Source organism: Grampus griseus, assembly GCF_964374135.1.
Source record: "Grampus griseus genome assembly, chromosome: 13".
NCBI lineage: Eukaryota > Metazoa > Chordata > Mammalia > Artiodactyla > Delphinidae > Grampus > Grampus griseus.
The window spans coordinates 43,145,881-43,217,969 of record NC_139007.1 but is presented as its reverse complement, the minus strand read 5'-3'; positions in this window follow the sequence as shown (position 1 = coordinate 43,217,969).

Below are 72,089 nucleotides of genomic sequence, written 5' to 3'. Positions count from 1 at the left end.
TACTTTCTGCAGGGTTTTTATCATAAATGGGTGTTGAATTTTGTCAAAAGCTTTCTCTGCATCTATTGAGATGATCATATGGTTTTTCTCCTTCAATTTGTTAATATGGTGTGTCACACTGATTGATTTGCGTATATTGAAGAATCCTTGCATTCCTGGGATAAACCCCACTTGGTCATGGTGTATGATCCTTTTAATCTGCTGTTAGATTCTGTTTGCTAGTATTTTGCTGAGGATTTTTGCATCTATGTTCATCAGTGATATTGGCCTGTAGTTTTCTTTCTTTGTGACATCTTTGTCCGGTTTTGGTATCAGGGTGATGGTGGCCTCGTAGAATGAGTTTGGGAGTGTTCCTCCCTCTGCTATATTTTGGAAGAGTTTGAGAAGGATAGGTGTTAGCTCTTCTCTACATATTTGATAGAATTCGCCTGTGAAGCCAGCTGGTCCTGGGCTTTTGTGTGTTGGAAGATTTTTAATCACAGTTTCAAATTCATTGCTTGTGATTGGTCTGTTCATGTTTTCTATATCTTCCTGATTCAGTCTTGGCAGGTTGTGCATTTCTAAGAATTTGTCTATTTCTTCCAGGTTGTCCATTTTATTGGCATAGAGTTGCTTTTAATAATCTCTCATGATCCTTTGTATTTCTGCAGTGTCCATTGTTACTTCTCCTTTTTCATTTCTAATTCTATTGATTTGAGTCTTCTTTTTTTCTTGATGAGTCTGGCTAATGGTTTATCAATTTTGTTTATCTTCTCAAAGAACCAGCTTTTAATTTTATTGATCTTTGCTATCGTTTCCTTCCTTTCTTTTTCATTTATTTCTGATCTGATCTTTATGATTTCTTTCCTTCTGCTAACTTTGGGGTTTTTAAGGCTAGGTTGTTTATTTGAGATGTTTCGTGTTTCTTAAGATAGGATTGTATTGCTATAAACTTCCCTGTTAGAACTGCTTCTGCTGCATCCCATAGGTTTTGAGTCATCATGTTTTCATTGTCATTTGTTTCTAGGTATTTTTTTATTTCCTCTTTGATTTCTTCAGTGATCTCTTGGTTATTAAGTAGTGTATTGTTTAACCTCCATGTGCTTGTATTTTTTAAAGATTTTTTCCTGTAATTGATATCTAGTCTCATAGTGTTTTGGTCGGAAATGATACTTGCTACGATTTCAATTTTCTTAAATTTACCAAGGCTTGTTTTGTGACCCAAGATATGATCTATCCTGGAGAATGTTCCATGAGCACTTGAGAAGAATGTGTATTCTGTTGTTTTTGGATGGAATGTCCTATAAATATCAATTAAGTCCATCTTGTTTAATGTATCATTTAAAGCTTGTGTTTCCTTATTTATTTTCATTTTGGATGATGTGTCCATTGGTGAAAGTGGGGTGTTAAAGTCCCCTACTATGATTGTGTTACTGTCGATTTCCCCTTTTATGGCTGTTAGTATTTGCCTTATGTATTGAGGTGCTCCTATGTTGGGTGCATAAAAATTTACAATTGTTATATCTTCTTCTTGGGTCAATCCCTTGATCATTATGTAGCATCCTTCTTTGTCTCTTGTAATAGTCTTTATTTTAAAGTCTATTTTGTCTGATATGAGAATTGCTATTCCAGCTTTCTTTTGATTTCCATTTGCATAGAATATCTTTTTCCATCCCTTCACTTTCCGTCTGTATGTGTACCTAGGTCTGAAGTGGGTCTCTTGTAGACAGCATATATAAGGATCTTGTTTTTGCATCCATTCAGCCTATGTCTTTTGGTTGGAGCATTTAATCCATTTACATTTAAGGTTGTTATCGATATGTATGTTCCTATTCCCATTTTCTTAATTGTTTTGAGTTTGTTATTGCGGGTCTTTTCCTTCTCTTGGGTTTCCTGCCTAGAGAAGTTCCTTTAGCATTTGTTGTAAAGCTGCTTTGGTGGTGCTGAATTCTCTTAGCTCTTGTTTGTCTGTAAAGCTTTTAATTTCTCCATCAAATCTGAATGAGATCCTGGCTAGGTAGAGTAATCTTGGTTGTAGGTTTTTCTCCTTCATCCCTTTAAATATGTCCTGCCACTCCCTTCTGACTTGCAGAGTTTCTGAGGAAAGATCAGCTGTTAACCTCATGGGGATTCCCTTGTGTGTTATTTGTTGTTTTTCCCTTGCTGCTTTTAATATGTTTTCTTTGTATTTAATTTTTGATAGTTTGATTAATATGTGTCTTGGCATGTTCTCCTTGGATTTATCCTGTATGGGACTCTCTGTGCTTCCTGGACTTGATTAACTATTTCCTTTCCCATATTAGGGAAGTTTTCAACTATAATCTCTTCAAATATTTTCTCAGTCGCTTTCTTTTTCTCTTCTTCTCCTGGGATCCCTATAATTCGAATGTTGGTGCGTTTAATGTTGTCCCAGAGGTCTCTGAGACTGTCCTCAGTTCTTTTCATTCTTTTTTCTTTATTTTGCTCTGCAGTAGTTATTTCCACTATTTTATCTTCCAGGTCACTTATCCGTTCTTCTGCCTCAGTTATTCTGCTATTGATCCCTTCTAGAGAATTTTTAATTTCATTTATGGTGTTGTTCATCACTGTTTGTTTGCTCTTTAGTTCTTCTAGGTCCTTGTTAAACGTTTCTTGTATTTTCTCTATTCTATTTCCAAGATTTTGGATCACCTTTACTATCATTATTCTGAATTCTTTTTCAGGTAGACTGCCTGTTTTATCTTCATTTGTTAGGCCTGGTGGGTTTTTACCTTGCTCCTTCATCTGCTGTGTGTTTTTCTGTCTTCTCATTTTGCTTAACTTACTGTGTTTGGGGTCTCCTTTTCACAGGCTGCAGGTTCATAGCTACTGTTGTTTTTGGTGTCTGCCCCCAGTGGGTAATGTTGGTTCAGTGGGTTGTGTAGGCTTCCTGGTGGGGGGGGGACTAGTGCCTGTGTTCTGGTGGATGAGGCTGGTTCTTGTCTTTCTGATGGGCAGGTCCACGTCTGGTGTGTGTTTTGGGGTGTCTGTGGCCTTATTATGATTTTAGGCAGCCTCTCTGCTAATGGGTGGGGTTGTGTTCCTGTCTTGCTAGTTTTTGGCATAGGATGTTCAGCACTGTAGCTTGCTGGTCGTTGAGTGAAGCTGGGTCTTGGTGTTGAGATGGAGATCTCTGGGAGATTTTTGCCGTTTGATACTATGTGGAGCTGGGAGGTCTCTTGTGGACCAGTGTCCTGAAGTTGGCTCTCCCACCTCAGAGGCACAGCCCTGACACCTGGCTGGAACACCAAGACACTGTCATCCACACGGCTCAGAATAAAAGGGAGAAAAAATAGAAAGAAAGAAAGAAAGAAAGAAAGAAAGAAAGAAAGAAAGAAAGAAAGAAAGAAAGGTTATTAAAATAAAAATAATTATGAAGAAAAAATTTTAAAAAGTAAAAAAAAAAAAAAACAAAAAACGGACGGACAGAACCCTAGGACAAATGGTAAAAGCGAAGCTATACAGACAAAATCACACACAGAAGCATACACATACACACTCCCAAAAAGAGAAAAAGGGGGATAAAAAATATATATCGTCGCTCCCAAAGTCCACCTCCTCAATTTGGGATGATTCGTTGTCTCTTCAGGTATTCCACAGATGCAGGGTACATCAAGTTGACTGTGGAGATTTAATCCGCTGCTCCTGAGGCTGCTGGGAGAGATTTCCCTTTCTCTCCTTTGTTCGCACAGCTTCCGGGGTTCAGCTTTGGATTTGGCCCCACCTCTGCGTGTAGGTCGCCTGAGGGCGTCTGTTCTTCACTCAGACAGGACGGGGTTAAAGGAGCCGCTGATGCGGGGGCTCTGGCGCACTCAGGCTGGGGGGAGGGAGGGGCGCGGAGTGCGGGGCGGGCCTGCGGCGTCAGATGCCGGCGTGACGTTGCAGCAGCTTGAGGCGTGCCGTGCGTTCTCTCAGGGAAGTTGTCCCTGGATCACGGGACCCTGACAGTGGCGGGCTGCACAGGCTCCCCGGAAGCGGGGTGTGAAGAGTGACCTGTGCTCACACACAGGCTTCTTGGTGGCGGCGGCAGCAGCCTTAGTGTCTCATGCCCGTCTCTGGAGTCCGCGCTTTAAGCCGCGGCTCGCGCCCGTCTCTGGAGCTCCTTTAAGCAGCGCTCTTAATCCCCTCTCCTCGTGCACCAGGAAACAAAGAGGTAAGAAAAAGTCTCTTGCCTCTTCGGCAGCTCCAGACTTTTCCTGGACTCCCTCCTGGCCAGCCGTGGTGCACTAACCCCCTTCAGGCTGTGTTCACGCCGCCAGCCCCAGTCCTCTCCCGGCGCTCCTACCGAAGCCCGAGCCTCAACTCCCAGCCCCGCCCACCCCGGCAGATGAGCAGACAAGCCTCTCGGGCTGGTGAGTGCCGGTCAGCACCGATCCTCCGTGCGGGAATCTCTCTGCTTTGCCCTCCGCACCCCTGTTGGTGCGCTCTCCTCCGCGGCTCTGAAGCTCCCCACCTCTGCCACCCGCAGTCTCCGCTAGTGAAGGGGCTTCCTAGTGTGTGGAAACCCTTCCTCCTTCACAGCTCCCTCCCACTGGTGCAGGTCCCATCGCTAGTCTTTTGTCTCTGTTTTTTCTTTTTTCTTTTGCCCTACCCAGGTACGTGGGGAGTTTCTTGCCTTTTGAGAGGTCTGAGGTCTTCTGGCAGGCGGATTCTTAACCACTATGCCACCAGGGAAGTCCTGTGCTGTATTCTTAAACCAGAATACAGCACACCTAATCACTTCTGTTTCTGTGTTGGCCTAAAGTCCAGAGCAATGGACTAGAGATAGGGGTTCCAATTCTTCTGCCATTAATTTATAAAGTGAAGAAAAGCAAGTCAATTAATGCCTCTGTGCCTTAATTTCCTAACCTCTAAAATGGGTATTATAATATACTTGCCTTACCTACCTCTCACGGTGGCTGTGAGGATTAAATGAAGGATTATAAGAAAGTGCTGGAAAATAAACAAAAAAATCTCTTTACCCAGACATTTGGCAATGATTCTGGGTATAGCAATCGCCAATTACAAGCCTAAATGGTTTCTTTCATAATCTTCAGTGAAGATATTCCAACTGCCAAGCCTTCAGTTTCAGTTGCTATGTTTTCTCTCCTGATACCCATGTTGTTTCAGTGTTATAATCTTTATAAATCTATTGTGAAAATCACCTCCTCAGCTGATGGCTAACCCTTGTGAAAGTTGGAGGTTTGGCTGTTGAAAACCATAGTAATAATGTTTGTTTAGTTTTTTTAGTAACTCATTTAAAGTTTTCAATCTCCTGGCAAAGAACGTGCCTGTCTTGTTTATTACTTTATCTTCATTTTCTAGCGTAGGGCTGGGCATATAGTCTGTGTCTAATAATATTTATGAAATAAATGAATGATTGAAGTGTATATTATTGAGTGATTTTTCCAAAGGAGTATTTTAAGCACGCTACCAGTTTCTTTGACAAATTAACAGTTAACTTAGGAAGAAAAATGTTTTGAGTAGATGTGATCAGCCATCAGATAACTATTCAAATCATTAGGTTAAGAACCAAATACATGAGCTACTAATTTGATGGATATTGTCTGAGCTCAGGCTCCATGGTGGGTAGACCAAGAAGACCTGGAGCTGAAACCCAGTGACCCCAGGTGGAGCAGTGGCTCATAGGTGGGGTTGTCTGGGGACACATGAGCTCACAAAAGTTACTATTTTTTCTCTTTTATTTTTTCCTTATTAGTAGAATAACTTTTTCACAAAGACTTAACAAATGTATTTGTACACTAAATGGATTTTTGATGTAAGACTTCATTTATTCAACACATTTTCAAGTGCCTTTTATTTATCAGGAGTTGGGCTATACGTTCAAGTTTAAAGGTGACTAAGAAAGACCTACTTCCTGCCCTTGTGGGTCTTATGGTAAGCTGATGATGCAGACACATAAACAAGCAAGTATGACTTTGTGATGAGGACCATGGGAACACATAACAGGGTTACCTTAGAGATTAGGGTGGGAGAGAGGGTCAAAATAGGCTTTCTAGAGGAGATGCTGTCTAAGCAGAAAATGCAGAAGAAAGATTTCCAGGAAGTATGAAAAGTGAACAAACAGTAGGGCTGGTCCATGGAGTTGGGGGAGGTGAGTTGTGCAAGAAATATTCCTTAGGAGTCACCTGGGATAGGTCACGCAGGGCCTTGAAAGCAGTGTTAGAGTTTAGATTTCATCATATGACCAATCTCAAGCTCTTGTAGGAGTTTAAGCAGGAGGGTGATCAGATCAAATTGGTTCTTTAAAGATTCTCCTGGCAGGTAGTGCAGATAATGGACTGGAGGGTGAGACTAAAGAGAAAGCTGTTATAGACATCCAGGAAGGGAGGATTAAGGTTGGAGCTGGGGTACTGGCAGAGAAGCAGATGAATCTGAGAGAGCTCAAGGGATTGAATTTAAGGGTTACCACAAATCCCTGCCAGGGATATGGCTGTGGGTCTTAGTAGAATGCAAGAGGGACCATGGGACTAGGGTTTACAAGGCCATAAAAACTCACAAAGAGCAAGCTGTGTGATCTGTGAGGACAGACCCTCTGCAAGGCCACCTTCACGAGTATACAACCTGTGCAGTCACACAGAGCCTTAGAAAGGCAATGCACTTTTAATGGTTTAATGCTCTATTGTCGCCATTTTGAAATGCTTCATAGGTTTTGAACTGGGTCCCACAACTTATATAGCTGGTCTGCACATTACCATTGTGGTTACGTTATGGTGGGTGTTCATAAAAATCAGTTGAATGAAGGAAGTCTTCTATTTGTAGTAAACACCAGCAGTCAGCTTAGGAGTCACGAGGCAAGCAGGCAGTAGCAGGCTCCGCAAGGCAAACAGCTTCTTAACACCGGCCAGGTGTCCTGTGTCCTGCTGCGTGAGGGTAGAGAGGTCTGGAAAGTGTGTGCTGGCAGCTAAAGCCGAGCTGTCACGCCTCAGGGAGTTCTAAGTTGGGTCTGCCTATCCAGCCAGCCGATTCAGTTTCTTAGGTCGTCTTTTCAGTTACTTCTAGACACCAGTCTTTATTTAATACTTATTTAGATGATCCAGCAGTGATTTCTTTTTCCTGTGTTGACTTCTAGTTTTTTATATAGGTTACTGAGATCATCTCTGAATCTTTGATTTTCTTTTGTCTTCTTTCCCATGCCGAGCACCATGTCACGGCGTTCAAGTGGCATGCGGTATAATTATTTTTAGATCAAGTATAGTTACTGCTTCGATTGCTGAGAGCAAATTATATACTGTATATCCTGTAAGTCTGTTGTTAGATTTAGGTATAATAGAACTATTTTAATCTCTCTTCATGTTAACTCTTGAAGTTTTCTCTTCTGTACGTTTTCTTGCAGCCACTTCTGTCAGTCTTCACTGACATGTATCCTTCTGAAGAATCTTATTCCTTCCAGGCTCTTTCTACTTCAAACATTGCTGAGGGCCAGTCACTGGTTAAACTTGGTGTCTTAGTCCGTTTGAGCTGCTATAATAGAAATACCATTGCCTAGGTGCCTTGTAAACAATAGAAATGTATTTCTCACAGTTCTGGAGGCTGGGAAGTCCAAGATCAAAGTGCTTTCAGGTTCAGTGTCTGGTTCCTGCTTCCTGGTTCCAGTTCTCACTGAGTCTTCACGTGACAGAAGGGGACAAGCAAGCTCTCTGAAGGCCCTTTTAAAGGGTACTAATCCCATTCATGGGGACTCAGCCCTCATGACCAAATCACCTTCAAGAAGCCCCACTCCTACCATGATCACATATTGGGGGTTAGGATTTCATCATATGAATTTGGGAGCAGACACGAACATTCAGTCCACTTGGCAATTAAGAAGCCAAATAAGGCCTTCATCTCACTTTTAGAACCTGGGAGGTGGGGACCCAAAATGGAAAAGCAAGGACTTGGGAGTCACTGAAATCTTGGTTTGAATTCTAGTTCTGCCAGCATAAGTTGTGTTAATTTGGGCAGGTTATTTAATTTATTTGACCCTCAGTCTCTTTATCTGCAAAAAAGGGATAATAATGCCTATCTTGCAGGGCAACCTAGAAGAATAATTATGTTGATGTATACAAAAATGTCCAGTATACAATAGGAACTCAACAATGACAGCTACTCTGCAAAATATATTCTGGATTTTCTTCTTAAACCTTCTATAACTCAGGGAAGACATAAAATATTCTCATTGTGTACAAGGGAAGCAAGAGAATTCTATTTATTTTTATCTACCTATTTGTCTCTCCATCCATCTATGTTTTATATATATAATTTGATTTCTAAAGCCTACCTGCAGTATTTTCTCTTCTTTCATAAAGAAGGAGGACTCTACTTCAACTTTTTAATTTGAGAATTTTTGAATCTACATAAAAGTTCTGATGTAATAAGCACTGATATACTTTTTCCTGAGGTTCATCAATTTTAATATTAATCAATTGTTAATAATCACTAATAAATCTATTGTATACATGCACTTTTTTGTTGAACCATCTGAAAGTAGTTGAAGACATCATAACCCTTCACCCTTAAATACTTCAGCATGTATCTCTTAAGTATAAGAACATTTTCCTACATAACCACACTATATCACACCTAAGAAATTTAATATAAAAAAAGCCTTCCATTATCTTTGTTCATCCCCATCCCTCCAGCAAAGCAAGTCATTAAGAATTTTTGTCAGTCCTGGCGTTAGTTTCAATTCAGAGACAAATGTTCTCTGAAAGAGAGGGCAGCTTGGCTCTTGGAAGTTAGACCTCAGTCAATTGTTAAAAGTATGAACTAGCAGGGTGGAGACCCAATTCCTAACATATTTACGCTTATGTGTCTAACTCTTCTACTGAAGGCCATGCTTTATTCAGACTAGTTTTGTCCTTACTCGGCGTCTCTTTACTTATCATGCTCACCTGTATCTCCCTCTTCCATTCCTGATTCTAAGGCCTTTTTTTCTCCACCTGTGGGAATTCTACCACACCCTCAGGTTTCACCTTGTCTGTGGACTTCCCTGAAGACAACAGCTCACACCTGTCAGCCTTCTCTGAATTGTTGCAGTACCGCTCGTATGCATCAATTTATTGAGCATTGTCTTACCTTGTTGTTCTCCAATTGTTTTATATGATTTTTATGAAACAAGATTTAGGCTCCATAAGGGCAAGGTCTTTGAGAACATAATAGGTGCTTGACAAATATGTGTTAATTGATGGGTTTGTTTATAGCTGTGTATGTCTTTGAGTAACAATAGCATTGAGCTGACTCAGTGTCTTTTAACTCAATAGCATCCAGCCTTTGCCAACAAAAAATGTTTTTGCAACTAACACACTTGCCATCAGTTACAGTCACAGTTGCTTTGGACTATTGGCTTGTCTTTGTCAAAGGGTACAGATCCATCATTTGAGTCAAGATCAGTAGAGGCATCTTCATTTAGGCAGAGGTTTCAAAGCCAGCCGGATGTCAGGTACCAGGATAGTATTCAGACTGCTATGTGGCCAGAATGATTCAGATGTTTAAGTAATTGAGATAACTGCAGTGTCACATGGTTTGCTTTGTTATTTCAACTGTATTATTGTTTGACTTGTAGAAAAAGCAGTTGTGTGCTCCTCCAACTACTTTCTTTCTGGAATCCATATTGTTTAAAGTATGAATTGATATTTTAATTGATTCAATTGGGCTGTATTGGATCTGTTAACAGACATGATAAGTTTCCTAAAATTCTAGATTTTAGTTAATCATTTCTTAAAAGTTTTAATGAGGCTTGTTTCCCCTTTTATGGAAACTGGGATAATTTTAGATAATTTGTATTTTTTTCTAAAATGCTAAGTAAATTTTCAGTCTCTCCAAATAGGACAATTCGTTTAGTCATAGAATTACTCAATTTTGGCTATGTAATTTTGGTTTAAGTAAGAGCGGGAGGTTCTCTTTAACTTAGTATATTTTTAAGTGTGCTTTTGACCGGAGCTTGTTATTATTCTCCAAGTTCTGATGCTCTTTTGATCGATGTATTTCCAGATTCCACAAATAAATCAATTCTCTGGAATTGAGTCTTCTCCTCTTAGCAGTTTTCAGGGGGTGCTTGTCCTGGTCTCCCCCTCCCAGTGCTGTGACAAGTGGATGTTTTGGTCACCGGGTGACTGCCCTGAGGCTGGACCTCCTTGCTGAAGACCTTCCCCCACTCTTGTGTTCTGAATTGAGGAAGTCTGCTCTGTTCTGCACACATGCACTCAATGTTTAAACATACAAATGACGTTTTAGCTTTTTCCATACGCCCACCTAAATTCAAATTCCACTGAATTTAGTATCAATAGAAGCAAAGCAAAGCAAATACTATGGTTTAAAGCCAGTCCAATTCATTAATTTGTCTTCTGTGACAGTCACAATAATCAGTTTGACTGAAATGTTCATGTTTCAACTACTTTTGAGGACATACTTCTATAGAACTTCATTGTAATAAGTTTAGAAAGGTAAACTAAAGTGGCTCAGTCTGTTATACGATGCTTTCTCATTCCTTACCATTATTTATATTTATCTATTTTAAACTTCATTTAGATGCCATTTCAATTTGTTTTAATATTTGATAACTTATAGGACGGTGTTTTGGAATGGACACAATTGTTAGGTAAATGTCAAACTTGTTTCCTCCTGAATCTTTGTCCTATGTGACTTCATTTTTACTTTGATGCTAACGCCAGGGAGTGATAAAAATCCATTTACATACCTCTTTGGGGATGTCAGCTTTCACGCTGAAAGCTGTTCCTGTAACACTTAAATACATTAATTGTGGTGAACAGTTTATATGATGTGAGCAGCTAGCTTTTAAAAATTCCTCAAGGGCTTACCTGGTGGCACAGTGGTTGAGAGTCCGCCTGCCGATACAGGGCACACGGGTTCGTGCCCTGGTCCGGGAGGATCCCACATGCCGCGGAGCGGCTGGGCCCGTGAGCCATGGCCGCTGAGCCTGCGCATCCGGGGCCTGTGCTCCGCAACGGGAGAGGCCACAGCAGTGAGAGGCCCGCGTACCAAAAAAAAAAAAAAAAAAAAAAAATTCCTCAAAATGTTTTGGTATTGAATTTAGATTCAAATAAGACATATTGGGTAGAAAGAAAATGGAAATAAATAAGGTTTAAAATAATCAAGATTTACTGAACAGCTGTACTTTAATACAAGGTAAAATAAAAAAGAATGTTAATATTTTATTTTTTTGAAGATTATTTAAAAATTGTCCATTTCTTATTTCCCTTACCCTCCTTTACACTTTCTGGCCTTTTCCAAGTCACTTTCATTGGAAAAGCCATTTATTTCTTAGAACAATCTACTATGTATGAGTATATAGCTAAGGATTGAAACATGGATATTCTTACAGTACCAAAATTATTTTTTTCTCTCTCTCTCTCTTGCTTTCCTGTCTCAAATGCCTGGAAAAATAGTCTATTCCTTGAACTAGGTCCTGAAGAGTGTTTTTTTTTTTTTGGTTTTGTTTTTTAATCAGAAGCATTTCCCATAGCATGATTTTTTATACTTATCTTAAATTCTTTTACTCTAGTTTCAGAGAAAATAAATTGAAGGGGACTAAAATCTCTCATGGTCTCTTATCAAGTGAAAACCTTCTAAATTCTAATTTCAGTTTTTAGAATACATTCTCTTTTTTCTAAGTAGCCTGTGGGTTGATGTTCCTTCCATAATTTTCACTCTTATTTCACTAATTTTGGATTTTTCTCACTCAGCGCCCCACCCCCCCGGGATGACAGACGTGTCCATATTGTCATCTCCTCCTCATCATCTAAATCACTTCTTACCAAGACCTACAGACTAGACAGGGTTTTAGGCCCTCCCTGTGCAGCATGTGCTATACTTATAGCAACCTACAAGGTTTTGTAGATGAGGAAACTGAAGCTAAGATTGTGTGGCAGGCAGAATAGTGGCCCCAAAGTTGCCCACACTCTAATATCCAGAACCGTGAATATGTTACCTTACATGGTAAAAGGGACTTTGCAGATGTGATTAAGGTTCAGAATTTGAGATGGGGAGGTTATCTGGGTGAGTCCAATCTAATTACATGAATCTTTAAATACAGAGAACGTTTCTTGGCGGGATTAGAGAGAACTGTGATGGAGGAGGAAGGTTGCTGGGTTTGAAGATGAAGGAATGGGCCATGAGGAAAAAATACAGGCAGCCTCTAGAAGCTGGGAAAGGCAGGGAAACTGATTCTCCCTAGAGCTTCCAGAAGGAACACAGACCTTCCAACATCTTAGTTTTATTCCAGTGAGACCCATGTCAGACTTCTGCCTTCCAGAATTAGAAGATGATACATTTGTATTGTTTAAGCCACTAAATTTGTGCTAACTTGTTATGGCAGCAATAGAAAACAAATCGATAGTTTAAGTCACTTGTTTATGGTCACTTGTGTATGGGGGAATCACATGTTTATGGGGGGGTATACTATTTTATTAACATTTAAATTTCACCATTAAACATTGAGCTCAAGTATATGCTGGCCATATGTTCAGAATTTTAAAATAAAGATAAATGGACAGACAGCTTTAAGGATGCAATGTATTTAATATTACACAGTATATTCAGCAGTTAGAGAAAATCTAGGGGGTAGTACCTTTATATACTTTGTAGCACAAGTATAGGGACAAGACCTGCAAATGGAGGAAAAACGTGCCATTCAGGACTAAACAGAGGTCCTTGGTTGCAGACAGAATCTCCCCTTGACTTCCAACTTGAGACAAACCGAGGAGTCTGTCAGTATACAAAACCCACTGAATTCAGGACAAACAGTAACAGGATAGATTGATAAGAGCCAATTCGAGTTGTAGGGGCCAGTCTGAAGGGAGCAGGCTGGAAATGTTGCAGCTCAAGTCCAGGATCTGTAGAATAGAGCAGCAGTCTAGAGATAGAATGGTTACTGCATTCTTCTAAACAAGTTCCTAAGATGCTTTTTCCCAAACAGGGTGGTCACACAACTTTTTAATAGTTGGAGCCAAAACGTCATTGCTCGTTGATCTATCTGGCCTTCCTCCATGCCATGCTGCTCTTGGTAGCCAGAGCAGAGAACAGCTAGTTCTCTCAGCACATTGACTCTAAGCAAATCTTCTTCCATCATTCTTCTTTCCAGCCTCTGGGCTGCTAATTCATCTGTGCTCTTCAATATCTAGCACAGTGTACAATTCTTAATAGAAACCAGGTTATGAATGACAGTAGGAAAATTTATGTAATCGATGTGAATAACCTATAGCACTCTATTAGCAATGAGTTTGAGAAGCAAGAGATGCAAATTGAAAAACATTAGAAGAACCTTTATCTCTTTTGTGGTATTTGCTAACAAGAAAAAGACCTTTGGTTCAACATTGTTACAAGAAAAGGTACATTCCATTCTGTTAGAATACATTCCAGCCTAAAATTACAAGTTAATTTAGTATCCAGTTTGTGTCACAGGCTGTAGCTAAATTTCATACCCACACACCATTTCGCCACTCTCCTTATTTCACTGTCTCTCTATTGTTCTGTATAGAGAGGAAAAACAAAGCAAGTGTTTGTAAATACTGACTAAACAAAGGACACTTTAGAAAGGATTCTAAGAATTCCTTGTACTTGTATTACCATTACACTAAAGTTACCTTCTAAAGAGGCAAAGATCGAAGCTGAAAACATTCCAGCAGCATGCACACCTTGAGAAACTGCAGTGCTGCAAGTTACAATTCAGGACAGAAAATAGCAGTAGAGTAGTAGGATGAAGAAAGGGATTAGATGACTGAAATGATTTTAAAATAGTACTGAACATCTTGTTTTGTACAAACATTTACAGAATAGTCTCTTCCTTTCCACTGTGGCAATGCTTGAAAATTATGTCTGAAAGCTGAATAATAAGCTTTGAGGTAAAGGATTAACACACTCGTAAATATCAAACAGCTTTTCTTCTCTAAGCATAAAGATTGCTAAATACTGGAATGGAATACTAAAGGAAATCATGAACTACCTATTTATTTAAGAGTTCTTTTAAACAGTATGTGTTCTTTATCCATCAGTGATTATTAAAATAAGGCCAGTTCTCAATCTGGGAGAGTGGCTTTACCGAATCCTCAAGGTTTAATTTTTTGTTGAATTATTCCATGACCACTTGTGGTAGGTACTGCCATCTTCCTGCGGCCTGACCTTGAGAACTGAGGAGGTTCCTTTAGATACAAAGGCATCCTCCTATCAGCATAAAGCTTTAAGGATAGCAAAGTTCTAAAAAGAGTCAACTATCTTATTTTTTAAAAAAATTTATGTTCGCGAGAGTTCGTCAAAAAAGACCTGTCATCTAGGCCCTTCAGGTGCTAGCTGCTCGCTTTTTCTAATTTACAAAATTGACATGTGAACTATGATACCAAAAAAGAGATTAGCCATGGTGTTCCAAGTGAGAATGGGGTCACAGTAGTGATGGTGACCATCTCTTCTTGGTTTTGACAACTTTTGTGCACTCTATGGTAGAAGTTTCTACTTGAGATTGACCTGGGGATTCTTTAAGATGGAGAGTCTTGGGCTCTTTGGAATTTAACATTTTACAGCTGGAGCGAAGAGAAAATAAAGCAACATAGAAGTAAATATCTGGTCTAGTCCAAAGGTGCCTTTTCTCCCAGATGACTCAATAAATTTACTTACCGTAAAGAAATGCCTACTGCCATTATATATTTTAACTTGAGGATAATTATTTGTTATTTATTTTAAAATCAGTTTCTACATATCTTCTTTCCTATGTAAGGTTGACATTTGTGTGTCTTTGCTTTCTTTCAATCTATAATAAGCTTCAATAAATACAGTACAGTGTATATTCAGAGATAAATGTATTCTATTTCTAGGCATTTGAATGGCAGCAACTTCCTCTTTTAAAACAAAGGAGTTGACTTTTTTCAAATGCCCCATCATGCCAGTGCTACTGAAACTCCCACTGCCCTGACTTTTTTGCTCCCTAGGTTGGGTGAGCGAATCCAGTGAAGCATCTATGCAGACTGGGGCTGGCCAACGTGTCTCTGCTACTGCTCCCTTCTTATCTATTCCTTCTTCTGTTAGCCACATCCAGATTATCTTGGGGGGAGTCACCATTGTCCAGAGCATGCTGTTCAGATGGAGGCGATCTCACTCCCTGGTGTCAGGGCTGGGTCTGTGTCTCAGATCTGTCCATCCTGTGTGGTTCATTTGCTTGGCTGTACCGAATCCTCTACTGATATTATTGGGGAAGAGACATCCTTTCTGCTGGTTGCTAAGCTAGTATAGTAGGTTATAAGCCTAAAACTGTTGTGGACAATCTTATCACCACAAAGGTGAACCTGCTATAAAATAAAGCCCTGAGTCAATTGGAGCTGAGGATGGAGACACATTCTTAGTGAAACTGTCAGAGAATGTAGGTCCAGCCATGACTTTTCCCTGGACTTCTGAATTATGTGAACCAAAAAATTGTGTTTTTTCTCTCATATCTCTTTGAGTTGCATTTCCCTCACTTTGCAACTGAGTCAAGTCCTATTTGATGATGAGAAGGGTAATGAATCACTTTCTAGTTGTGTCCCAAGGATCCCATAGTGAATCAGGAATCAAATGCCTTCCTTATTCATTTCAGGAAGTAGACTCTGGTGTGATGTCTGCAATATCATATTTTTCTTGTGCCCACAACAGATGTTACAAATCAGTCAATATGGTAAACTCTGAAAGCTGTATGAGTCTGCATTATTATACTCCAAGAAGGTAGAACAGCGTATAAAATGACCCCATCATGGTTCTAGTATCTTCTTGGTCAGGAAAAAAGAGATACAATGTGGGCATCAACAGGTCCTTCCAAGGACCACCAGGGTGCCACTTGCTTTCACTGAATGGTCAGCACCATGTGGTCTCAGGGACCATGGAAGACCCTAAAGCCGTCTTCTCCCACATCCTTTTCTACTTCTGTTTGGTGCTCTCTGACTCCTGAAATCTTCCTTCAGGGCTTCAATCTTTGTCTTTACATCTCAATGGCTGTTTATAATAGATACATAAAGCATTTATGAGAAACTTACTATAGTGGCTTCCTTTGGGGAAGAGGTCTGGAGAAAATGGAACAGCTGGCTCTTATTTTTTATTTTATCATTTCTGCATGGTTGGACTTTTTAACTATGCTTAAAATTGAAGCATAATGGTTTGACTTTTCTAGCTTTGTACTCAAGTTGTTTTTATTTTTTTTAAAGAGGCAAGTGGATAATCTGTTTATTTGTTAATCTTTGCATTAAAAAGCATAATAAATGTCGTAGTATCTATATGCATACCATGTGCTCATTCGTTCAACAACTATTTGAGCCTCTTGTTTGTACTGAGCTCTGTTCCAGGTCATAGGCATGAGTCCAGCAGATAGTCTCTCCCTTCACGAGGCTTCCATTTCAGTGTCCAGAGCTGTTCCAAGAATGTCACCTGGACTTTCTCATCTTATTTTTACTGCGGTGCTGGGATGATGGTTTTATTTTACAGAGGAGGGGGATATAAATGTAGAGGTGCTAATTCCTCTGCCCCAGGTCACATAGTAGTAAGTGGAGGAGGTGGAATTTGAGGAAGGCCGTCTGACTGCAGCATCTGCAGATGACATCGGGATGTACAAATGCCTCTTTGGGAGAGAGTGTCCGATTAATACCTGTTAAGGCATAAATGTCTTTGGGAAAAGCGTACTTAAAGTTGTGATTCAGTTATTTAAGTTTGGTCGAAAGATGTGAGAACAGATTTTTTCTAGAGCACAGAATGGAAAGAGCAAGAGGACTGGAACTAGGGTAGTGGTGACTGGAGGATGAGGAAAAACAAGGGGCAAGGGAAGGGGAGGATGAAAGGAAATGAGGGAGGAGCGGGCCAACTCCCTGCAGGGAATGGAGACATTCCCTTAGTGGCCTAACACATTTCTCAGGTCTGGTACCTTGGCTGTTGGCGCTTAACACATTATATCACTTAATCCCCACCACAGCTCTGTCTGGCTCCAAAGCTCATGTCCTGGCAGCTCACTTCCAGCCCCAGCACAGTGTTGTCTGGACTTATTTCTGGGGTGAACCAACCTAGTAGGCCCCAAAGTGAGGATCTGAAGATTCAGATGTATGGCATTCAGAGAGTGGCACAGCTGAGCTGGCCCTCTCTGGGAAGAGCATTCAACAAAAAGGATATTTCCTACTGAAGTATTATTTGGTGATGATATTTCTGGGTATAAAGTTGTGATGAGCCCCAAGACTGGATTCAGTCTTTTCTCAATGATTATAGCAAAGAATTTGCTCTACTGCCTGGGAAAGTAGCTCCTAACCAGAGCCTGATGGGGGACAGAGGAGGACACACACGGACCAGGCTTCCTGGACATGCTCAGGGCACAGTTTGTTTGTTCCTGGCTTAATGGTGGGTGTGAGTGTATTTGTGTGGGCATGAGTATAAGTGAGAGAAAATGACCGTATAGGGTGTGTGTGTGACCAGTGTGAAGTTTCAGGGAAATTGTTCTCCAGGGAGGTATTAGTTCCCTCCCGGGCTGAGAGCTCTGTGGCCCGGCTATCTTTTAGACAGAGCACCAGGGGCCAAACAACCTTTATTTAAGCACTTGTTTTCTCCTAACCCCAGGTTTGCTGTAGAAAAGTTCTTCTCCCACAATTATTATTTTAGTTACCAAGAGAAAATTTCAGACACATCTAGACCATCCTAAAAAACCAACCCTCCTTTACGGTTATTACATTCAGATATGAGACTACATGTAACCTCATTGATTCATTCTATCAGAAAGGAGTCTACTGCCCAAAGCTATTATTTTCAGGTGGGTTCCTTTAGAATTGGGTTTTTATGTATTCCAGCAGAAAATACATAATCTTTTGTCTGAAGTACAAATTATAGTCTGTATATATAACAAATCAACCCCCCAAAACGTACAGGTTTAAAATAAGAAACATTTATTATCTCAAAATTTCTGTGAATTGGGAATCCAGGAGCGGCTCAGCTGGGTGATTCTGGCTCAGGGGCTCTGCAAGGCTGCAGTTGAAGGATTGGCCAGGGCTGCCGTCCTTTCAAGGCTCATCTGGGGAAGAAGCTCCTTCTAAGCTCATTCTTGTGGCTGTTGAGGGACCTCAGAAGATCTGTTTCCAAACTCACTCAAGTGGGCCTCTCAACAGGGCTGCTGGCTTCCCTGAGAGCAAGTGATCCTACAGAGGGGAAGAGAGAGCCCCCAAGACAGAAGTGACTTTTTTTTTTAACTTTTTATTTTATATTGGAGTATAGTTGATTAACAATGTTGTGTTACTTTCAGATGTACAGCAAAGTGATTCAGTTATACATATACATGAATCTATTCTTTTTCAAATTCTTTTCCCATTTAGATTATTGAGCAGAGTTCCCTGTGCTATACAGTAGGTCCTTGTTGGTTATTCATTTTAAATATAGCAGTGTGTACATGTTCATCCCACACTCCCTAACTATCCCTCCCTCCCCACCCTTCCCCCTGGTGACCATAAGTTCGTTCTCTAAGTAGGATCTTGGAAGTGACATCCTATTACTTCTGTCACATTCCATTTGCTAGAAGCAAGCCGCTAGGTCCCCAGCACTCAGGGGAGTGATTGCATAAGGGTTGACTAGCAGGAAGGACTGTTGGGAGCCATCTTGGAGGCCACTTACCACAGGGCTGTCACAGAAATCTTCCATCTATGAATAGTTTTGGTCACCAAATACAAACAAGCATTTAATTGAGCTTCACACAAGTAAATAGTCTGTGAGATCAAAGAATGCTGCTAGTTATTCTAAAGCAGAGCTAACTTATATTTGTACTGAGAAGAAAAAAGTAAACAATGGGAGGTAGATCTGAGTGACCTGACTTCTGAGAAACTTGCTTCTGAGAACACTGAAGACAGCTGAGCCAGTTCAATTAAATCAGCATTTATTAAGACCTCTGTATAGTGTAGGCTCTGCTCTGCTCTGTGTGAAGGACTTCATATCTCCCTTCATACAAAACGTGCATTGCCTATTTAGGGAGGCAAGACAGAGAGAAAATGGAGCGACAGTAGAAGAGTTTACATTAACACGAAGCATGTAGGATGGTGTGGAGAGACTGCTCTGGAACAGGGGGCAGCAAACGTTTTCTGTAAAAGCAAAAGCCACATAGGGTATACTTCAGGCTGTGTGGGCCATATATGGTGTCTATTGCATCTTTTTCCTTTTTTTGTACACTCTTTAAAAATCGTAAAAGCCATTCTTAGCTTGCTGGCCAATCAAAAGCAGGCCGTAGCTCAGCTGTGGCTTATGGGCTGTAGTGCACCAACCTCTGCCCTAGACGCTTTCTCTAACTGTTTGTGAAGAGGCAGTTTCTGCCTCCCAGTTTACTGCCAACAGATACTTTTGTAAAAGCCAATAAAAATCACTAGAAAAAAGGCACTGTGATGGTTAATTTTACATATCAACTGAGAGCGTGTTTTTGGACAAGGTTAACATTTAATTAGGTGAACTTTCAGTAAAACAGATTGTTCTCCGCAGTGTAGGTGGGCCTCATCCAATCAGTTGAAGGGCCAGGAAGAAAAGACTGGCCTCCCCAAGCAAGAGGGAGCTCTCGAGCAGCTGCCTTCAGACTAGAACTCCACCATCAGCTCTCCTGTGTCTTGAGCCTCCTGGGCCACACTGCAGGTTTGGACTTGCCAGCCTCCATATTTGTGTGAGCCAATTCCATATAGCAAATCTCTTTCTATATGTAGACATATGTCCCATTGGTTCTGTTTCTCTGGAGAACCCCAACTCATACAGGCATACAAAATTCAAGTCCCTATTTTTAATTTTTTTTTAATTTTTAAAAATTTTATTTATTTATTTTAATAAATTTATTTACTTTATTTACTTTTGGTTGCATTGAGTCATTGTTGCTGCACACAGGCTTTCTCTAGTTGCGGTGAGCGGGGGCTAGTGCAGGCTCAGTAGTTGTGGTACATGGGCTTAGTTGCTCTGCGGCATGTGGGGTCTTCCGGGACCAGGGCTCGAACCCATGTCCCCTGCATTGGCAGGCGGATTCTTAACCACTGCGCCACCAGGGAAGCCCCCTTATTTTTTATTATTAGATTTAAAGGCATGCATTTTCTTGGTGAAATTGTTACAAATGTTTTTAAACGCTTACTCTTCATTTCTGTACTTATCTCACTGTGGATCAGCGCAGGTAATGGCCTGGTACTCTTCTGCAGACCATTCTCTAGGGAAACTGCTCTAGGAGATCAGGTAGGTAGAGCAATCCCCATGTGTTATTCTGCCAAAAAAGCTCAGATTGAGCCGTGCTCTGTAGGTCCTGCAGGAAAGTGAGCAGGCACTGGGAGTGCGGTACCATTGTCGCTACAGGTTCAGGCCCAGGGATGGTATGTGTGCATGCACATGTGTGGGATTTGGGAGTGACTGAAATAAGGTGAGTCAGGTAAAGCAGTGAGCTTTCTCTGAGTGGAAAGAGAGAAGTTTGAGCTTAGCCCTGTAGGCAGTGAGGGATCACTAGGTTTTTGAGTAAGGTTGTTACTGACTTGATGAAAAATTGTTGTTTTAGGAATGTTAATCTGGGGCAATGGAATGGGATGGTTGCTGTGTCGTTGGAGTGTTCTTGGGCAGTGGGTAGGTGGGTAGTGAGAGACGGCATTGCACATACAGAGGGAGGCCATATTATGAAGTCATGGACATTAAAAAGTAGGGGTTATCTCGACCCATTAAGATCAATGAAGAGGACTTTGCATTAATCCAGGCCTAATGAACTGATGAGGGCCTGGATTGGGCTGGCAACTAGGGCTCTATGCATGTTGCTTAGCTCAGGATTGGCTTAATAAATGACTAGATGGCTCTGAATAGTGATAAATGAACACTTCTTCAGACCTGGGAGATAGCTGAGTATCTGGTCTCAAATGGGATTGCGTATGAGTAATAATGCACACCTATATACATATACTATATACATAGTAGTGTATGGGGGCTGATAATCTTCTCTTTTAGTATTGGGAAGGGCCCTCTGGACCATCCTCTTCTGGGGCTTAGATCTATCATGCAGATGCCATTTGATAACTAGACTTTGTCCCTTTGATTAACAGACCATCTCCTAAATTAGTTAGAATGTATAGGCCTTAAAGTATGAGCAAGGTAATGTAATTTAGTTATGATCCAGAAATTTGGATTTATGTGCAAATGTTTGAAATGTAAGATTATGATTGACTTGTAGCAGTATAATTTACAAAACTTGTTCTGTTACTTATACTTGGGAAACCAGCCCCTTACTCTTCATAGGAACCATTGAAAAAAGTTCTCCAGACCTCTCTTGTCCAGGTGGCTGGGAGTGACCTGACATACACTGCAGCCTATGTGGTACTCCTTACACTAGAGCTCCTGGCAGAATTTCTCAGACAAGGCTGACACGGTGCCTCTAACCTGGAGTGCTGGGAACTGTTATTCTCTGCTCTCTCCTGGGAAGGGAACAGTCCATCCTCTTTCTCCTAAGTCTAAGGGTAGCTAGGCTGATTAAAGCCAGCTTTATCTGTGCACACATAGTGAGTTTATATTCTTAGCAAAATAGCCAATATGTTGAGAACAGTGGTCCTCAAAGCATGGTCTCCAGACCAGCAGCAGCAGCAGGATCATCTGGGAACTTGTTAGAAATGCAAATTTCTGGACCCCAAACCAGACCAACTGAATCAGAAGCTCTGGGGGTTGGGCCCAGCAATCTGGTTTTGTTTTTTTTTTTTTGCGGTACGTGGGCCTCTCACTGTTGTGGCCTCTCCCGTTGCGGAGCAGCGCAGGCTCAGCGGCCATGGCTCACGGGCCCAGCCGCTCCGCGGCATGTGGGATCTTCCCGGACCAGGGCACGAACCCGTGTCCCCTGCATCGGCAGGCGGACTCCCAACCACTGCACCACCAGGGAAGCCCAGCAATCTGGTTTTAACAAGCTTTCCTGGTGATTTTCATGCATGCTAAAGTTTGAGAGGGAAAACCTTATTCTGAGTTCCATGTTTGAACCAGGGATTTAGTCTTAAACCAGATCAATGGATCTCTGCATCCGTTGTGTCAAGAAACGTAACAATACAATCATCGCCAGGGAGTCAGTTACAAGCAACGTCAACAAGACTGTGAATGGATAATTGGGTATAATAAAGAAAGAATCAGCTCCCTGGGAATGCCTGCTCACATCCGTTTGGGGATATTTCCAACACAGAACTTGCATGCCATACGGGAATATTCTGCACGTTGAAAAAAGGATGCGCGTTTGATAAGCAATAATGCGTTTACTTATCAACAAACACAGTCTGTGGCTCCCAAAGGTCCAGGCAGCCAGCTGAAGCTGGTCAGGCCAGCCTGGCTACGGAAACCAAGCAGTGTCCCCTGTATGGCAGGAAGCCTCAGGACTCCTGTTTGTTTTGGTTTGCAGGTGCCACTCCCCCTTCCCCCTTCCTGTGTCATAGTTGCTTTGAGAACAAGCTCTTTAAAATGAGATAGTAGCCAATTCCAAATGCAGAGAGAAAAAGAAAATCTTATCTGTTTCTCCAAAAAAAATGTAATTGAGGCAGATTTTTCCTAGGATCTAAGTTATTCTTTGGCTGCAGATGTACCTTTGGAAGGGGTACAGCAGGGTCTCCCCACACAAGAAGTAAACCAGCTGGGTGTACTTCATACAACAGATGGATTTTGACCGAATTTGAAAATCATAATTTTGTAAATCAAATTACATTTTAGGGGCTTCCCTGGTGGCGCAGTTGTTGAGAATCTGCCTGCCAATGCAGGGGACACGGGTTTGAGCCCTGGTCTGGAAAGATCCCACATGCCACGGAGCAACTAGGCCCGTGAGCCACAACTACTGAGCCTGCGCGTCTGGAGCCTGTGCCCCACAACAAGAGAGGCCGCGATAGTGAGAGGCCCGCGCACCGCTATGAAGAGTGGCCTCCGATCGCCGCAACTGGAGAAAAGCCCTCGCACAGAAACGAAGACCCAAACACAGCCAAAAATAAATAGATAAACAAATGTGGGGTTTAAAAAAAAAAAAAGAAATTACATTTTAAATTCAGCAGAGAAATTGCCATTTAAAAGGAATTTCCCAGCAGATCTTTTGCCAAGAGTATAATTATTTCATTATTTATTTCTTACTACAAAAATTTCCATATGCAATAAAACCTCAGTGAAGCAGAATTTTCAAGGAATTGGGGGATTCTTGTTATTTACTTCTTCTTTGTTTTTGACTGACAAAGGCTTAACTGAAAGAAAAAGATCCTGTTTCCAACTTTTGTTGAAAATCTTTCTAAAATGCTTAAAATTGATTTTTTAAAATTAGTGGGTAGTGGATATATAATCAAGCTTTCTTGGTGATTAAAGATTTTTGCAGCACATTTCTGTCAGCTGGATAGTGATAGAATATTAGGTTGAATTTGCATTGACTGTAAAATGATACACTGAAAACGAGTTACCAGAATATTAGAGTAAAACTTCCAGTTTTACTTATTTTCAGTTGATATTTTACCTAAGTATTCAGCAGAGAAGGATGTTGGTTTACTTAGAAACTTTTGTTGGTTGTTGGGTCTTGGTTGAAGTTTAACAGATTTACCTAATGAGTGTACATGTATGTTTAGAAAAACTAATAAATAGGAACTGAACTGAGTTAACCCAAAGTTAGATGTTGAAGCCCAGTGGTAGTCTTTGTTTTAACATTTTGTTGTTATTAAGATTAAGAAGTAGCTCTCAAGCAGGCCGTGTTCAAATCTGTGACTTGGGCAGCCTTCTGTAGATGGAGAGGATGGGAAGGGAAGCCAAGTTTAGCACCTTGATTGCTCACCTACACAGGGATTAATTTAAATTCAGTAAAACTTATTATACATTTACTATGACTATTAATCCCTAACTCTTGGTGCCCCTGGAGGTACGAAGATAAACAAGAGATGGCCCCAACCTCACAGAGCTCACAGTTTAGGGTGGGAAAACTCTGGTATACGAAGGTGGGGTGGAGTCAGGGGGTGATCCAACCAAGGGATGTATAGTTCGGGAACGCTTAAACCCGTTTAGGTGGTGGATGCCACTGAGGAACACAATGGAATGCTGATCCACTTTATATCACTACAGAAACTAGAATTGATCTTAAGAGCCGAAAACATAACTACTTAAATCTATATATGTACTGTAAGATCACAACTGTGAGCTCCCAGGCCCACAGAATAACCGCAAGCTGTTGAGCTGAGCAGGATGGACGGTTCCCTAATTTTTTTGGTTAATGTTAACACGCACCTCATTAATCCATGTTGTCATTTGCTAGCACTTGTAGCCAGACAAACAGTAACAGGTGCCCAAATTTGAAGGAAATGGAGACTTGAGAAAATTCTATCCACTAATTTAGTTTAAAACTCTGATTTGAGAAATGATGAGCCCTCATTTCGGTAGCAGCTCAGAGAACCCCAGGGCTCTGTTGGAAGGGTACGCGAGCATCTGAGGTGCTGAGAGAATGGGCATTGTGTCCAAAAAGATTTATCGCCTTTCCAGCCCCAGCCAGGCAGTCCCTCTAGAAAGTACCCGCTCTGTTCCTGGGGGTGGGGCGGGGTAGAAATTTCTAAATGGTAGGTATGCTCCTGGCTCAGCTTTATACCTTTCCTTGGCACTAATATTCCTTCAGAAAGTAGCTGCTCAATAAGAAAACTGTTGAAGAGTGCCACAAGCTGGAATTTGGAAAAAATTTCCCTATAAAAACAATGTTATAATGATTATTAGGTTTAAATGAAATGGTGTTAAATTCATAATAAAAAGATGCAAATGGGTTGAATAGATTTTGTCTGCTGGTCTTGGAATTTATCCTCCTATTTATGACATTATTTATATGGAATGGTGATCTCTTACTTTTTTAGCTTCAATTAGCAAATATTTATCTCAAGACTATCACATGCCAAGCAGCTTCTGGACGTGCTGGGTCTGTTTCCTCTTGTATTAAATGGAGACAAAAAGAGTTCTTCACCTCATAGGATTGTTATGAAGATTAAATGAATTATAATATGTAAAGCTGCTCTGAAGAGTGTCTGACTTATCGAAAGTGCTTAATAAATATTAGCTGGCCATTCTTAGTATTATTGTATAGCAGTGTAATAGCCACTGTCCCTCCCCACAGGGAAATTCAAACAAACAACTTTGTAGCTGGGGCCTGCCTGTATTCTGCCTGTGTTCTGCTCTTTAAGGGACCAGCTGTTCTCTTGCAGGTGGGGCTGGACTGCCCTGTGAGCAGTTGGTATTTGTCTGTGTGGTTTGACTGGTAAGCAGAGCCCTTTTCACTTTTCCCCTGGGGCTGAAGGACAGCAGAGCAGGGAAGTGGTGGGGAGCTGCTGGCGGCTTCTGGAAACTCTAACCAGTGGCCTCGCCTCATGGGAATTGCAACTCTACCCCCCCCCCCCACGCGTGTTTACTTGCCTTCCGGGGAAGGACCGAGTCTGTGGATATGAGGACTGCTGGCTTGCACACCTACTCTTGGAGGCTCTCAGCTTTGTGGACATGTGGGTCTCCCACTGCCTGTGGAAATCCTGTGAAGACCAAGTTTGCTGGTTTGATATAAAGACTTTCTGTCCTGATCTGGAGGAAGCAGGCAAGAAGAAAAATCGGACTTTTTCACTTTTCAAAATATGTCAAAGTCTTAGAGTTAGCTTCTTCAATTATAAAGTTCCAGAATTGTTTTGGACATCCTAAAGCAAAAACACCAGCTTCTGAAGCTGTCAAAGATTTGGGATGAAATTTTTACATGCTTCCTGCTGCTAAGCCTTGCGTAGCTCAAGTTAGTCCCAAGAGGATTGAAGAGTGCAAGAACTACACTTTCATGCTGTTGAAAATCTTGGTAAAATGAAGCTTATTACCTCCTGAGTAACACCAAGGTATACAACTCTGTCAAGTTTAAGACGAACGGTGACAAGGGTAAATAGGAACTGTTCCTGGCAGAACCGAGTGGAGGACTGTCCTCCACAACTGATACTCGTTTCACCACTTAGAGGCTACTTTTATCTTTTCTGACTAGTCCCTCATACTTAGCGCCTCTGCTTTCAGGGGCCTTCTGTTAATTTTGGTTGGGGTTTCCCTAAATGCCCATTCTTATCTCATGGTAGAATAGTTTCCATCCATTCAATCAACAACTTCTATATGTTTTCATTCTTCACTGGTTTCCATGTTACCCATAAGGACCTGGCCTTTATGGGAAACAAAACAGAATAGAACAAAAAGTAGGTATAAAGCCATTTAACCAAAAGTATATAGATTCAGTTTTCAATCTTGGTAGAATTTGCAGAATTTTATTATGTTAATTAAAAGTTTTCAGCTTCAAACTTGGACCGGGCTTTACTAACAGAAGACATATTTGTTTTGTCCTCTGCTCTCCAAGTTCCTTGGAAAGTAACCATCTGGGGGAAAGCTTATGAAAGTATCTCTATATCAGTATCTACTATGGGGAATACTGGACACTTTGAAGAAATACTCAGTCTTACTTTGGTATCATCTTTGGACACTGAGCTTAGTTTTAACTGGTTCTACAGTTAAAGGTGGGACATGAAACCGGTTTTCATCAGCACAGAGAAGCTGTTAGTAACTCAAGGACTGAATACCGCCTGTATCTTTTGAATGTTGGTGGATGGAGGAAGTGGCCTCAAAAACATGCAGGTAGACTTCAGATAAATCCTCTTTTTATTATTAGATCTTTCAAATTGATCATTGATATAGTGATCCTTCAGATTTAATATAGGACTGATGCTTGGATTTGCAAACAGGGAGTACAGAAAAAAAAAAAAAGGGTATCTAACTGCTGAGATGATGTCTTCTGTGTTCTGTTTCAGTGTCAAACATTTCAAAAGACTGTAACTCTACACTAGAATCTTGATACCGCTATGGCAGCAGAGTATTCTTAGAGCTCAGGAGCAAGGGTCTCAGGAGGAAGAGAAGCAGAAGCATGAGGCACGTGCCAGTGGAATCTCACGTCTGTAGCTAGACCCACTGTTTGACAGAAACCGGCCAGCTGTGATGGTAAAAGTGACTTTGGGGCTTATTTCGAAAGTACTTAAACATTGTGACTCACTGAACAAAGCTGATTAAGGAAGAAGTACAACTACCTGTAACCAAGATTGATGACCTTGATTGAATGAAGAAAAATTTACCTGCCTTGAGATGGAAAGATTGAGAGAGAGAGAAGTAGTATTGTGCGATGGATTCACCATATACTTGGGATCTACCCCATTCTAGTTCTAGCTGTGTGACACTGGGCAAGTTGCTTAACCTCTCTGGCCTCATTTTTCTCACTGTACAGTAAGGATATATACATGAGGTTAGTATAAAATAAAATGATGAACAGGTAAAGGGCTCAGCCCAGTGGCTGGGGCATTAAAAGAAAAAAAAAAACCTAAATAATTGTAAGTAGTATCCTTTATAGTGTTACTGGTATTTCAAGAATAAGAACTAACATGAAAAAGCAATTTTAAAATTAGGGAAGAAAAATATGTACATTTACTTTTTTAGGAGGTAAAGTTGAGATGACTATCAACATCAGCCATGGAATTCACTCAGAATTTTGATTCGTACTTTTAAGGAAAATACCGGTATTAATTTTACTTTCTCTAAAGATAGTTTCATACACCAAAGTCATTTTATTTTGAAGAGTCTGAGGAAATGAGAAAATTAGAAACGAAATAGCATATGAGTGTGACTATATTATAAAACAAGTAGCAACGATGAATGTGAGAACACATTTACCTTCTTAGCTTCTCTGGATCAATGAAGAAGATTTTGTAAGTACAAAGTGGAAAATTCAATATTCTTACTATTTAATTCATTGGTATAAATAAAGATATTGTTATAATTAAGCCATACTTTTTTAATGATACTACACTCTTTTAATTTTAAAGCTAGATGGCTAATTATGCTATATTTAAAATTTTTTAACTTTAGCATTTGTAAAGTGCTTTTAAAGTTTTTTGAAGCACTTTTCTGCTCTTTTAATAATTCAATCCCCAGAGTAATCTTCTAAGGTAGTCAGAGCAAGTATGGTACTATTTTTTACATTCTGCAAGTGAGAAAAAAAGCAAAGGAGGTTGAATGACACAGCTAGTCGGGGATGGGGTTGGCACTCAGTAATGTTATGCTTAGAACTTAAATTTGTTTAGAATGTGTAGTTTGAAATCAATTAGATTGTTCTAACAAACTCCTTGACAGGAGGAAGAATATTTTTTTTAATCTCCATTTCACTCTTTAATCTCAACGATGAGTCCTCACAATGTGTCTTCCCACTTAATCATACCACCTTCTTGTCAGAGTTCTCTGTAAATTATATTCCATTTTTTTTTGGAAAATGATGTCTTAATCTCCAGTATGATTATGTGGCACCTGTGTACTCTTTCAAATGAATAATTGTCACTGTTAAATTGACTCCAGACCCTCAGATTGTCAAATTTAGTGAATAGTTGGGTAAATATTATAAACTCCAATCTCATATTTGGGTGAAAACTGAAAACTTCAGTCATCCAGATATCTGTAAATACTAGATGATTGAAACATAGTTCTTTTAATTTTTCATATAGACCCATTGTCTCATGTATTGTAGATACGACTTGAGTGAGGAAAGTTTAGGAAATGTTTCTGAGTGCCCCATCAAGTGCTTGTTGGTTTGGGGTGTTTTCACATGCTTTTTTTTTTTTTGAGGTACGTGGGCCTCTCCCGTTGTGGAGCACAGGCTCCGGACACGCAGGCCTAGCGGCCGTGGCTCACGGGCCCAGCTGCTCCACGGCATGTGGGATCTTCCTGGACTGGGGCACGAACCCGTGTCCCCTGCATCGGCAGGCGGACTCTCAACCAGTGCACCACCAGGGAAGCCCCACATGCTTTCTTTTAAGGAAACTTTCTTTCACTCTCCAGAGTCTGGCCATACTTGGGACCTGCTGGACGACAGATACTCATCTATTAGTTCCTAGCGGGGCTCCAGCTGGTGTGACTTTCACACATTCTTAGAGAGGATCCATCTACAGCATATGCTGAAAATGACAGTGGGAGAAAAGAAGCAACATCAAGCCAGCTGCCTTTTTGCCCAAGGCAGACTGAAGAGAAACCCTTCGAAAAATAATGCTGTACGTTTGAGATGTCATTCATAAACAAAGGGAAACTGCTTCCTATCTTTACACTACTTTGAAATTCACTCCTCCCCTCTTGACCCCAGCTTCTCTGAATCAGTTGAGTCACTTAAGTGATGGGAATTAAATGCTGTAGAAGCTGGAACACATGTTTAAAAGAGTTTTGAGAAACCTTACTTAGGGCTTCCCTGAATCAAGGTAAATAAGGAAACAGTCACCTCTTCAGCCCTTGGGAACTTCTCATGTTTTGCTTAGTAAACACCTGTAAATTTTATGGCCTGTAGTGCTTTCTTTGAGTTTGGGCCCCTTGCATTGTGTTATTTCTGCTTTTATCTTTTTTTGTGCACAAGCCTTGTTTCCCAATTAAATTGAGGAATAGGACACATTTTATAGTTGTGTATCTCTTTAAGTTCTTACATATTTACCCTGGAAATCTACACAGAGGAGATACTCAACACAATGGTTACTGCTAATAATAATTACAGATTTCCTCTTGGAGATTCTGATACTCTCCATCCCCCACATGGGAATGGAGAGTGTATCGCTTTCCTGGAGAGGCATTTGTGACTTTAGTAAGTTGACAAGGGGTGTGTATAAGCATGGCTGAGTTGGAAAAAAGACTCAGAAATTCTTTAGAGAAATCAGTTTAAATTAAATATCAAAGAGTCATAGCATTCCCCCTGCTTAAGAGATCTAGTTAGATTAAGCAAAAATGTAAGTCTGTATGATCAGGCCACCCAAGATGTCCGTTCTCTTGCTCTCTGTACATCCCTCGCTGGACCAGCGCCTGCTTCACCTACCCTCTACTCACATGACTGACCTTCCTATATACTTGCCCCCAACCCAGCTGGTGATTGTTCTAACATTTAGATAGAACATCTCCACCTGATAGCTTTTCAAAGGGGCGGTGAGGGGCCTGCCCCCTGCTAGTTTCCCTGGTAACCCACGAGCCAACCTGACGTCAGTTCCGCCTATAAATGGTAACCTCCCCCCTCCCTCCCGGAGTGAAGACTGCAGTCACATCCTGCCCATCGTCAGCCGCGCATGGTGGGGTGTTGCTCGGGGACCTTGCTTCAGACGTGTAAGCTCGCCCACCCTCTAAAAACCATTGATGTCTCTGTCACTGACTGTGGGCTCTAACTTTGGTCTTGAAGCTGGGCCAGTACAGGGTGCAGCCCAACACAGCCCAAACTAAGTTCAGTCAATGTGAAGTTTTTTCCTTCCTTGTAGTTAGTTCACCACATTTTAGACAAGGAATTAGATTCAAAGACTTTGTTGGGAGACAAGATAAATTGTATAAGTGCAATTGTTTTTTCATTTGGAGAAGACAGAAAGATCTACTTACTTAAAGGACCAAGAGAGTCACACAAACTTCACTGAGCCTAAGTAAGTAGTATCTTAATTCTCAAAACAAGCCACACTTGAGCTGATAATCACACACAGGAAGGTGTTTCAGCTCACCACCATAATTACAATAACCTCAACAGCGGCACACCTCTCCTTCTCTACCTCCCTCCCCTTGTGCCCACTTCAAACTTTAAATTTACCTTCATTTTATTGGGAGGAGCATCTTGACTTGTGTCAGTAAATAGTACTTTGGAAGCTGGTCATTCTGGGAAACAGCAAACAAGAAGGTCCTAATGGAAATGGAGACTTCCTTCATGGGTTAACTATGGAAACAGGCATTTCTTTTTCCTTCCTCTGGTGGAGACAGATTTTTCTTCACTGTGTCTTTGTGTGTGTGTGTGTGTGTGTGTGTGTGTGTGTGTGTGTGAAGTCATCAAAGTAATAGCACATACCATTCCAGGGATTTAAAAATAATACATGGCTGCGAAATGGAAAATGGAGGTAATTACTATATTTGTGTAGTTTGGGTCAACTTCCTTTTGAACTGTACAAATAATATGTCTATTTTTCAGATAATTGCCTAATTTTTGCCAAGGCAGTTTGTTTACATGGCACAGATAACCTGAGTAAACCTAAAGAATGCCTTGAGTGGGGCTATCCCTCTCTATGTTGTGTTCATAATGGCATTTAAGGTTGGCTTTAGAATTTTAAGATATATTTACATAGTGTGTATCTCTCAAAACTACTTCACTCTGTATATAAATAGGGTTTGCTTTGAAAGACATTGGACTGGGACTTCTCTGGTGGTGCAGTGGTTAAGAATCTGCCTGCCAATGCAGGGGACATGGGTTTGAGCCCTGTTCTGGGAAGATCCCAGATGCCGTGGAGCAACTAAGCCCTTGTGCCACAACTACTGAGCCTGCGCTCTAGATCTTGTGAGCCACAACTACTGAAGCCCACGTGCCTAGAGCCCATGCTCTGCAACAAGAGAAGCCAGCACAATGAGAAGCCTGTGCACAGCAACAAAGAGTAGCCCCCACTTGCCACAACTAGAGAAAGCCCGTGCACGGCAACGAAGACCCAATGCAGCCAAAAATAAAATTATGAAAAATAAATAAATGAAGGACATTGGACTTTCTGCCTGCTCAAAATACCTCTGCTAGACCTCATATCACCTTGGTTGGAATTTCCTTTCATTAACAGCCAGTCTGATCCCCAGAGACTAATTTGCTGAGTAAACTTCTGTGTCATTTAAACTTAGACTCAATTTCCTCATTTGTAAATTAAGAGGTTGAAGAGCTCTACTTTCTCTGGTCTGTTTTTCCCTGTTTCCTTCCTTCTCTCTCCAAATCACTTAGTTTTGTGTTTAGTGTTTTTCTGTATTCAATTTGCAAAGTGTTATAGATAATTTTAATTATACTGCAATCAAAATGTCAACTTCTACTCTTAGGAAAACAGATTCTAATTGACTAGGATTGCTCTTAAGCACTTTCTTATCAAGGAAGTGTTCCCTCTGCAAATCCCTGATAACCATTCTCTGTAAAGACTCAAAGAAGTTCTTAACCTCCACTAGAACTTCCTTTCTTGTTTCAGACCTTTACATCATCTTCATTACCTTCTATGCTTCCACTAGTGAGCTAATGGCTACAAGTAGTTGATATAGAGATAGCTTCAGTTTTATCAGGTCTTCCTTTTTTTTGGAACATCAGGCAGTGAAAGCAAAATAATTTTCTCTACTGCCTCATAACATCTTGAACTGACAGGCACACACCTCTGTTGGGAGAGAGATACTTAATTTTAGTAAGGCCAAGCCTGCTTCCTATGTCCACCACTATAGGCCTTTTAGTCTTAATCTCAGAAACTCTCAGCTAGCTCTGTCTCCCTCAGTTTGTGTATAGCAATAACAGTTGTGCAGTGAAGGAAACACACACCTAAACACACACACACATACACAATGCAGAGTCTCATACGTGCAGTTTCTCCTAGTATGAGTAAAATATCACCTGATGGATACATTTGGACGAGGATGGGTCGAAGAAGAGATTGTCAGTTTTTTTTTAAATTGAGTTATAATTGATACAACATTGTATTAGTTCCAGGTGTACAACATAATGATTTGATATTTGTATAATAGATATCGCGAAGTGATCTTCATAGTAAGTCTAGTTAACATCCATCACCATACATATGTACAGAACTTTTTTTCTTGTGATGGAAGCTTTTAAGATTTATTCTCTTAGCAACTTTAAATATGCATTATAGCGTTATTAACTGTAGTCACCATGCTGTACATTACACCCCCATGACCTTTAAAATTTAATTAATTAAATTTTTGTAGATAGGTCTTTATTTTTATTTTATGTTATTATTATTATTTTAAATTATTCAACTTATTTAAACTAAAACCAAACAAACCAATTCACCCATTTTTTTCCACCACCTATCCCCAGCCTCTTGCAACCACCAATCTGTTCTCTGTATCTATGAGCTTAGTTTTTATTTTATTTTTTAGATTTCACACATAAGAGAGATCTTGTGGTATTTGTCTTTCTCTGTCTGACTTATTTCACTTAACATAATGCCCTCGAGGTCCATCCATGTTGCTGAAAATTGCAAGACTTCATTCTTTTTTATGGCCAAATAATATTCCACTTTATATATATGCCACATCTTCTTTATCCATTCATACATTAAAGAATATGTAGGTTATTTCCATATCTTGGCTATTGTAAACAATGCTGCAAAGAACATGGCAGGGTGTGGGGGGCAACATATCTTTTTGAATTAGTGTTTTTCATTTTCTTCATATAAGTACCCAGAAGTGGAGTTGCTGGATCATATGGTATTTCTATTTTAAAAATTTTGAGGAACCTCTATACTATTTTCTGTAGTGGTTGCACCAGTTTACATTCCCACCAATAATGCACATGGGTTCTCTTTTCTCCACCTCCTTATCAACTCTTGGTTATTTATGTCTTTTTGATAATAGCCAAATAGTGAGGTAATATCTCATTAAGATTTTGATTTACATTTCCCTGGTGATTAGTAATGTTGATGATCTTTTCATGTGACTATTGCCCATCTGTATGTCTTCATTGGAAAAAATGACTATTCAGATCCTCTCCCCATTTTTTAATCTGATTATTTGTTTCTTTGCTATTAACTTGTATGAGTATTTTTTTAAAAATTAGTTTATTTTGAATATTTTAATTTTATTTTTTATACAGCAAGTTCTTATTAGTTATCTATTTTATACATATTAGTGTATATGAGTTCTTTATATATTTTGGATATTAATCCCCTTACCAGAGATATGATCTGGAAATACTTTCCCCCATTCAGTAGGTTGCCTTTTCATTTTGTTGATGGTTTCTTTTAGTGTGCAGAAGATTTTTAGTTTGATGTAGTCCAACTTGTTTATTTTTGATTTTGTTACCTTTGCTTTTGGTGTCAAATCCAAAAAACCATTGCCAAGACTGATGTCAAGGAGCTCACCATCTAAGTTTTCCTCTAAGAGTTTTATGGTTTCAGGTCTTACATACAAATCTTTAATCCATTTGAGTAAATTTTTGTGTATGGTGTAAGGTAGTGGTCTAGTTTCATTCTTTTGCATGTAGCTGTCCAGTTTTCCCAACACCATTTATTGAAGACACTGTCCTTTCCCCATTGTATATTCTTGGCTCCTTTGTCATAAATTAATTGACCATATATGCATGGGTGTATTTCTGGGCTCTCTATTCTGTTCCACTGATCTATGTGTTTGTTTTTATGCAAGTACCATACTGGTTTGATTACTGTAGCTTTGTAATATAGTTTGAAATCAGGGCGTGTGATGCTTCCAGCTTTGTTCCTTTCTCAGGATTGCTTTGGCTATTCAGGTGGGACTGTCAGCTTTTAACTCTAGAAGCCTGAAAGTACCGACCTTATAGTTAGGTATATTTCCACATGGCACACAGACATTTATTGAGTATCCATTATGTGTTAGCCATGGGGCTGGGTTCCAGGTGGGAAGTATACAAAGCTAAACTGTGTGCTTGTTGAATTCACTTTCTAGCAGTGGAGCTCCCCCCACTCCTGATATGCCTCATAATTTGTGTACCATTAAATGTTTAGTCCAGGCAAAATTGCCAAGTTTAGTTAGTTAGTTTAGTCTTGAATAGCACCTGATTCCCACCTGAAACTGTAAATCGTCTCAGGTTTACTCAGAACTTGGCTTTCATACAGATACCTCACGTTCCAGTCTCAATGAAAGGTGAGCAAACCTTGAGGATGCTCTCAGTAGTTCAAGCATGAGCTTAGAAAAGTACACCCAGATGAGGACTGTTGATTGAGAAAGCTTCATATCACTTTCCAGATTGAAAGTGATTGCAAAGAAAAGGACATTTCCACCCACCTTCCCATCTTTCCTTCTGCCCTTCCTTCCTTCCTTCCTTCCTTCTTCTTTCCTCATAAAGGCTATAAATGTTAGTATAGTCTGTTGGAGTTTCCAGAAGAATAAGCACTCCACCACACATTGTGCACTTTCTTTATTAATCAGAGTAAGATTGAGACTTATGAAATACATCTTAGAGACAGCCCAAGAAATCTCTCAAAATTTCTCCACTTTGTGATTCACTTTTACACGTGACAATTTAGAAGCAGACAGTGATAGGCTACTCTAAAGTAAGTTACAGTCCCCAGTTTAACCGTTACTTCCAACAGAACCTCAATATTCTTTAGAGCTATCAGTTGATCGCTTGTGCAAACTCATGCTGTCATTCCAAACGTTCCTGCCCAGTTTCTGCTGCCAGGAGCTGTTGAAGCTGTTGAAACCTTTCCCTAAGACAGTATGTGTTTTCCCTCTGATGAGGGATTTAATCTGATTTATTGGGGAAATCATTTTTTTGAGAATGATTAATATCTTAACATTAATCCTTTATTTGTCATTTTAACTTCTTAAAGATTTTTACCTTTATTATTTCCCTTTTATTGTTTCAACTTAATGTTTGTTCTAAACTTAGAAACAGAAGTATAATCTCTTTTATTTATTTGAACTTTTGGGCTGAGTGGGTATAGTTAAAAGGGAAGCGTTTCAAGAAACATGGTCATAGACAAGAAAACAATCCTAATGAGAGTGAACATGACCCATGTCCAAGCCATAATTTAAAACTCCTCAAATATTACTTTCTTTAGGAAACCTTCCCCAAGATATAAAGTAGGGAGTTAAAGGAACAGGTAAAAATAATCTTTCTAAAATTATCTTTGAGGGTTTTCTTATTTCACTCATGACTCTCATTTCACTCATCGTATATATATTAAGAGCAATGCCTTTTTTTTTTCCCATCATAGGGTTTAAGCTTTTTGAAGTGAAATGTGTAAGTTTTGATCTTGAATACAGATCCCAACCCAATTTAGTTGGTCTTTTATACCCCAAGTAATCAAAAGGTCCAAGCTGTTCTTGTAAGAACTTCACATCGTATGTTGATTCTGATTCCCGTAAACATATCAAAACATCCAAGCGTATAGAGAAACTCCATCTTGAGGGTTGAAGCAGTAGAATGGGTTATCATATTAACTCCTGGCCCATGGCAAGTCTATTAATGTTTACAAGGAAAATGCATTTCCTTGTTCATTTATTCATTAAACAGTTAATCTTTTTTGCAAGCCTCCTATGTGTAACAACAGCCATTCCAGATCAGGGGCGGTCAAACTATGGCCTGCAGGCCAAATCTGGCCAGTTGCCTGTTTTTGCACAGCCCACGAGCTACGAATGGTTTCCACATTTTGTTGTTGTTTGTTTGTTTTAAATATTTTTAGGCCAAGCCGTGGTGGCATGTGGGATCTCAGTTCCCCAGCCAGGGATTGAACCCATGCCCCCTGCATTGGGAGCATGGAGTCTTAACCACTGGACCGCCAGGGAAGTCCCTCACGTTTTAAAATAATTTAAAAAATCAAAAGGAGAATAACATTTTGTGGAACGTTAAAATTATATGAAATTCAGATTTCAGTGTTCAGAAATAAAGTTTTAATGGAACACAGACACACTCCCATTAGCTATGGTCTATAGCTGCTTTTATGCTAACAAACCAGAGCTGGGGTAGTTGCAACAAAGACTGCATGTCCTACAAAGTCTAAAACACTGTCTGGTCCTTTACAGAAAAGGTTTGCCAATCCCTGTTCTAGCCACTGGGAATTCAACATGAGAAATATAAGAAAAGTTTCTGCACTTATGAAATTACAGTCTAATGGGAAAACAAACAAAAAGAATAAATGAACAAGATTGTTTCAGACCTTTGAATGTATGATAAAGACAATGAAACATTTGATGTGATGGATAGTGAAGGTGGTTAATTTAGATGGGGTGGCCAGAGGAGGCCCCTGTGATAGCGAGTCTGAGAGCTGAAGACAAGGAGACAGCCATGAAGCATCTGGAAACAGGGTCCCAGTCAGAGGGAACAGCAAGTGGTAGGTCTCAAGAACAGGAAAGCGTGGCTGGATCACAGAGAGATGGGGAGAGTAATGGGTGAGATCAGAGAGGGAGCTTGGGTTAGGTAGGGGCCAGCTCACAGAAGGCCTCTTAGGATGTCAGGTGTGTATTTTTCTCTATGGGCAAAGAAAAATTCTCTGAAAGCTTTTATGCACAGGAATGATATGATCTGAATTACATTTTAGAAAGATCAACTTGATGATTGTATGGAAAAGAGATTCTAGTGGAAGTCAAAGTGGACACAGACTGTCAGGGGCTGTTGTAGTGGACCCAGTGAGAAAGGGTGGTGGCTTGAATTATGGGTGCAGCTAGGGGGAGGGGAAGAATTGGATAGATTTAGAGCTTAGCTTGGAGGTGAGCTGTCAAGGCTTGCTGAGGTGGAAGGTGAAGGAAAGAGAAAAACTGAGGGTTACACTTGGGTTTTTGGCTAAGCTGGTGCCATTTCCTAATGTAAATTGTACTCAAAACTATTAAAATATATGAACTTATGTCTCAAACAGGAGTTCCTATCTATGTAATGGGTGTTTCTCACCCATTACAAGGTATAGATGTAGTTGTGCATCTATACCATGGTGTCTTACTAATTTTTGTCTTTACTCTCTTTCCCGAATGTAGGAAATAATTGATATCATCCACAAAGGCATGTTAACCAAGAGGAAAGACGGCTTTTAACTTCAAGTCCGCGTGTGGACCTCTTTCTGCAGAGACTGAGGAAGAGGTAGGTATGACCATGAAAAACAAGCTTAATACCACTTCTGAAGTTTGCCTCACACAGGTGATCTGTTGTTGATTTGTAGTTAACAGGGAAATAGCTGGATTTCCTTGTGGCATTCTCACTATTGCTCTTAATTCCAGCAGATATTTGGAACATTGATTCGGTTGTTTTAGTTCAGCCTGTTAGAGGTATCGAGTTGATGCAGCCAGCCAGCCAAGCAGCAATAACCTGTATTTACCCCCCGGCTGTAGAAATAGTGTGTTTGCAGAAAGAAAACGTGTTTCTCCCAGTTTTGTCAGCATGATCAAACATTAATGATGTGTATCTGCAAAAAATTGTGAGAAAATTGGGGGTATCATCTTACCAACACTATCATTAAAAAGATGAGAGGAAGAAACTGAGAAACCTTTACTAGATTTTTTTCCCAATCTTCTATAAAAAGAACCAGAACTTTAAACCTCCCCACAGGTGATCATTTTAGTTACACTAATGATCCATAAAGATTACATGATTTTGAACAGTTGCGGTCACTGAAATGGTTGAAAAGATAAAATGAACTGGGTGATAGGGTGGTTGTGGTAATCAGCATCAGACTCTGTACAACTTGTGGTAGACTGAGTGTGTGTGTGTGTGTGTGTGTGTGTGTGTGTGTGTGTTTGGAGAGAGACAGAGAGAGAGAGATGGAGAGAGACTTGAACTTGAGTTCAGGTTTGAGTGGCTAGCTGGGTGATGACAGCCTTTACTGAGACAGGAAACCTGCAGAGGGAAGCCACTTGGGGGATGAGGGGAATGACTTCAGTTTGGGGCCTATGTTGCATTTGGGTTTCTCATGGATATCCATTTGGAGACATCCAGGAAGTAGTTGGAGATATAGGTCTGAAGTTCATAGAAGAGATTGAGATGAAAGATTTAGGGCGACTTTAGAATCTTGGGAGTAAATAAGATAGCCCAGAGAAAATGTGCATAGTGAAAAAGGCTGATATTCACTCTCTAAGGAATAGGGATAAGAAGAGAAACTTGTAAAGGAGACTGCAAAGGAGCAATCAGAAAGCTCTATACTAAATCACTAGAGTGAAGAACCGTAGAAGCCACAGGAAGACTATTTTTAAAAAGTAATCTATGGTGTCAAATGCTGAAGAAAGGCAAGTGATAGAACACCTGAAAATGTACACTGAATTTATTCATACATAGACATTGGTGATCTTGGTGAGAGCTATTCTGGTAGAGCAATTCATGGCAGAGAAAACTAGATTGCAGTGAATTAAGGGAGAAGTGGGAAGTGAGGGAACAAAGTGAGTACTGTCAAGTTTTTCAGGAAGTTTGACTGCAAAGAGTAGAAATGCAATAGGGCATTGGATTAAAGAGGTCTTGGAAAGAAGACGATTTCCCCCTTTCCCACCATAAGACTTGAGCCTGTTTGAATACTGATGAGAAGGTTTAATAAGCGAGAGAGATTAATTACAGATCAGCGTCCCAGAGAACACTAGGATGGATTTCATCGTACTTGTTGAGGGTTTGGCTTTATATACAATGATGGATAGTGCTATCTTTCCAGTAGTAGAAGAGAAACGGAGAGTTGAAAACAAGGGTAGATTTGATAGGTTAGATAGAAGTTGAGAAGCTCCCTTATGATGACTTCTCTTTCTCCGTGGAGTAGGGGGAAAGGTTATGGGATGGAAGTGCAAGGTAAAGTGTAGCTATCACAGATTTGAGGGGAGGGAAGTGAGATTAAAGCAGCATGGGAAATGATCATGGCTAAGGAATCCTGGTAGGTTCCCTGACAGCCACCTTGGAGAGCCCAGCAGAGAGTGATGATCACAGATTTACGATTGCAAATTGCCCGGTTGCTACTTCTCACCTGCACCATGCAACACTGAACCAAACCTGTGAAGTTTCATGGAAAAAGTAAACAGTTGATTGATTGTTCTCCACAGCCACTATGGAGAACAGTGTGGAGGTTCCTTAAAAAACTAAAAATAGAACTACCATATGACCCAGAAATCCCACTAGTGGGCATATACCCTGAGCAAACCATAATTCAAAAAGAGTCACATACCACAATGTTCATTGCAGCACTATTTACAATAGCCAGGACGTGGAATCAACCTAAGTGTCTGTTGACAGATGAATGGATAAAGAAGATGTGGCACATATGTAGAAGGGAATATTACTCAGCCATAAAAAGAAACAAAACTGAGTTATTTGCAGTGAGGTGGATGGACCTAGAGTCTGTCATACAGAGTGAAGTAAGTCAAAAAGGGAAAAATAAATACAGTATGCTAACACATATATATGGAATCTAACAACAACAACAAAAAGTTCTGGAGAACCTAGGGACAGGACAGGAATAAAGACACAGATGTAGAGAATGGACTTGAAGACACAGGGAGGGGGAAGGGTAAGCTGGGACGAAGTGAGACAGTGGCATGGACATATATACACTACCAAATGTAAAATAGGTAGCTAATGGGAAGCAGCCACATGGCACAGGGAGATCAGCTCGGTGCTTTGTAACCACCTAGAGGGGTGGGATACGGAGGGTGGGAGGCAGACACAAGAGGGAGGAGATATGGGGATATATGTGTATGTATAGCTGATTCACTTTGTTATACAGCAGAAACTAACACACCATTGTAAAGCAATTATACTCCAATAAAGATGTTAAAAAAAAAAAGTGAACAGTTGAGTTCACCTGGAGGTGGGGTTTTGCCAAGCAGATGCTATGGAAAGACAAGTGGGTAGGGGAATCTAGAGTACTGGTAAGAGAGAAATCAGAATGTTCAAACCATGAAATCTATGCAGGATAATTATGGAAATTAAGATTGGAGACGGCTGTTGGGCAAGGAAAGAGTAGCAGAGGACTGAATGTCCTGATAAACTTCCAGCACTCATTCTAGACTCAATATGCATTTGATAGATATTCAGTTGATAGTAGAAATATATAGATGGCTACTTCCAAGCCCAAATACCAAAGGTCATGGGACTCCCACATGTATATCCCATTCCTCCATTACCAACACCTCTCTTCCAACTGGAGGGAACAGTTTATTAAATCCGAATATGTCACCCTGCCTCTGTACCTTTTGTCATAACAATATCCTGTATTAATGCCTGTTCCATTCCTTTTTGCCTATTCAAATCTTACCCATCTTTTAATACTTAGCTCTCCCTTTATTCACAAAACTTTCAGCTGAGGGAAAGCAAAGGGAAAACAAAATTCCCTAACATTTATTGAGCACCTATTATCTTCCAGGAAATGTACCTTTCACATGCAATTCTAATCTAATTTGGGCACTGGAGCGCTCAACTTCCTTTTGAATGTGAGTTATTTATATTGTCTTTAACATTATATGGCATTCCTCTATGTTTACTTGATTCAAGAGATTTTTGTGTCTATGTCTTACCCTTATACTGTGTACTAATTTTTAAGTTTTTATTTTATATTGGAGTATAGCCGATTAACAATGTTGTGATAGTTTCAGGTGCACAGCAAAGCGACTCAGCCATACATATACATGTATCCATTCTCCCCTACACTTCCCTCTCATCCAGGCTGCCACATAACATTGAGCAGAGTTCCCTGTGCTATATAGTAGGTCCTTGTTGGTTATCCATTTTAAATATAACAATGTGTAGATGTCAGTTCCAAACTCCCTAACTATCCCTTCCCTCCACCCTCTCTGCCCCCGTAACCATAAGTTCCTTCTCTAAATCTGTGAGCCTGTTCTGTTTTGTGAATAAGTTCATTTGTATCATTTCTTTTTAGATTCTGCATATAAGCATATCATACTATGTTTCTCTTTCTCTGACTTCATTCAGTGTGACAATCTCTAGGTCCATCCATTTTGCTGCAAATTGCATTATTTTATTCTTTTTAATGGCTGAGTAATATTCCATTGTATATATGTACCACATCTTCTTTATCCATCTTCTGTTGATGGACATTTAAGTTGCTTCCATGTCTTGGCTATTGTAAATAGTGCTGCAGTGAACATTGGGGTGGATGTATACTTTTGGACCATGTTTTTCTCTGGATATATGCCCAGGAGTGGGATTGCAGGGTCATACGGTAGTCTATAGTATTTTTTTTGATGGCTTAATTATGTTGTATTTTCTGTAGCACCTTTCAGAATGAATTGGACATGGCAGGTATAAATTCTTACTTGATTAAGAATATGAAAATGCAGATAATAGACTAAAAAGAATACGGAAAAAGGAAAGAAATGTGAGTGCCAACCATTATCCCTTGTAAATTCATGATATGTGCTGGGAACTGGGAAAAATTGAGAAATATTGCACTAGTGTTTGAAATATTAATATACCTTCTAAAAGTGGGTAATTTACTGCTCTTTCAGTAGACTCAGACCTGATACATTTATTATAGAATGTCTTATAGCCAATTCTACATAACTGTTTCATTTGAAAAGTAGCCAAATGTGATATATTGGGTGGAGACATAGATTTCTTTTTATTAGTTGTGTTCCAATATATTTATATGAGTTTATAATTCAGTAAAATATAATTCAGTATTTGACTTATTTTGAAAAATGCGCACTGTATAATTTGGGTAGTTGCACATTAGAATATCTGATAAGGGTTTGATATCCAAAATATATGAAGAACTCCTACAACTCAATAACAAAACAAAAACAATCTGATTAAAAAAGAAGGCAGAGGACCTGAATAGACATTTTTCCAAGGAAACCATACAGATGACCAATAGTTACATGAAAAGATGCTCAACATTACTAATAACCAGGGAAGTATAAATCAAAACTACAGTGAGATATTACCTCACACCTGTTAGAATGGCTCTTTCCAGACCAAAAATAGAGTTGGTGAGAATGTGGAGAAAAGGGAACCTGTGTGCATTGTTGGTGGAAATGTAAATTGGTGTACTCACTGTGGAAAACAGTATAGAGGTTTCCCCCAAAATTAAAAATTAAAAACTATATGATCCAGCATTTCCACTTCTGATTATTTATCCAAAGAAAATGAAAACAAAATGAAAAACACTAATTCGAAAGATATATCCACTCCCATGTTCATTGAAGCATTATTTATAATAGCCAAGATATGGAGGCAACCTAAGTGTCCAATGATAGATGAATGGATAAAGAAGATGTGATCTCTCTCTCTCTCTCTCTCTCTCTCTCTCTCTCTCTCTCTCTCTCTGTCTGTCTGATGGAATATGATGGAATATTACTCAACTGTAAAAGAATGAAATCTTACCATTTGCAACAACATGGATGGACCTAGAGGGTCATATATTAGTGAAGTAATACCACATGATTGCACTTATATGTGGAATCTAAAAAACAAAACAAACAAACAAAACAGAAACAGACTCATAGATACAGAGAAGAACCTGATGGTTGCCAGAGGGGAGGTGGGTGGAGGGACAGGTGACGTAGGTGAAAGGGGTTAAGAGGTACAAACTTCAGTTATAAAAATAATTCATGGGGATGTAATGTACATCATAAGGAATATCATCAATAATATTGTAATGACTTTGTATGGTGACACATGCTAACTAGACTTATTGTGGTGACCATTTCATAATGTATAAAAATATTGAATCTCTATGTTATACACCTGAAACTAATATACTAATGTATGTCAATTATAATTCAATAAAAATTTATGTATTATTTAGTAAAGGTACTATTTAAAGTTAGCTAAAATTTTAAAAGACTTGGCCCGTTTAAAAAAATAGTGGTGTTTATGTCAGAGATGAAAACCAATAATTCAAATTTCAGCAGCAGCAGCAGAGTAGTTTTTTCGAGTTAAGACTGGAATTGGCTCATTAAAGAAATTTTGTAGCATCTCATCGAGAAATGGCTATGAAATTTTCTGTAATGAACCATCAAAACTTTCTTCTCTTCCTTTTCCAAATTCTCCTCCTACTTCATTTTTAGGAGGTTTATAATTTTTTTATATTCAAAAGCTAAGCTTCATTTAAAGCCTTTGCCAATATGATGTTCATTTCATAGACAAATTAATTCAAGCACAGACAAGTTATACATGTCTGAGTTTCTGCAGAAAGTTTTTGCCGGAACTAGCAATGGAACTGGAGTTTCCTATTTGCAAATGAGGTAACTATTTTAGAACGTTACATGCTGTATATTTACTGGGCAAAGGCTGTCAAACTTGTTATACAAAGACAAATGGATCAGTTTTTCTTCCCTTTTTACAGCATTACCATCACCTTCTGCCTGGAGATTGTCATTTTCTTCATTAACCTCAATTATATTTACTAAAAGGAATGTTCATTTTAGTGAAAATTTACAAAGTATTTCAGTATTTTAAATGCTTAGCAGTTTCTTGCCATGGGAAAAGGAGAAGCTTTTTCAATTATAAATTTACAGTGACATAAATCATTGAGATGACAAAGGCTAGGCCATTTTAAATTTCATATGTATATATAGTGTTCTGATCCCTGGATATACCGTAAGAGTAGAGTCTATAGAAGCTACCAGAACATAATAATAACTTACATTTGTAAAACAAGTGTCACAACATGTTTTCATATGCTTTATTTTGCTTTCTAAACATAGTTGTTTTTCCTTATTATAATAGAAATACATGTGCATTATAGAAAAATTAGAAAACACAGACACATAAATGGAAGAAAAATAAAATCTGTTACTCTGAGTTAAACTCTTTGGACACTTTGAGTTTAGTTTCATACCATCCCCAGACACCCATGTGTGTAGATCATATACATAAAATTTTTACTTGCTTGTACACTTAATAGTTACATTTTACACACCATTATATACTAGTAGCTATATTTTTTATTTTTACAACATTGTTTTTAACAGCTGTATAGTACTTTATTATGTCAGTATAGTCTAATTTATTTAATCAGTTTCTGTTATTGGATAGTTGATTGTTTCTAACATTTTGTTATTACAATCAACACACTGGTAAATATCCATTTACATACAACTTTCTGTGCTTTCTTAATTATTTCCCGAGGCTAAATTTCCAGAAGAGGAAAATCCAGGACAAAGTTCTGGGCATTTTTAAGTCTGATAATTACTGCCAAGTTGTCCTCCACAAAGTCTTATAATTTGCACTCTGACCAAATACATATGAGACCAAATACACTCTTTCCTCACTAATAGAAATTAAACTATTAATTTGCATTGTCTCATTCTGATTCTTATAATAATTGTGATGTAGACAGAACAGATGAGGAGAAATGTTAATTGTCACACATCTAGAAAGAAACAGGACTGGAACTCAAGTTTTCTGACTTGCCATATCACATATTTCTTTTTTTTTTTTTAACATCTTTTTTGGAGTATAATTGCTTTACAATGGTGTGTTAGTTTCTGCTGTATAACAAAGTGAATCAGCTATACACATACATATATCCCCATATCCCTTCCCTCTTGTATCTCCCTTCCACCCTCCCTATCCCACACCTCTAGGTGGTCACAAAGCACCGAGCTTATCTCCCTGTGCCATGCGGCTGTTTCCCACTAGCTATCTATTTTACATTTGGTAGTGTATATATGTCCATGCCACTCTCTCACTTCGTCCCAGCTTACCCTTCCCCCTGCCCGTGTCCTCAAGTCCATTCTCTACGTCTGCATCTTTATTCCTGTCCTGCCACTAGGTTCTTCAGAACCCTTTTTTTTTAGATTCCGTATATATGTGTGAGCATACGGTATTTGTTTTTCTCTTTCTGACTTACTTCACTCTGTATGAAAGACTCTAGGTCCATCCACCTCACTACAAATAACTCTTTTATATCACATATTTCTTGCCGTCGTGCTGTCAATGATGGCAATTCCAAGTGAACGGTCAGGAAAGAACCTCTAGCAGGAATTCTTACACGCCACAGCCTGACTCATGTCTGTGTTGCTGGCAGTGCCCTGGCCTCCAGCCATTGGACTGTGGGTGGCACAGTTCTTGTGTTCTGAGGAAAAGGCCGTGTGGTCACCCTGCTTGTCCAGGCCAGCACTGAAGCCAGTGGGAAAGGGAGGAGGAAAGAAAGTTAGAGGCAAAGAGGCAGTGGAGGGTGACCAAATTATAGACCTTGTAACAGCATGTCCCTAAAACCTTTTGAGTCTTGCCCCATTTTATGAGTAAAATAATCCAGGCCATCCATCTGACCTGAATATTTTAAATTAGTGAGTTTATTTTTATAATTTTTTTAATTGTAAGATTCACATAAATAGGATTCTGTTTCTGTTTTCATTTATACAAGTTATTCAAGGATCCAAATTCTCATAAGTGAAACAGAGGAGGTGGTGAAGGAAAAAAATTCTCTTTTGAATAGAAAGATATAAAAGTGGGATTGTTTTAATAAGAAATTTATTTATTTATTTATTGGCTGCGTTGGGTCTTCGTTGCTGTGTGTGGGCTTTCTCTAGTTGCGGCGAGCGGGGGCTACTCTTCGTTGTGGTGCCTGGGCTTCTCATTGTGGTGGCTTCTCTTGTTTCGGAGCACAGGCTCTCAGAGCACGGGCTTCAGTAGTTGTGGCACGTGGGCTCAGTAGTTGTGGCTTGCGGGCTCTAGAGCGCAGGCTCAGTAGTTGTGGTACACACGCTTAGTTGCTCCGCGGCATGTGGGATCTTCCCAGACCAGGGCTCGAACCCGTGTCCCCTGTGTTGGCAGGTGGATTCTTAACCACTGTGCCACCAGGGAGGTCCCAAAAGTGGGATTTTTTAATTTTAATTTTTTGTATCATATCATTTAGTAAATTTAAATCAAGTTTGAAGAAAATTAAAAAAAATAGAATAGCGATGTGTTTAATCATACAGTTGTTTGCCAAGTTCTAAAAAGTATTTGGCTATAGAATTGTGTTAGAAAACTGTTGTGCAGAAGTGCAAGCAGCATTTGTTAGGGGCTAATAAACCAGATATACTAGTAGGTGTTGTAGGGTTAGTAAGATGAAATAGTTACAGGCTCTGTCCTCAGCAGCCATCTTGTAGTGGCCAGAAGGTTGCTCCAGGAAGCTTTCCAGACCGTTAAAATCTGTCCTCTGATCACTAAACCTACTTCATAGATTGAAGTCATCTATTTACTTGTCTGTTATACCCACTAGACTGTGAGTCCCTTGAGGGAAGGAACTGTGTTCTGCTGCTTACTGTGTCCACCATGAGAGGCTGTATAGAAGAGGGGTCATAGAAACTTAATACAACACAACTATACCAGAGGAAACATAACATCATATTTTACCATGTTGGGGGAAGGAATTATTTTTTGATTATTATGTTCACTACCTCTCAAAAATATTGGGCTATACTTTTCAAATTTATTAAGGTAAGATGATATATTATTAAATTTCAGTTCTTATTAATTTTGCAAACTTGGTCATATCATTTATGTTCTCAGTTTTTCTCATCTGCAGAATAAGGGTGTTAGACCAGACCAATAATTCTCAACTGATGTTGGGGAAACCTATCCCAATATTCAGGGATGGAGTAGAACACCTCAGAATCTTAGGATATTGTGGTTTGAGAAAACATACTCAGTATCATTATATAATTTTAAATTTGTAAAATAAAAAGAAAGGCTCTATTTCTATAATATTAAACAATAGAAAAAAGAAGTATCCTGGAAAATGTTGGCATCCAGGCTTCTCAGAGGTTGTGGGACAACTCTTCCCGGGAAGTTGTATAAGAAACTCTAAGGTAGGTGTGGGAAGGGTCATAATCTACATTTTTTATGGCTTTCAATGAGTTCAGTAAAGTTAAGAGACACTGCACTAATCCAGAGAAGCTCCAGTCACCTAGGATTTCATCGTGGATGACATAAATGTTGTTTTTCTTTGCATGTGTTGGCAAAGTTCAGTCACCTTTGTTTTTTTTTTTTTTAACTTATTTTGAAGAGAGGCAAAATCTATAGATCATATTAATATTAGGCTGAGAAAGATAAAGAGGATAAGAAAACCAATCAGACTGAGTTATTGAAGAATTGATGTATAGAACTGCTCTTACTTCTTGGACTCGCCCACATGATCCAGGAAAGGCTGATGGTTTAGTTTAATTGTAGCAAGATCTTGTGAGAGAACTGAAACCCAGCATAGTGGATTTGGGTGATGGGGTGCTGTATTTTTAAGGGACCTCAGGCTGTGTTCTCATAGTGCTTGGGGTCTTATTTGAAGGAGTTTTTTAAGGGTTAAGTACTTGCTGTTTGGCATCTGAATGACTTCCCCCTGCAATAAAGTGCTTCCAGGTCAAAATCGACTTGATTTTCATATAACTTTCTGGTTGTGAGTATCCACATCACAACAAAAGTATAAAATGATTAAAAATGCCCAGTACAAACTAAAAACAAATAAAGATTGAAATGCCACCCCATTGCGGGAGTTGATAAAAAAGTCAGTTCTTGCAATCTCCTCTTCTCTGGGGCTCTCTCAGACGGATAGTGAAGGAGATAGCTGTGCTTTTTATATGTTGTGACTTTTGGAGGCCTGGTCCATGCCTTCAACCCCCGGTCCCTCGATGACTTGGCCACACTCCTGTGGTCACAGGAGTCAACAGTATCCTGACATCCTCAGTTACAAGCCAACCTGGGTTACTTTCACCTTCCATTTTGCCAGTGTGTCCCTCAGATACGCAGAAGCAGAATCCGTGTGTCCTGTCTTGTGGTATTTTAAGCTCTGATTCTAAACTACTGCATAACTTTCGACTAAGTTAGGGCATAGTTCAATTTGGGGCATGGTCCACAGATTTAGAGTAGCATTTTTAAAATTCGACTTTTTGACCTAAATCTTTAAGTACCTCTCAGTTTGGGTGTTCTGAAAAGCAGATGTCAAGGTAGATTAGATGAGCAAGAGATGTGGGGGGGAAACATCGTGAAGGAAAAAAGGGAGGGAGCACGAATAGGCCAAGAAGAGCCTTGAGTCCTTGATGCAGGTCTGTGAAAGGAGAGAGGGAAGGGAGGATTGGGTTGGAAGGAGCCTCAGACCACAGTGTAGTTCTGAGGAAGTCTCAGCCCGGCTAGTGAGGCGCCCTGAGCTCTCTGAGCTCGAGTGTCCCATTAAAGGAATCCTGTGTCAGGCTGAAGTGGCCTGGGCCTACTGCTGCCACCGTGCTCTGTCATTGTCTGGGGGCGGCCAGTGGGAAGTGTGATCTAACTTGAACGCTGCACTGGATCCACAAGTGACCATTTGAGGCTGTCCGTCAGCTATGTTCCCTGCAGCAGGTCCTCTGGAAGGGAGAGTTGAAAGGGGTACCTCCACAGCCACTGAAGTATCCAAAGGTGGCACCTTAAATCTCAGGGTCCTCAGCAGAACTTTCTAAAGGTTATTGGCGTTATTCTTTCTACTCTCCACTCCCATCTCCTGCCAAACTCATGGCAATTCCTTCCATTCCTAGACTGTCAATACCCACAGAGCAAGCTTAGATAGGGAAGCTACACCTCCAGGGGCTCACTTTTGTTGGTTTTTACTTCCTAGCCAATAAAATCATTCCTTAAAAAAAAATCCTAATTGTCCACAAACATTTCAGTGGTGAAATTCCCAGCACTGTGTTAAATACAGAGGACACGAGATAAATAATACACCTCAAAGGACTCATACCCTAGAGAGGGTGATGCACAAATTAGCATACATTTTAATAATGTGATAAATAGAGGAATAGATTGAACACAGAAGAGAACTAACTTGACCAGTCTGGGTGAAGTCTGAGCAGAGTCTCCAAGGACAAATACAACTTAGACAGAAAAGGCAGGCGGAGGCAAGTCTAGGCAAAGGCAAGAAAGTATGAAGAACAGACTATAAGAAACATGGTGTTCCTGGAGGATAAAGGAAAGGCTTATGAGGTAGGCAGGATCCAGATTTATGCTTGGGAACTTGTACTTGATTGTGTTAGCCATGGTCACCTGTGTGTTTTGATTGTGTTAGCCATGGTCACCTGTGCATTTTACAAGTGTGGCAGAGGATTTGGATGGGCAAGACGAGAGAACAGTAGGAAGCCACTGCCTGTCAACTATTTATTTCCATCCATTGGAGGACAAGAGTCCTGGGGAAAGATTGCCTGCTTTGCATACAAAAGACGTGGGTTCTAATCTCAGCATCACAGTTTACCATAGTTTTTAGGCGAGTCATGTAACTCTAGAAATGGAAGTTTCTGTTACTTAAAAACTGGCAATCATGTTACTTGCCCTGACTCCTATTGAGTTGTCGTGAGGATCAAGTCGGTTGAGACAGGCCTCTATGAAGGCACTTTGCAAACTTTCAGCACTGTAAAAAATTAAGGGGCTGTTATTATGTGCTGCTCAGGAAGTAACAGGCACCTGGGAAAACCCACAGAGTGTGGTTTTGTAAGAAGTTGCTCAGCCTCCAAGAGAGAAAATGCTTGGCTTAACATTGGCCAAGAGGAACATGTCTGGGAAATTACGACATGGGGGAAAGCAAGTGTGGCTTTCTGTTTTGTTTTCAGAGATTACAGTTTCTTGTCATTCTCATTGTTTACCCTACCTAACCCAGGGTGGTTTTGAAGTGAGAGGAAGCTGAGGCAGGGAGTATTAATAAGGTAAAGCAGATGGTTAAAATTTACTTGGTGTAACAAATAGAAACTGAACAACTTTAATGTTGGGAAGATAGTAAGCTAGACATTGGTTACATAAATGGGCACATGTGTAGGGATGGAAAACAAATTCAGCTTTATCAGAAAATTCTCTGACTTCCCAGGAGCCTCATGGGGTCCTCATCCTCTCACAGTGTCAGGGAGAAGTAGCAGTACAATATCAAATAAATAAAACTTGCCCTAACACTTCTCTTCTGGACAAATTTTTTAAAAAATTCTTTCTCTTATTAGCTCTCTTTTGTTGACGGTTTGTTTGATTCTTAATGAAAAAAACCACTATCATCGACATACTCACTGTTGGTGAGACTCAGAGGCCAGGCCTTTGACATATATTATCAATATATGTCCTTATAAATATATTACATATTATAAAGGTATGAAAAAATCTCTATTTAAACAATTCTACTTACAGACCTTTCCTGGAATACCATTGATCTCCTAAAAGAATTGACTATTCTATGAAGAAACTCTTGTTTTTTTTTTTTTTTTTGATAGAGGAATCCACAGGAATAGCTGCATGTGAGTTGAGACAATTGGTTCCTATAGGGGACTTGTTGGCAAAAATGTTAATTATTTTTTCTTGAATACACATATGATAGGTTGATCTTTGCCAACTTAAAAAAACTAAGGGACTTTTTAAACTTGTATGACCTATGAGAGATGTTTTGGAGAACAGAGTGGCTAAGTTAGAGATCGATTCATTTGATACCAACATCACCCACTTTTGGCTTTCTCTTACTGAATTTTACAGGTGGAAAGCTAAAAATAACTTTAACTTTGGTGAGCAACCTGGCCTCGGTCATGCAAATGCAAGTATTAATTTTTTTTATCGCTGTGTAACAAATCATACAAATTTAGTGGCTTAGAATAACATATATTGGCGTATAGTTTCTACAGATCAGAAGTATGGGCATGGGGTAGCTGGAGCCTCTGCTCAGGGTTTCACAAGGCTGAAATCAAAATGTTAGCCAGGGCTTCACTTTCAGAGTTCTCTTCCAAGCCCACTGGTTGTTGGCAGAATTCAGTTACCTATAGCTGTGGGACTGAGGTCCTTGTTATCTTGCTGACCATCAGTCGGGTCGTTCCCAGCTCCTAGAAGTTTCTTGCACTCTTTGCTCTGTGGCCCCCTCCACAACATGGCAGTTTGCTCTTCAAGACCAATAGGAAAATGTCTCTGGCTTTGAACTTCTGACTTCTTTTAAGGGCTCACTTAATTAGGTCAGGCCCACTCGGGATAACACCCCCTTTTGATTAAGTCACAGTCAGCTGACTGGAGACCTTAATTACATTTGCAAAATCCCTTTTTGCCGTATAATAGAACACAATCGTGGAAGTGCTATTCCATTGTATTTACAAGTCCTGCTCGTACTCAAGAGGGTCTTGTACAGCGCATGTACCTCAGGAGCAAGAATCTTGGGGGCCGTTTCAGAATTCTGCCTACCACAATGTGCCATTTATAGATAGAAGTAACCAAGGTGAGGTAGGGAGATCGTACCGTTCAGCAAGCACAGTGGCATTGATGCTGCTTTTAAAAAAGGAGAGTTTCTGTTTCTGTTTCCTAGTGCCACGTGTGCCAAGGAGTGAGAAGTAGCAGAAAAGGGTTTTTTTTTTTTTTTTTTTTTTTCGCTAGAACGACTAGCAAAAATGTAGTTGAGCATTTTTTCTGGACAGCTTTGTCCTGTGTTTTCCTTGGTAACATTCCTTGGTTCTTTGGTCCTCCCATAGATGGTATAAGCTAATGATTACTTAAATCTCTTTCTGCTTAAACTAGCTATAGTGAATGCTTTTATCTGCAACATAAAGCCTTGATTGATACAACAGGGTCAATAATGACCTCTTTTTATATATCCATTAAATGTGTGTCATTCTGTATTGCCTGTATAGATACATAGAACTTTAGAGCAGGAAGGACACTTTCAGATCTAGAACTTTTAAAAATATATTCTATAGAACACTTGTAATAGAGTCCAGGATATGGGGATAGTTTTTTGGGGAAAAAATATTCGATAGATCTGCCAGCTTGGAATACACCATACACACTTAGAGGTTATGATACTCATTAGCATATGAAAGACTGAGAGATGCTACAGAAAAAAAAATACAACCCAGTCCAAAACCATTAGACTTTTCTTGATCCAACAAAGGTTTCCCAAGCCAAGGCCCCAAAAGGCTTCCCTGGTGGTGCAGTGGTTAAGAATCCGCCTGCCAATGCAGGGCACATGGGTTTGAGCCCTGGTCTGGGAAGATACCACATGCTGCAAAGCAACTAAGCCCGTGTGCCACAATTACTGAGCCTGCGCTCTAGAGCCCACGAGCCACAACTACTGAGCCTGCGTGCCTCAACTACTGAAGCCCGCGTGCCTAGAGCCCATGCTCCGCAACAAGAGAAGCCAGTGCAATGAGAAGCCCGCGCACCGCAGCAAAGAGTAGCCCCCGCTCGCCCCAACTAGAGAAAGCCCGTGCGCAGCAACGAAGACCCAACACAGCCAAAAAAAAAGAAAAACTCAGTTCCATAAAAAAAACTAAGTCACCAAAGTCAGCTGGTGGGTTAGTGATAGAGGGAGGGCTTAAAACTAAGCTAGCTAGGTTTTTCTGACTCCCAGAAACATGAAGCTTATTCCTTACATCTGTGTGAGAATTAAGCTTCAATGAATATAAACACAGTCTTATTAAGAAGTAGAAGATATAAATAGTTCCACCAGATATATTAGTGATGTCTCTATGAAACCTGTCATAGCTATTAAAGAAGCTTGGAATCTCACACATGCCCACCGCAGCAGGTGACTGCCAAGAGAGTGGACACGAAGAGGATGTTTCCCTGCCTCGCTGTTAATCGCACAATAGCCTTCCCTGGGTGCCAAGGCCAAGCGCTCCCAGACCACAGGCAAAAGGAGCTTGTGATTTAGGCTCCGGGACATTTTGGTAACTGTAGCAGTTATCCTCCATGCAGACATTTTGGGATTAGGGCTTGTTAGAAAATGAATTGCTTTAAAATAATTTCAAAAGGAAAATGAAAAAAAAGTATTAAGGTTACGACAAAAGGCAATATGGATCGTGTGCATAATAGAAACCTGATTCCCGGATCAGAACGCTTGTAAGTGCACGACTCTCCCACATTCCAAAACGTAAATCACATCGTACACATCTGACCCAGAGAGAAGAGGTTCCAGGAGGTGCATATCTTCAGCATGAGAACAAGGAACCATCAGTGTTACAAGCACAGCTCACAGTCAGCTGGCTGGCCTGACACACCTTGGCATTTATTGTTCCCCGAGGCCACGTGGCTGCATCATGAGAGGCAGGGGTGGATGTGGGTGTGCTGAAGCAGCTCCAGTCCGCAAGCTTCCCCCACCCACCTTTGCTGTTCTTGGAAGGAACTAAGATTCAATAAAGAATTTAGTCTCCATGACATGTTTACTATTGGGAAGGTTTCCCCTGCAGGGCAGAGAGGTAGGATAACAGGTTAGACTTCTTACATTCTCTACTGGGGCATCCCTTTCAGCAGCATAGTTTTTCCTTCCTTTTGGTAGCAGCATTTCTAAAAGGACTAGGGCACGGGTTCAAAACCAAAACCAAAACCCAGCAAACTATCCTCACAGCAATCTTTTGTAGCCACTGAGGCCCTTAAAAGAAAGAAAATGGTAAACAAACCCAGCCATTAAATGAGTCATAAAGGGACTCACACGACCACATACCACCACCACAATTCTATGGGAAAAGTTTCCACGTACGTGAGTATTCTCTGGGGTTTGTGGTATTCCTCAGAGCTTGGACTGAGGCAGGACTGTGCAGTACCCTGTGAAAGGCTCCAGGCTTTGTGGGGTTACCTTTATTGTGCTTGAGGAGTCAGAAGAAGGCAAACTCAGGAGCTTGGGTAATGGCATAGGCAATGGCATTTAGTCTTCCGTGCCTCGTGTTCAATAGACGTTTTCTGGCCTTTGTGGTTCAGCTGTTGAGCCTCCACCCAGATGCTTTCAAACTAAAGCTGTTAGGCCAATGGAAGTGGGTTGTGTGGATACTCTTGAGGACTACAAAAGAGATCTTGTTTCTAGTAAAAAACGGCAAAGCAAGCATGCAAGGAATGGGATGTATTTCAGCTTTTAACTATTATTCCGGGACATGCTTACGGACGAGCAAAATAATTGGCAAGAGAGGTTTCAAGCTCAAAAAGTTGGCATATTTGTTAATCAAGAAGTAAATAATATTTTCCTCTTCTGTTGTCCTCAAAACTGGGCTCCAACTATATCTAGTCTATAATTGATAAGATGTAATGAACATTTTAAGCAGAAAGATTTAAAATGTGATCACCCCCATGCTTCGTCAGATCGTATACAATCAGGACAGAGTTCTCCTGTGAGAGAGAGCATGCACACTGGATGCAGATGGAGGTACAGATATATTTCCATTCTATCAATGGGATAAAATATTTACAGCAGGCAGGGATGTCCAGAAAACTCTAAAAATCCAAGTTGTTTGCTGTCTGTACAAGGCTTCTGCCTTTCAGTATTACACAAAGGGTCTCTAGGAAGAGTCTGGTACCTACTCCCCAATTCCAGGATGACATGACATTCACTGTATGAGGAGCTCATTCGTTAGCATATTCTTTATTGTAAGAAGTATGGGTTCACTTCTCCCTGTGAGTTGTTTATGACAAATTTGTATTAAGAAATGACTTTGAAACAGTAAGGTTTCCAGACCTGTGATGGTATAGGAGACCATATTTTCATTCCTGTTCTTTCTGTTGTCTGATAGCTTGAATTCATTTCAATCAACCAAAACCAAAATGAAATCAATTCCTTTAAAACCTTTGATTTATAATAACCTGAAGAATAAAAAGGAAGATGTGTTGGAGGTTCCCAGTAGAATGGACGGGTGTTTTCCCCGTCACTGCCACACACCAGGGTCTCCAGTTCAAACTCCAGGAAGGCGACAACAAAGGTGTTGAGGGTGTGGATAAAGTTCCCCAATTATTTTTCTTTTCTTTTCTTTCTTCTTCTTCTTTTTTTAATCAGGCTGTAACCTTAAATGAATGTCTTTCTGGTCCAAAGCAGGAATGACTGCTAAGGATTTCAAATGACCACTCAAACAATTTTATCGGGCCCAGTCATGGACAGACTTTTGATAAGTGAGTGGGGAAAGCTGATAGCCCTATTTCAAAGCAGGCCAGACTAAGGTGGCTCCCAGGAATTTTCAAGGAAACACTCTTAAACGTCGCCTATAGCCTGCGGTGGATGCCTTTGTCCTGTACTTTGGACTCTTCACTGCTATCCTAACAGGTGAGGCCCCAGATGCAAATATTTGGTTTGACCCTTTCTTACTGTAAACACTGCAGCCCTCAGTATGACGTGAAGTATAGAATTTATGGCTATTTGCTCAGACATTATCAAAGCAATTATAAATTCTACTTTCTTGTTATTTCTCAAGGTTCACTAGCCTGGTTGCCCTTTTGGGGAAGGAATTTGGTCAAGGTACGTGAATAGAAAGTTCGGGGATGACAAATAGCAATAGTACAAATGAACCTCAGGACTCAGCATTTACATTCAGACACAAAGTTAGAGCATGGAGGACTCTTCCAGTGAATCCAGATTTCACATCAGCTCAATAAGTAATGAGCTCAATAGGGTATACATCAAAATGCACCTCCACACAAGTTTTTCTTCTCTACTTTTTGTTCATGACCACGTGTGATGGTTCTTCACCACCTTCTTTGTTGCTTGAATCTCATCTTGTACTTTTTTTTAACTTTTTTTCCCCCTTTTTCTGTAAGCAAAGAAAAAGCCTCTCCCTGTAGATTTCAAGCATCATCAGGGTAGGTCCATTTGGTATGAAGACATGGTTCAGCAAGTAGAAAAAGCATGAATTGTGGAATCAGCCTAGCTGCTTTCATATTCTGGTTCTTTCACTTACTAACTGAAAACATTGGGAAGGTAATTAACTTCTCTGTCTCCAGTACTTCATCTCTCAGAGATAGTATCTACTTTTCACTTTGTTTAGGGATAAAACAAGAATATCAAGCCCACAGCCCAGATTCAGTTCCTCAATACATTTTTTTCCTTCTCTTGTATTTCTGTGATATCTGCTTGCCCCAGCACTTTCTGCTCACACTTAGTATATAACAGGCATTTAAACATGTTAGTTAAATATAGTAGAAATATATATGCTGTTTGAGAGCGGATTGGAAGGTTTAGAAACTGTCAGTTTGTAAGAGTTTGGAGAGACTCAGTTCTTAAAAAGCCTGCCTTCCCCTGGATCAGGGATCAAGAGGTTGTTATTTCTTGCTGAATGCTTCTCAAGGTAGTTGCCTTAGCTCCCTACTTTCCTGTGTAGACACAGCCTTAATATTCTATCCACATTGGTATGTTTAAATCTAGAAATAGTTTCGTCAAGAGGCACGTGGAGTAGAAGAAGAAGATAAAGGGAGAAAATCAGGGAGAAGGAAAATGAAGAGCAAAGTCCTAAGAAGCAAACTGAATGAAATAAATTTAAAACAACAAAATTCCATTTAAGCAATATGATTACTGTAGCATAGAAGCGGTGAGGTCAAAGACTTGGGTAGACATGATCAAGTCTAGTGCAGGCTTGGGTGTTGAGTGACGTCAGCAAATGTAGATTTCCCCAGTGAATTAGAAAGTTGAGGGATTGGGCAGAAAGTTTAATAAATAAAAGGAATCAATCCTGCAATCTGAAAATACAGACGTGCACGGCTGAGTTAGACATATAAAAGACTTGTTGAAATACAGAAGCTAATAAGGGGCAGCGTGGAGAAGCAATGCCATTTGAGTTACTGATTCAAACCCTGAGACGGGCTCATTGGGGAGAGTTTTGTATGATATATGTATCTATCATAGATAATATTTTAATATTGCTGTGTGTGTTGATATTGGGATCTTCTTTTCATCAGCTCTGTATGTCACTCAGCTCTTGTTCCTCTCAAGGACATTATTACCCATTAAAACACCATAAACATACTTTAATAAAAATCTCTAAGTTAGGGCTTCCCTGGTGGCGCAGTGGTTGAGAGTCCACCTGCCGATGCAGGGGACACGGGTTCGTGCCCCGGGAAGATCCCACATGCCGCAGAGCGGCTGCGCCCGTGAGCCATGGCCTATGGGCCTGCGCGTCCGGAGCCTGTGCTCCGCAGCGGGAAAGGCCACAACAGTGAGAGGCCCGCGTACCGGAAAAAAAAAAATATATATATATATATTTTCACTAGAGGCAAAATGAAGTTATTGCCTGTGAGATCCTAAATTCTTAAGATAAATATGTAAAATCTAAGGTCTATATAATACACTGATATTAGAAGCAAGATTTTGATACCTATATCCCTACTCCTAGTTGGAAAGGTGTTTTTTTTTTTTTTTTTTTTTTTTGTGGTACGCGGGCCTCTCACTGTTGTGGCCTCTCCCATTGCGGAGCACAGGCTCCGGACGCGCAGGCCCAGCGGCCATGGCTCATGGGCCCAGCCGCTCCGCGGCATGTGGGACCCTCCCAGACCGGGGAACAAACCCGCGTCCCCTGCATCGGCAGGCGGACTCCCAACCACTGCTCCACCAGGGAAGCCCCCGGAAAGGTGTTTTTTAATAGTTGCTTGAAGCCACTTAGATACTGGTTTGGTGTAAGGAGAAGGAAGTACCATGTAAAAGCTTCATCATTGGGTGTACGCTGTACTTAGGAGCTAGCTTAGACCACGCTGTGGAACAAAACAGACAAATGTTTTGTATATCATTTGAATTTGGTGTGTATAACATTTTGATCTGGTGTATCCCGAAAAATCATAGACTGAGGTGTACCCTTTTACAGGAGAACATATCAGAATTAATATTGGATTAATGGTTTGGGGGAGGGGGAGGAAGTAGGAGTTATTATCCTCCCATCTCTATTCCTGTGCAACTGAAATTGGTCAAAAAATTTATTCAAAGTTGACAAGCTCGAAAAAATTATTTAAACTGCAGGAAGGCAAATGTAAAGGCTGACATTGAAGGATTGCTATGGGCTTTGCCCTGAGCCTGCTCTCCATTTGGGAATTAGAGGCATTTAAAGATAGCACGTATACCTGGATTAGCCTGAAGTGCCTTTCCCAGACTGTTTCTGCAGGGAGATGGGGGTCAATGTTTCCTCCCTGTGCACAGAAGGGTCAAACCACGAACACATTTTTTTTTTTCTAGGAAATGGATTTTGATTATGTTATGAAAATGAGTGCGAACATTTGTCTTTCGCTGTTTCTCATTGGTTCTCCATAGGCACAGACTCCGAATGACAAGTCAATATTTAATTATAGACTTCATGACCTGTTTTGAATATTTAAAAGACAGACCTTAAGAGTTAGTAGCTGCTTGTCCAGGGTGTACAGTGCACTAAAAGGGAAAAGTAAAAAGTAGCTCTAAGCTGTTTTTACAATAATTTGGGAAATTAAATGAGAATAAAAAGTCTATGCCCAAGGTTTATGTTTGTTTCTTCTTCCTGTGCTTCTTTTTTCTTAAATCTAACAAATTTCTTAATAGGTTTGTCCAGAGGCAATGACAAAGTAGGGGGTGAGAAGGAAGTATAGGAAAGCTGGCAAGGAATCAGCAAAAGGGAAAACAAAAAGGAAATTCATAATGAACAATCTTAACTACTCACATTTGAAGTAATAAAACTGCATCTAAGTTGATGTGAATATTGAAAAACCCAATGAAATCAAAGGTGCAGGGGTAACTTGTTTGCTCAAGTATGGAAGCTAATGTACTATTAGTTAATATACAACTGATCTAACATGCTCTCTGAACTCTAGCAGAATTCTTAATTTTATTTCAGTTTTAGCTCTAGTTCAGTTTAGTAAATATTAGTTGAGCATTTGCTGTGTTATAGACACAGCCGGAAACTGGTGACCTCACGTAAGCCCTGAAAGAATTCCAGTGTAGTTGAAGAGATGACAAGTAAGCAGAAACTTTTGCTATAATAAAACAGGATGCTGTAAGATAAAAGGGTATAATAGACATGATTGCTAATTTAAAAATATTTTTTGTTTAAATCCAATTTGAAGGATGTAATGGCCAGATGTAGGATGAACTAGGACCCTGGAAATAGCTAAGCATAGTGGTGAATCCTAAAGGACTCTGCCCTTCTGTGACTGAGCAAATTACTTTATTTGTAAAAGACTCACTATGTTTAAAATACAGGCATTTTCTTTTAAAATACATATGTCATATAGTAATTCTGAAGCTCAACCACTGTTACGTATTATCATGATTATATGCAATTATTAGTTATTGAACTAATACTATTTCGCCATGTTTACATAAAACTATGGAAAATAATTAGATCCAAGCAGTAGATCATAGAATGCTTTAACTTTATACACTGTGGGTTTATGAAATATATGTTTAGTCTTCCAAAATATCCAGATGTTTGGCTTTTCCTGGAAAAATTGCTGCTTGTGTTTCTCTCTTTTCATTCAGATGCTTTGGCACCACATAGACTTTAATGTTTCTGTTGTCAAGATGTGATTAGAACTTTCTAAATTATTGTCTATGGTGTTCAGCATTATTTATGGTCGCATTAGATCTGACATCACACATTTAATAGTCGCTTCAGAGTTTTTAAGATTTTCGTACCATACAAAATTTGATGCCAAAGCTTTTATAGCAGATGTGTTCAATAGGAAAAACCTTTATGAGAAATTCCCATCTGCATATTAGTCATCTCCCATCAATGTGCTTCTTCCTGATCCAGTTTATGTCTGCCTCCTCCAGCCTCCAGAGTTAAGGCACCTTTGGCCAGTCATGGCCATGCTGGCTGCATTAGGAGTTAGGCATTACAGGGTCTGGCCCTGTCTTCGGGCTCACTTGTCACCTCCTCTCACAGGCTTTGGACCTACCTTCACCTCTCCCCAAGCACCTCCAGCTATGGCTGGGTCTCTCTCTGGTCCCAGGGGACCCTGTCCCGAGATCCTCCACCAGCAGTCCCACCAGCCTGAGTGCCAGCGCTTTTGTTTTTCTCTTTTCAAACCAAGTGTACTCACATAAACCTTTATTTTTTTAATTTAATTTTTTATTTATTTTTATTTCTTTGAAACCTTTATTTTTGAGGGTTTATCATTTAGTGTTCTTTCCCAGGTTCTGTGGGAAATACATCCATATCTCTCAAATTTGTTAACTTCATTGGACTCTCCCAAATTTCTTAAAGACTCATTTTGTCTGAAAAAACCTTTTGGAGTCTCCCCTGTCCCTTCGGTGTGACTCATCAATGGAATCTCCCTGTTTTTCCTTGCCTGGATGTTAGAGTGTAGCATAAGCCCACCAGGAATTTCCATAACTTCTTGTCCACTCTGAGGCTTACCAAGTGGTTGAGCTCACTTCCTCATTTCAGGGATTGTGGAACTAACTCAACAAAGAGCCAAAATTTAGAGTGGCTGTCCTTAGAATGATTTCCAAACAAAACTGTGAATGAGGTTGTTTGCCTAGAGATCTTATTCACCACTTGCCCCCCAATATTTCACATGTTCAGATCAATAGGCTTTCCAAACAAGTTTTCCCCTTTCATCCTCCCCTCTCTGCCACATCTCCCATCAGTAACATTTCAGATCCCCTTAGCACTTTTATTAGTCCACAGGGCCTCTTCCTGAAGGTCACATTAAGATGTGTTAATAGTGGTTTAGTGGGTTTCCCTGCCAAGGAGTCTTTAAAAAACACACACTTTTCAATGAGAAGTGAAGTGAATGACCAATGCTCTCCTAAGCAGGGGAATTTTGTGCATGGGGTTATCTAGATGAAGAGTGAGTGTAAGGGTTTAGTGCTTTCCTGTACTCATCAAAAATACCCCAGACAAAGTCCCACTGTTTTTTGTTTGTTTGTTTGTTTTGTTTTTTAAACTGGTTTTGCCAGATATTTTATTTGTGCTTCCAACAGCACTCTGAATCTGAAAACTCAAACAATCCCCATGCCCGAGTAGGAGAATCAAGTCTGTTCAGCCCTGTCTCTTCCCCCAGGATTCCCTAGACATCGTTTTGAGTTTTGCAGACACAGCCCTTGACCCTTCGTTGCATAACTACCCTGGAGGGAGAGACGTTCTCTGCCCTTCGCATAACCTTGTTCTCTTTTAGACAAACAGCTCTGCAAGATTAAATACACTTGAGGGAGAGTGACATTACTGAGGAGACGATAGTTAGTTGTTCCCTCAAAATCCAATGGGCCGAGATCCAGGAACATTTGGGGAAATAGAAGTAACTCATTGCAAGCTAGCCAACCAGTGGCTTAAACTCTTTTACTTGGCGATTTCTTCTGAGCATGTAGTTCAGTTGCCTTAAGATTCATCTTGATATTAACAGGCTATTTAGGATTTTAACAAGATTATTTAGAGACTCAAAACCTTTCTGAGCTCATTTAACAGATGAATTCTATCAGGATGGGCAAAGTGTAAGTGGCTCCAAAGTGAGGTGCACATTCCCCTTGATTTATTGAGGTACAGAGGGGAAATAATAAAAATATATAGATGAAAAAATAAATAGATGAATCTTTAAATATAATCTTTTAAAAAATTCTATTTTTGTGAATGCTTTATATTGTTCATAACATATTGGTAGTACAGTTATGTAACTCATAAATAAAAACAGATATATTGGGGTACATGCTTATTTCTTTTTAACTAGTAAGAAGGAGGGATTTAGTAAGACAAGAGCACCTTGCCTTTAATACCCAACCCCCTCCAATCCATGCATTATAATGAAGGTGGGCTCTCCATGTAAGCAGTCTACCCAAGAAAATGAAGAGGTAGTCGTGCCTCACTCAGAATCCAAAGTTTATCTCTGAATTCTAGCCACCTCTAGAAGTGGAAGCTGGGTACAGTTACCTAGAGAGTCCAGTATTAGTTTAAATAAAGTTGAGGGCCGCTCTTGAAGGAAAACATTTCTTTTTTAAGCCAAGGCACTTTTTTTGCATAATCCTTTAGTATCATGACAGTCACACATCCCCACCAGATACTTATAAGTGCTCACAAGGGAGGGATTTGAGGAAGCCAGATGGGTGGAAATCGGAGTGCGGAGTATGGATGTTCATGAAGATTACCTACAATCTGTCCTCTCTAGGGGAGGAAAATTAGAGCTTGTCCTTCTTTAGACATCATAAAAGGGAACCCCCTGTGAGAGAAGAGGTTGCCTGCTTTGAATTGTCACAGAGGATGTTCTAGGCATAATTCCTGCCTGTCTGTTTCTTCAAAAGTTTCATCCCCAAGGGACACAATGTGGAGGGGAGGGGAAGAAATAGAAGCATTTCTTCTCTTTCTGCCTCAGCCTTCTTCAGCTGCAGAGGAAAGAACACGTTCCAGTTCTGAAGGCCTACATATCTGTTTTCAAATCGCTGCGGGGCTGCGTCACTGCACAACTTCATGTGCTCTGTTGCCATCAGAATCTAGGTGACCTGTAGCCCCTGGAGCTGTTCTCTGAGTGGCTGTCTGGGGGTGGGTGCCTGCCTGAGTCTCGATGCTTTGAGTTACTGGGTGTGTGATCTTGGATGCGTTGCTTATTCTCTCTACCGGTAAATGAGGTAATAATTCCTACTTCCCAAAGTTGTCACCTGCCTAGCATTCCTTGATTATCTTTCTTCACATTAGGATGTCACCTTTTGGACATCACTGATCAGGAGCCCTCCGTGGAGCCCCTTCCATGTAACTTCTCCCCTTTATAGTTTCATTTCTTCCTCACTAGCAATTCACTAAGAATTATTCCTAAAGCACTAGTTGTGCAGGATTAATAGCTGTGATATGAAAAATAAAAGAGGAGGTCGCCAGTAACTTTGGGATGTGTTGAGCCTGACAGATATGCCCAGGTCTCTTCAACAAGATGGGTGCAGTGCAGGGGACATCACACTTCAGGGTTTCCAAACTGTCTACTTTGGGGCATAAAACATTTATGCACAATAGCTCATGGGCCTGGAGTTCTGTGGAACTTACTTGAAGAAATATCATTCTTGCCCTAAAAGCATTAGAAAGATGCTTCCTTTCTCTTAGTTTTTCAGGTCCAAAGACTTGCTGTTTCTAACATCAGTTGAAGACTGATGTTAAGTCTACAACTGATGTTAAGTTAACCAGATTTAACTCTGGTTTCATTTCATTATTCCAAGTAACCTCACTCTAGTTCCTTAATCAAAAACCACCAGTGTAAGACCATATCTATCATCGCCTTTTGGGACTGGGAGAATTTTAAACATCTTCTCTTCTTCATAATCACAACAATGTTCTTCTCTTTTCACTACCTTTAGGACATTAAACAAAGTAGAGAACAATCCTTGGAGTAGTCAAGAGATCAATTTTCCTATCGCATTCCATAAGTTCCTAGGATTTTATATATGCAGTGTGTAATTTTAACTTTCTATGCCTTTGATCACAAAATAGCTCCTTGTTCAAACCAAGCAATTTCTAAAGACATCAAAGACCATGTAAAAAAATATAATGTGAAAACTATTTGCCATAGATATGCCCTAGCTTACTAGCAACAAAGGAGAAATTACAGCATAATATATGCTGAAACCACAGGGGAAGGTGTGATTGTGGTGTCTATCTTTCATGTATTTCTATTCTAGAATATGAACACTAATGTTGAGTAATTTAACCCCTTCTTTGTCATGTTTGCTGGTGTTTCCAGTTGAGGAGGCTGTCTCTTACACAAGCATCAGTGAACAAGCTGTTGCCTGTCAGGACAAGCCCACGGGTGGCATTATTTGCATTTGTTGACCGATGACTCTTGGGAGCTGTAAAGACTCTGACCCACAGAGTGACTCAGAAAACCAGGGACCCATGTCATTCTGCTCTGGACTCGGCCATGCAGTGTAGCAACGTCATGACTCAACAGCCCTGCAGCTCACTTAGCTGTCCTTTTCCTTGTCTTATGGTGCCATGAGTGAAACTCTCGGCAATTCAGAGTTCATACCCCAGCATCTCAGCATTTCCTCCTGTAGTTCTTGCTTGATCAGAGGCCGAGGACAACAGTATAATGATTCATAGCGCCTGCCTCCTGGCAATTAATCATTTTCCCAAAGTGGTGTTTTATTCTGGGAGAGGGGTAAAAAGTGTTGATTTGCTTCTTTAAAAAACAGTTTTAATTCAACCTTTCTGTTAACGTGGGGTTGGCTAGGGATACTTTGTCTCCATTTACAAATCCTTCTAAAAAATGTTTAAAAGCACTTTTGTTTCTTTAGCTTGGGATCCTTAAATGTATATTATCCATTGAGAATGGAATATGAAAATCCCATCATATTCTTTTTTTTAAAAAAGAAAAGGAAAAACCATTTTGGAAGTTGCTTCCGAGAGATTGTTTCAAGATGGCAGAGTAGAAGGACGTGCTCTCACTCCTTCTTTTGGGAGCACCGGAATCACAACTAACTGCTGAACAATCATCAGCAGGAAGACACTGGAACTCACCAAAAAAGATACCCCACATGCAAAGACAAAGGAGAAGCCACAATGGGACGGTAGGAGGGGTGCAGTCACAATAAAATAAAATCCCATACTGCTGGGTGGGTGACTCACAAACTGGAGAACACTTACACCATAGAACTCCACCCACTGGAGTGAAGGTTCTGAGCCACAAGTCAGGCTTCCCAACCTGGGGGCCTGGCAACAGGAGGAGGAATTCCTAGAATCAGACTTTGAAGGCTAGTGGGATTTGATTGCAGGACTTTGGCAGGGCTGGGGGAAACACAGACTCCACTCTTGGAGGGCACACACAAAGTAGTATGCGCGTCGGGACCCAGGGGAAGGAACAGTGAACCCAGGGGAGACTGAACCAGACCTACCTGCTAGTGTTGGAGGGTCTCCTGCAGAGGCGGGGGGTGGCTGTGGCTCACCGTGGGGACAAGGACACTGGCAGCAGAAGTTCTGGGAAGTACTCCTTGGCATGAGCCCTCCCAGAGTCCGCCATTAGCCCCACCAAAGAGCCCAGGTAGGCTCCAGTGTTGGGTCGCCTCAGGCCAAACAACCAACAGGGAGAGAACCTAGCCCCACCCATCAGCAGACAAGCAGATTAAAGTTTTACTGAGCTGTGCCCACCAGAGCAACAACCAGCTCTACCCACCACCAGTCCCTCCCATCAGGAAACTTCCACAGGCCTCTTAGATAGCCTCATCCACCAGAGGGCAGACAGCAGAAGCAAGAAGAACTACAATCCTGCAGCCTGTGGAACAAAAACCACATTCACAGAAAGACAGACAAAATGAAAAGGCAGAGGGCTATGTACCAGATGAAGGAACAAGATAAAACCCCAGAAAAACAACTAAATGATATGGTGATAGGCAATCTTCCAGAAAAAGAATTCAGAATAATGGTAGTGAAGATGACCCAGGACCTCGGAAAAAGAATGGAGGCAAAGATCGAGAAGATGCAAGACATGTTTAACGAAGATCTAGAAGAACTAAAGAACAAACAAACAGAGATGAACAATACAATAACTGAAATGAGAAATACACTAGAAGGAATCAATAGCAGAATAACTGAGGCAGAAGAATGGATAAGTGACCTGGAAGACGTAATGCTGGAATTCACTTCTGCAGAACAGAATAAAGAAAAAAGAATGAAAAGAAATGAAGACAGCCTAAGAGACCTCTGGGACAACATTAAATGCAACAACATTCGCATTATAGGGGTCCCAGAAGGAGAAGAGAGAGAGAGAAAGGACCCAAGAAAATATTTAAAGAGATTATAGTCAAAAACTTCCCTAACATGGGAAAGGAAATAGCCACCCAAGTCCAGGAAGCGCAGCGAGTCCCATACAGGATAAACCTAAGGAGAAACATGCCGAGACACATAGTAATCAAATTAGCAAAAATTAAAGACAAAGAAAAATTATTGAAAGCAGCAAGGGAAAAATGACAACGTACAAGGGAACTCCCATAAGGTTAACAGCTGACTTCTCAGCAGAAACTCTACAAGCCAGAAGGGAGTGGCATGATATACTTAAAGTGATGAAAGGGAAGAACCTACAGCCAAGATGACTACCCAGTAAGGATCTCATTCAGATTCAGTGGAGAAATCAAAAGATTTACAGACAAGCAAAAGCTAAGAGAATTCAGCACCACCAAACCAGCTCTACAACAAAGGCTAAAGGAACTTCTCTAAGTGGGAAACACAAGAGAAGAAAAGGACCTACAGAAACAAACACAAGGGCTTCCCTGGTGGCGCAGTGGTTGAGAGTCCGCCTGCCGATGCAGGGGACACAGGTTCATGCCCCGGTCCAGGAAGATCCCACATGCCGCGGAGCAGCTGGGCCCGTGAGCCATGGCCACTGAGCCTGCGCATCTGGAGCCTGTGCTCCACAACGGGAGAGGACACAACAGTGAGAGGCCCACATACCGCAAAACAAACAAACAAACAAAAACAAACACAAAACAATTAAGAAAATGGTCATAGGAACATACATATTGATAATCACCTTAAACACGAATGGATTAAATGCTTCAACCAAAAGACACAGGCTTGCTGAATGGATACAAAAAGAAGACCCAAGTATATGCTGTCTACAAGAGACCCACTTCAGACCTAGGGACACATACAGACTGAAAGTGAGGGGATGGAAAAAGATATTCCATACAAATGGAAATCAGAAGAAAGCTGGAGTAGCAATTCTCATATCAGACAAAATACACTTTAAAATAAAGAATGTTATAAGAGACAAGGAAGGACACCACATAATGATCAAGGGATCAATCCAAGAAAAAGATATAACAATTATAAATATGTATGCAACCAACATAGGAGCACCTCAATACAAAAGGCAACTGCTAACAGCTGTAAAAGAGGAAATCAACAGTAACACAAAAATAGTGGGGGACTTTAACATCTCACTTACACCAATGGAGAAATCATCCAAACAGAAAATTAATAAGGAAACACAAGCTTTAAATGACACAATAGACCAGATAGATTTAATTGATATTTATAGGACATTCCATCCAAAAATAGCAGATTACACTTTCTTCTCAAATGTGCATGGAACATTATCCAGGATAGATCACATCTTGGGTCACAAATCAAGCCTCTGTAAATTTAAGAAAATTGAAATCATATCAAGCATCTTTTCTGACCACAACACTATGAGATTAGAAATGAATTACAAGGAAAAAAACATAAAAAACACAAAAACATGGAGGCTAAACAATACATTACTGAATAACCAAGAGATCACTGAAGAAATCAAAGACAAAATCAAAAAATACCTAGAGACAAATGAGAATGAAAACATGATGACTCAAAACCCGTGGGATGCAGCAGAAGCAGTTCTAAGAGGGAAGTTTATAGCTATACAAGCCTACCTCCAAAAACAAGAAAAATCTCAAATAAACAATCTAACCTTACACCTAAAGGAACGAGAGAAATAAGAACAAACAAAACCCAAAGTTAACAGAAGGAAAGAAATCATAATGATCAGAGCAGAAATAAATGAAATAGAAACAAAGAAAACAATAGCAAAGATCAATAAAACTAAAAGCTGGTTCTTTGAGAAGATAAACAAAATTGATAAACCATTAGCCAGACTCATCAAGAAAAAGAGGGAGAGGACTCAAATCATTAAAATTAGAAATGAAAAAGGAGAAGTTACAACAGACATGGCAGAAATACAAAGATCCTAAGAGACTACTACAAGCAACTCTATGCCAATAAAATGGACAACCTGGAAGAAATGGACAAATTCTTAGAAAGGTATAACCTTCCAAGACTGGAGCAGGAAGAAATAGAAAATATGAACAGACCAATCACAAGTAATGAAATTGAAACTATGATTAAAAATCTTCCAACAAACAAAAGTCCAGGACCAGATGGCTTCACAGGTGAATTCTATCAAACATTTAGAGAATAGCTAACACCCACCTTCTCAAACTCTTCCAAAAAATTGCAGAGGAAGGAACACTCCCAAACTCATTCTACAAGGCCACCATCACCCTGATACCAAAACCAGACAAAGATACTGCAAAAAAAAGAAAATTAGAGCAATATCACTGATGAATATCAATGCAAACATCCTCAACAAAATACTAGCAAACAGAATCCAACAACACATAAAAGGATTGTACACCATGATCAAGTGGGATTTATCCCAGGGATGCAAGGATTCTTTAATATACGTAAATCAATCAATATGATACACCATTTTAACAAATTGAAGAATAAAAACCATATGCTCATCTCAATAGATGCAGAAAAAGCTTTTGACAAAATTCAACACCCATTTATGATAAAAACTCTCCAGAAAGTGGGCACAGAGGGAACCTACGTCAACATAATAAAGGTCACATACAGCAAATCCACAGCAAACATCATTCTCAATGGTGAAAAACTAAGATCAGGAACAAGACAAGGATGGCCACCCTCACTGCTATTATTCAACATAGTTTTGGAAGTCCTAGCCACGGCAGTCAGAGAAGAAAAAGAAATAAAAGAAATACAAATTGGAAAAGAAGTAAAATTGTCCCTGTTTGCAGATGATATGATACTAGACATAGAGAATCCTAAAGATGCCACCAGAAAACTACTAGAGCTAATCAATGAATTTGGTAAAGTTTCAGGATACAAAATTAATGCACAGAAATCTCTGGCATTCCTATACACTAATGATGAAAAATCTGAAAGTGAAATTAAGGAAATATTCCCATTTACCATTGCAACAAAAAGAATAAAATACCTAGGAATAAACCTACCTAGGGAGACAAAAGACCTGTATGCAAAAAATGTAGGACACTGTTGAAAGAAATTAAAGATGATACCAACAGATGGAGAGATATACCATGTTCTTAGATTAGAAGAATGAATATTGTGAAAATGACTCTACTACCCAAAGCAATCTACAGATTCAGTGCAATCCCTATCAAACTACCAATGACATTTTTTACAGAACTAGAACAAAAAATCTTAAAATTTGTGTGGAGACACAGAAGACCCCGAATAGCCAAAGCAGTCTTGAGGGAAAAAAACAGAGCTGGAGGAACCAAGGCTCCCTGACTTCAGACTATACTACAAAGCTACAGTAATCAAGACAATATGGTGCTGGCACAAAAACAGAAATACAGATCAATGGAACAGGATAGAAAGCCCAGAGATTAACTCATGCACCTATTCTTAGCTATTCTATGACAAAGGAAGCCAGTATATACAATGGATAGAAGATAGTCTCTTCAATAAGTGATGCTAGGAAAACAGCTATATGTAAAAGAATGAAATTAAAATACTCTCTAACACCATACACACAAAAAAAACTCAAAATGGATTAAAGACCTAAATGTAAGACTAGACACTATAAAACTCTTGGAATGAAACATAGGAAGAACACACTTTGACATAAATCACAGCAAGATTTTTTTTTTTACCCATCTCCTAGAGTAATGGAAATAAAAATAAACAAATGGGACCTAATGAAACTTAAAAGCTTTTGCACAGCAAAGGAAACTATAAACAAGACAACCCTCAGGATGGGTGAAAATATTTGTAAACGAATCAACAGACAAAGGATTAATCTCCAAAATATATAAACAGCTCATGCAGCTCAATATTAAAAAAAAAACCAACAATGAGCAGAAGACCTAAATAGACATTTCTCCAAAGAAGATATACAGATTGCCAACAAACACATACAAGGATGCTCAACATCACTAATCATTAGAGAAATGCAAATGAAAACTACAATGAGGTATCACCTCACACTGGTTACAATGGGCATCATCAGAAAAATCTACAAACAACAAATGCTGGAGAGGGTGTGGAGAAAAGAGAACCCTCTTGCACTGTTGGTAGGAATGTAAATTAATACAGCCACTATGGAGAACAGTATGGAGGTTCCTTAAAAAACTAAAAATAGAATTACCGTATGACCCAGCAATCCCACTACTGGGCATATACCCAAAGAAAGCCATAATTCAAAAAGACACATGCACCTCAATGTTCATTACAGCACTATTTACAATAGCCAGGTCATGGAAGCAACCTAAATGCCCATTGACAGACGATTGGATAAAGAAGATGTGGATACAATGGAATATTAATCAGCCCTAAAAAGGAACGAAATTGGGTCATTTGTAGAGACGTGGATGCACCTAGAGACTGTCATACATAGTGAAGTAAGTCAGAAAGAGAAAAACAAATATCATATATTAATGCATATATGTGGAACCTAGAAAATGGTACGGATGAACCATTTTGTAGAGCAGAAATTGAGACACAGAAGTAGAGAAAAAATGTACGGACACCATGGGGGGAAAGCGGTGGGGGGCTGGGGTGGTGGTGTGATGATTTGGGAGATTGGGATTGACGTGTATACAGTGATGTGTATAAAATGGATGAATAATAAGAAAAAAAAAGTTCCTTCCTTATTTTGGCACGTGAGGACTAGGTATGCCTCATAGAAATTGAGAGAAGAGAAGCCTCCACCACAACCCCATTTTATAGATGAGAAAACTGAGACCCAGAGAAATTACATGAGTTGTCCGTTTCCACGGAACTGGTCAGTGGCAGAGATAGATAGGGCTGAAATCAGCTAATTTTAGACTACTATCTTTCCTGATGTTAGGCTTACTTATACCTGTCATAGGAGAAAATCTAGGTATAAAGAAGTCTGTGGCTTGCACAGTGAGTCACATGAATTAGGGGCAGGGGGTTGGGGCAGAAGTGCAGTAAATGGTATCACATGGGCCTCTGTTTGAATCTTGGCCGTGGACCTGGGTGGGGTTGGTTAATATATTCCTTAATTTCTCTGAGTGTGTTTTCTCATCTTTACAGATGAGAAGGGGATAGTTCATATTATCTGCTGTAAGGATAAGAGATAATGTATGCAAAGCTCCAGGCACACAGTAGGTGCTCAATAAATTGAAGCTCTGGTTATTGTTGAAGACTAATTTGCACTTCCTCCCTGCTGCTCCCTTTCAAAGCAGCATTTGTGGTTCTCCACACTGTTAGAGTTCTGCCTCGTCAGGCTCAGCGTGGTTCAGCTCGTTTTCTCAAGACACCGATGAATATTTTTTTCTTTGTAATTTGCATCAGTGTTGTCTCATTTCCCTGAAACCCTGTCACAAGCCAGGAGGTTGTTGCAGAACATGATCTGAAACCTCACTAGCAAGGGAAAGTCCCCTTCAAAAGAGGCATTTCCCCTCCTCTTGAGTTTTACACTTCTCTTTCAAATTGTGCAGGCGACCCCTCAGCCTGGTGGCTGACTGGACACAGAGAAGGACCTGCCCTGAATGTCCTGTGCAGCTTGAATGCAGTGGGAGGTGAGGGTCTGGCCACGGTAGCCCCTGGTGACTTCACTGCCACCATTTCTGCACCATGCCTCCCAGTGCTTCCAGCTTTCCCCTTTCACCAGGTCTCACTCTTGAAACCCCCGATGGAAATTTAGAGGCTTCTGTGGTTCTTAGGGGTTACTGGGGTTTTGCATTTTCTGTTTCCTCACTTCCTGTATAGCTCTCAGGGATTTCCTAAGAAGCCTCTTCTGTCCTAGTAGCCTAGGCTGGCTCCTCTCCCCTGGGATGGGGGAGCTAGCACGTAAGTGCATATGTCTTCTCCTTTTTTTTTTAAAACACAGTTTCAAAAATATACTTAGGTTCAGGTCTTGTAATGAGAAAAAAAAAGTTCTCCAGTCATTTTTGTGACATTTTTCTCTAATTCAAATACTATGTCCATATGATAAAATATAGTCTATTTTATCAAATGGATTCATCCTTTTATCCCAAATGTGTGTGTATGTGTGTGTGTGTATTTTTTTTCAATGCCCTACTTTCTAGATATTTTGTCATCAGGGAATTTTCCCACTTGAAGGTATGTAACAAGTGAAATATCTACAATACTTTAAAAAAAGTACAGATCTGTGTTAATGCTTTGAAAATAGTTTACATAACTGTAAACATCATACAGGAATTTTTCATGAAGAGAAAATAGGACTCTAATCCTTTTTGCATAACAACTCATTTCACTTTCATTTTTTATTCATGTACTATTCATGTGTATGGTTTCATTAGGGCAGGCTTTAAAAATTTGTG